This window comes from Pleurodeles waltl, chromosome 3_1, assembly GCF_031143425.1.
Source record: "Pleurodeles waltl isolate 20211129_DDA chromosome 3_1, aPleWal1.hap1.20221129, whole genome shotgun sequence".
Lineage (NCBI taxonomy): Eukaryota > Metazoa > Chordata > Amphibia > Caudata > Salamandridae > Pleurodeles > Pleurodeles waltl.
In genome coordinates, this window is record NC_090440.1 from 1,818,875,895 (window position 1) to 1,818,947,983 (window position 72,089).

Below are 72,089 nucleotides of genomic sequence, written 5' to 3' on the forward strand. Positions count from 1 at the left end.
CATGTTTTAAGTTAGTTCTCCAATATCTTTCTCTTCTATTTTATTAAAACATTCTGATATGTGGACTGACACATGCATTTTAAACATAAGCAGAAGTCTGGCAATTAACTCCCTCGTGATCAGTGGCTTACAGTGTTCTAATGAGCAGCTAGATTGCCAACATTCTGAAATGATGCTAGTGTGACTCATCTGAACACCATCTTGATGGAATTAAAGTGGAAAACCAAAAGCATTTTCTACTAAGGATACTGCAGTAAATAAGGGAATTAAGGAGCTTCTTAATATTCAAGTCTCCCAAGAAGGCCATCAGAGAAAAATAGCCCAAATGTAGCACACTTGTGACCTAAATGTAGCACAAATATAGCCCAAAGAAGTGTGCAGAACACCTACGTTTTTAGTTTTGTTTGCAGTTTTATATAGTACAGACTTGACACAAAGTTATTTGAGTGCTTTAAATGAGCATCCGTTTTATTACACAACAACACATACATTTTGGTTTTAGGCATGGGGAGATTAAGTGATTTGCCCGGAATCACAGGATGTTGAGCTGACGCTGAAACTCAAATCTGGTTCCTCCATTGCAAAGTCTGCAGCTCTGGGCATAATGCCACATCCTCTTCCCTAAGTGTAACAAATAATCAAGTGATCAACTGACTAAAAAAAACATAAAGATAGCAAATAATTTAAAAGTGCTTTGTTACTGTTTGAGAGCTCAGAAAATATCTCCTCATTGTAGATTTTTAGAGCTCTTCTGTGAGAATAAGGCCCTCTCATTTTTATATTTTCTAAAGAAAATGCTTTAGGTATTACAGTTTTGATTACATCAATATGATGTCGGGCATGCCACACGTTTGTAATAAATCAATATTGAATGTTAGCAATCTAGTTGTTCATTAGAATACTCCAGGGAGGCAGAGGTCAGGGGTACGGACTAAGATAATTGAGGGCAGGGAGGAGGGTGCGGAGGTAAGAAGTTGACTACACTGGGCAGGCGGGATGGGCAGTGGCAGTACAATGGCGGGCATGGGAGAAGGGGAAGGGGGAAAAAAACAACCATGCAAGACAGGCAAGAGAACCTATGGTAATATAACAGACCATTGAGGCAGTCGGAGTACAGCCATACATATCAACGGACCCAATGCAGGCTGGAGACTCCCAATGTTTTAGGCACAAAAGGGCTTCATCTTATCTGCCTCCTGCTTAAAATCTTTTCTTTTTCAATGTAGGTCAATGGGGAAAATATTTTCCCCAAATTTCTTTCAAACTCTCCCTGTTACCAAGTTCAAAATGTTGGCAAGTATGGTACATTGGGCCACAGAGGACAGGAGGAATGTGGTGGGCCAGGGACTCAGATAACAGAGGGCAAAAGGGAGATGGGCAGGGGCACCAAACTGACCTTACAGAGCAGACATCAGGGGTTGCAGCAGTGCAATACACCAAACAGGGCAAGTGAGTCGGCAGTGCAGCACAACAGACCATGGAAAGCAATAGGGAGGGGAAAGGGCCATGCGCATAGACAACAGAGAGAAAAGGGGAAAAGAGGCATGGGCAGCAAACTGACCATACCAGACATCCATGGAGCAGGCTGGGCATGGATATGGACAACACAGGATAAGGAGGAGATGAACGGGCAGCAAGCTAACTGTTTAGGGCAGGCAGAAACAGAAGTGGCAGGACAACGGCCACAAAGGGATGTAATGAGGGACCAGGGGCATGGACTTGGACAATGGATGGCAAGGTGGAGGGGTGGTAGGAGCAGCAAGCTTTGGTGGGAGCATTGCAATGCCAAGCCAGCCCTGCATCCAAACTCCCTTCCCCACTGTGCATTGCGTAGGGGATCTTACTTAATGTTAAAAAAGACCTAGAAAGTCACTGAAAAAACAAAAGTTACAGGGATGTTATAGTTAATGAAATAGAATTGAAAAAACCTTACAAATTCACTGAAAAACCAAAGGTTACAGTTTCTATAGTTAGAGGTTTTTTAAAGTAACTACAACTCATGCCCTAAGGTAAATTAAACTTGTACCCTTGCCATGCACTGCTAATTACCCCAGATGTTGCATCACTCATGACATCTTCGTGGACATCATTGATAATATCACTGTAACATTTTCTTTAAGATTATTGATGAGAAAACTGGACGTGGTGAGGATGCAAGTTATAGTTGCCTTAGGGCACGAGTTATAGTTACTTATAATAACTATAACAGCTGAATTTCTATGGTTTTGTGCATGTAAAATCTCAACCTAATTATAGCATACCTGCAACTTTTGGCTTTTTTGGTGAATGTCTAAGGTGTTTTAATTCTCCTTCCTAACTTCCAAATACCTGTAACCTTTGTTTTTTTCAGTAAACATGTATATATATATATATATATATATATATATATACATACACACACACATATATATACACACACACATACACGCACACACAATCAGAAGGAGGAATGTGAGTTTGAGTGTGGCGTCTTATAAAGGTCATGAGTCAGAATTTGATATATCCACTACTTCCAAACAAACTATAGACAGAAAATCTTCTTTTTTAAGAGAGCTGAAACACATTTGCATGCTATAATTGCAGTCACATAGGAGAGATCCTGAGAGGCAAAGATAAACAGGAGAAGATCTTCCCATAAAAGACAAAGAAAGAGAGAGTGTAAGAACCAGATCACAGAAAAACAGGGAGAATATCCCCAAGAAGCAGATAATGTAGTGGTAAATTAATGTATTGAATAGAGGTCTAAGTATTGACCCAAACAATAAGTGGAATGATTTAAGGGCCAAAGTAGATCCAATTAAATTTATGCAACAACTGAAACTGAAATACATTTTTATGTATCAATCAAAAACAAAAGAACCAGTACAAATATGCAAAAAATCTTGCCATATTTCTATAAAAGAGCAGTATGAAGATAGTTCTGAATGTGACATCAAGGATTTGGCAAAACAACTGAATATTGATACAGACTTATTAAGACAAATGTCCTTAAACACAAATGAAAATGTGTACCTCCAACTAAAGTGGATAACCTTATGCACATTTTTCAAAATTTGGTGATTTATTACTTTGATACTTACTTGATGTTGAATTGTCATTGAAATCTGAATAAAGATGAAATAAAAACATTATAATATGTACGTGTTGATAAAGCTATAATAATAAGAAAGGTCAATAAATATACAATGTAGTAGTCTTGAATCACAGGGATTACAACAATAAAGCTCTATGACATTTGAAAGACCATTGCAATTATCAGAATGTTGACATGTCTAAATTTGAGAAATCTAAATTGTTGATTGAAAAGACATTTAGGTACTAAGTTGACAACCAATTATTGGATGTTGAAAATGTTAATTATTAGTGGGTTGAGAATGCAGAAACCCAAATATTTTATTTTGTACCAAAAATCCACAAAGGAGTCAGAGTTCCTCCTGGATGGCAAATAATATCAGGGATAGGGGGACATACAGAGCATGTGTCTGAATATGTAGATATGTATCTAGCCCCATTTGTTAAAACCTTGCCATCCTATATCACAGAGACAAAGGCTTTTCTTAGACAAATTAATGACATTACATGCAACATGGAATACTGGATAGTTACTATGGATGTGAATAGTTTGCATACTAGTATAGAACATGCAAAAGGTTTGAAAGTTATTTGATATTTTCTATTCACCAAATCTGACAGCTTTCTTCAGCACTCCTTTGTGATCTTGGACTTAGTGGAAACAGTACTAATAAGTATTTTCTGTAGAAATTACCTATATCATCATATGGTTTGCAGGTTTGCTCCCTCTGATGCAAACCTTTTAATGGGCCTGTATGAGAGGGAGCATGGCTGGACTAGGAAGAAAAGGAAAACATAGATGATTTAGAAGTTGACAGAGGGAACTACTCTGCCAGAAACATGAAGGGTATCCTGTCCACCATGTTATGCTCCTCACAGGACGGAATGGGATTATAACATGGCCAACAAGATAGCTGACTTCTAAATCAGGCCCATGATCTACGGTGTTGGTATACAGATGAAATTTGTATTATTTGGAAAGGCAGTGAAGCCATATTAAAAAGATTTCATGAACATGTTAACAACAATTGACATAACATCATATTGTCGTTAGAATAAAGCAAAATGAAGATTTGTTTCCTGGACTTAGAACTGTAGATATAGGAAGGCAAATTGGAATCTAGATGATATAGGAAACCTATAGCAGTGAATTCTGTTTCACATGCACGATCAGATCATTTGAGGTGACAAATAGATAACATCACCTTCGGGGAGTTTCTATGAACAAAGCGTAATTGTAGCAATTAGAAGGAATTTGTAGAAGTGACTTACGATATCACTGAGAGATTTAAAAGTAAAAGTTATGAGGTACTAGTCACTCACAAAACCTAGGAAAAGAGTTGAAAAATTGCTCGGGACAAAATACTAAATGATCACGTAAAGCCTCAGACCCCTGAAAGTAGATTTGTTAAATGAATTACTACATATAGTAAAGGCAACAAAAAAGTGCATACCATTCTCAAAGGAATTGGGAAGTACTAAAAATGGCTCAGATTTAAAAGAAATTTTACTATCCAGACCCCAGATAGTATATAGAAAGGCAGCTACACTCAGAACGCTTCTGAGTTCTAGTGACACTGTATATGAGGCCAGAAAAAATACAGGTGAAACAAAACAAGATGGTTATCTTCTCTTCCGAAAGGTTCTCACGGATGTGGCAATTGCATTTGCTGTAAATACGTAACGGATTGTACGAAGATGTTAAAAGACAGTAAAAATTATGCATATTATAAGATATTATACGATTGCTTCATTAATAAACTGTAATACATCTGGTTGTATATATTTGGTGGCCTGGTTATGTGGCAAGCAATACATTGAATCTATAATGAAAAAATAAAGACCAGGTGGAAAGAACATAATAGAGCAATTAAAAACTCTGACAAAAAATATCCCATGACAGTACACATTAAGAAAAAAAACATAGCTTGTCAGAATTGAAAACATTCATTTTATAGGGATTGAGCATGTCATGTTAGATAGGAAAGGTGGGGACTTAAAGCAAAAGGTCAGAGCTAGGAAAACCTATTGGATAAATAGAATACACATAGTACAATAAGGATTGAATATAGAAAATTGCATACACCACTGTAGACATATGAATATATGTGATGTACCAGCAAAGGGATCTAATATAAAGTGATTATTTTTGGAAGTAAATAAGGGTGAACATAATACATGACTAGACATACCAGATCTACATATACTACTACATACTCACATAAGAAATGAGATATATCAATGGAGAGAATAAACAATAAAGGAACTAATTGTAATTCATAGGGGACTTGATCATAAGAGGTTACATAAGGTATTTGTTATTAGTGAATATTTAAGCAGATTTAGTTACTTCAAGGAAAACCAAAGTTTTGTTGTTTGAGGGTTTTCAGTATACAGACATTTCATAAATGCCTTTATAGTTATTTTCACTGTTGATTATTGGATTGATGTAGAATTGTGGAGTTTATAATCATCGCAGGATCACCTTTTTCTCTAATTTTAGTTTCTATGGGTTCAAATATAGAGATAATTAAGAGCAATTGTTGGTAGGATTATGGCTACAATAGTGATTCTGGGAGAACGGTAATTTGTGTTCATCTTATAAGGAGAACATTTGCAAGTACCTATGTGTCAGTGATGACTCAGTTCAGGGCAGTTATTGGGAAGATATTTTGGATAGTGAAGGGGAATAGTAGATGAGTTCCTTATTGATGAGGTTGAGGGTCTATGCCTATTGGTACTTTGGCTATAAGAAATAAGATATTGTCATTGTTTTATATTCAAATAATAAAGTTGGGTTTTAAAGAGGTGAATAAAAGTGGAGTTGGAAATCTTGAATAGCAGTAATCTGTAGTGAATATAGATTGATAGTGAATGGTAATAGTGTGGTAAAAAATTAATTATGAGTAAAGGAATATCATTCTATGTTAATGAGCAAGAGAATAATGAGATACTCAGATTTTGTAATAAAATGTTCACTATTTTCTTTTATTGTTTTTATTCCCTGGCATCAAGTAGACTTTCTGTCCCCCCGGGGTGTGGATCGGGGGTCATTGCCCAATCTGCCCACTGGTGGCCATACCCCCAACCTCTTATTTTGACAAAAAAATCTTCCCTGGTTCTGGTGGGCTTTCTGCCCCCCTTGGGTGCAGGTTGGCCTTACAAAAATAGGCCAATCTGCCCCCAAGGGAGGCAGTTATGGCCATCAGTAATGTGCCCCCATGGGGAGCGACCCTTGCCCAAGGGGCTTCCCCCAAAACAAAACACACACATACACACACACCAATCCATGGTGTCTAGAGGTTTCTGCCCCCTTTGGGGGCAGATTGGCCTAACACAAATAGGTAAATCTGCCCCTGGGGGGGGCAGAAATGGCATAAAAATCACTTGCCCCACTGGGGAGTGGCCCTTGCCCAAGTGGCAACTCCCCTTATGCGCAAATACAAAAAAAAAAAACCCTGGTGTCTAGTGGTTTCTGCCACCCCCTGGGGGCAGATCGCAAAGCAGATCGAAATGGCCTAATAATAATTAGTCCCCCTCCCCATACAAAAAAAAAAAAAAATCAATAAATAAAATGGTCCCTGGTGTCTAGTGGATTCTGGCCTAGAAATAATTTGCCCCCGAGGAGCAGCCCTTGCCCAAGGGGCCACTCCCCTTATTTAAAAGACAAACCCCCAAAAAATTCCCTGGTGTCTAGTGGCATTTCTGCTGCCCAATCGCATCGCGATCGTGCAGCAAAAATGCTCAGAGAGACGTGAAAGGAGAGGAAAAGCTTTTCCTCTCCTTTCATGCCTCTCCGCCCCCTCCATGTGATCGGAGGAGAAATGCTTTTGCATTTCTCCTGCGATCGGGCGCTGGAAGCTGAGCTTCCAGCGCCGGGGGGAAGGCCTCTGATGAGGTCAGCATGTGAAAGCGTCATCAGCCGCCACGGGGGGGTCACGAGAGGAGCGGGGGTGGAAGGGGAAGCGATTCCCCTTCCATCTCTGCCCAGGGGAGGGGGGTGCTCGGCCATCGGGGGAGCGCTAGCACTCCCCCCGGGGGCCCATAGCTGGACAAGGTGGTCTCGTCCTCGGCACCGGGCAACCGGTGCCAAGGACGAGACCACCTTGTCTGGGGCACCCAAGGGGATAACAGATTGCTGTAAATATTGTTTTCCTTTAATATATTTTTAATTTGGGTAATGTTTGACATTTTGCAGGCAAATGTTGTGTTTATGTTTAACGCAATCTCCATAAAAAAGTTTATTTTATATCAGGGTGTTGCAGCAATTATTTATAGTAATAGTGAGTTGATGCTGTCTTACAAACTTAAAAACACGTCAATACCCCAGAATATTAGATCTAAACACATTTAGAATTTGCCTGAGTATGTCTGTGCAGTGTCAATGACCTGGCCAAAGAGAGCACAAAAGAGCTGAAACTGGATCATAAATTCAAAGCTGTTCCAAACAGGGACCCCTAAAACCTTAAGATATCCCTGACTTAAGCATTCATTTCATACACTGAATCACCTTCAGTTTCACATAAACACAAGTTCTACATTTCATTCTCACAGGCATAACTGTGCTTGCAATCTCTCATACTTTTGGATTTTAATTTCCATCTCTCACGTGTTGCTTACACATACACTGCCAGACAGTGGCAGCTCTCAAAAATGTGTTAGATCCTGCACCAGAAGCAGTGCCCTGAACGGTTCAGTATTCTCCATAAACAAATACCAAAAAACGGTCATTGTTGATCTTTGTTGTGTGCTTAATGTGTGTGGACTTCCACAAAATATGTGAGCAGGGGCTGGTAGTCCTGAGTGGCTTCATTTGTTACATTTTAATTCCATCCCTGATTTTTACAATACATGCTTTAAATGCTGAGATTTTTTAAATCTCTTGCTTAGAATGAAAAAAGGAAACTACAAATCCCAGCATGCAAAGGTTTTGCCTTTAAAATTCAAAACTGTATGAAAGTGTCACATCTTCCATGGAACATCCTGTCACAATTGGTTTAGATCTGGTTTTCCATCCAAAGTAGGAGGTTGCCACTTGTAAACGCTAAACAAATCACTTATTTTGCCTCTTATGTTGTTTTTCTTTTAGGTTAATCAGGAAGATGGTGGAGAGGGCAGGGATTTTCTTTCATGTAAATGCCTTTACTTTAAAATGCGGATGGGTAAAAATTTGCAGGCATTTTAAACAACAGGCTTACTAAACAAGCTGCACTGCCCGGAACAATGCTTCCCACACCCCTGCCCATTAGGTTTGACAATCACCTTATACCCTCACTGTTTAAGCTAAAGATAACTCCCTGCAGCCACACCCCTACCCTATTAACTTTCACAGCAGCACAGGTAGATCACTGAGTACTGCAAACAAGAACCGCTGTTTTGATGCTCTTATACCAGTTCATCCCAGGATTCCACTATCTGAAAGACATGTTGAAACTGAAGCTGCTGTCGAGGCGGAATTAATGAGCAACACAACTTGCTTCAAAGCCAGGACAACTATGAGTACCGGTACTCTCCTTGTCAGAGGAAAAGTTCTGGTACTCAAGTGGAGAAAATAAAAAAGTACCGGTGCTCAGTACCAGCCCATTTAAAGCACTGGGAATAATTCATGAAAGCAGTTCAAGTTTTTTATTTGCTATGTGTAGGATGTTTTGACAAACGAGGTGCACAGAAGTACGTGATCAACAAGCTGTGCGTTGTGTGAACAAGCATGATGGAGCGTTTAACTACGATGTTTGAATCACATTGAGAGAGGCTGGTTGAGGATGATTTTTCATGAAGAGGGGACAATATATGGGAGCAGCTGAAGTATCAAGTTTAGAAGATTTGTGATCTATTGAAAACCACGGTGGTCAGATGTTCGGACGTAACAAGTTAAGTCAAGTGTGAACGGATGAGCAAAAGCATTGGATTACAATATTGAAATTGTATTGAGTGAAGCTGGGTGCTGGAGGTATTATGTGCAGTGGAGATTCAAGGAGCGCTAGAAATGAATGCAAGTTTGGATAGCTTAGAGAAAAAAGAAAAGCAATGCTTTTGGAGGGTAATGAGAGGAGACTGTAGCTTAAGGTAATAAGAGGAAAGATTATATGGAAGTGTGATTTGAGTCTTAAGGAAGAGATACAGCACTGGAGTTAGATTTTGGTGGAAGGACAAGGAAGCCAGTGAAAATAGAGAATTCAATTGTGAGCAATGGTACTTATTAAGCCTGCATTTTACATGTTACTTACAGGTTCCTGTATCCTGGGGAATGTTCTTTTGGAAGTGTATAGTTTCATATACAGACAACAACCATAGTAGATAAAAACATTCAAGTTGGTGACATTCCTTATTCATCTTTTTTAGTCAAGAAAGTTGAGAATTTTGGAGGGATAAGTGTGATTATTAAACATACTATTAAATATACAATTAGTAGGAATATCATGTAAGGTAAAAAGAGAACAAGGCCATGTGTGTATTCTCTAGGCATGAACATGAAGTGAAAAAGTATTTTCTGAAGTACAGTGGAGAAGTACGGACTGAATTGATCCATACAGAACCTTGTGATAGAAAGTGTGATACAAGTGAATAAGAATCAATAAAGCTCTAGGATATTCGAATTTCTGAAAAGTGGTATACAGCCTAAAATAAGAAACTGTAGAAACTGAAGATAGAATTTTCACTTAGTATGCGGAGATATGCAACAACTAATGTATATGACACTACATTATGGGATGATGAAAAATGATTTGTCCAAGAATTACTCTTTAGAGGTGGTACAGAATCCATAACGTATCTCTCTAACCAAGGTTTTCATGGCAGAATATTATTTTTTTATATAAGACTTTGATTATGTTGAACATTTCTTTGAAGTTGCAAAGTTGGGGAATGATGGTAATTTACGTATTTACAAGACTATGATGTTTTATAATTATGATTGTAACAGCATTTAATGAGTGCAGGATTACAGTAAAGTGTCAGAGATTCTGTTTAATAGCAGATGAATATACACTGAGAGAAGATACAAAGGTATGGATTACACTTTACAATGCTATTAGAATTGTTACTTTAGAAATTGATAGTGTAAAACGGGATTGTATTGCTAAAGCTGCCCTAAGTGTCCAGGGTGTGCCCAGACATGGGTCGCTTGCTTGCTGTGCCACTGGATTCCAGCTAGCCTGGCTGATGAGGGGTGATACCCTCAAACTGATCCTAGGATGCTTGTTTCCTGTCCAGGGGAGGACCTGGCCTGCCAGTTTGGGCTGGACTGTACCCATGGGAAACAGGGTCAAGACTGATTGGCATATGGCTGGGTCCAGACTGGAGTTAAAGTCATTTTTTGAAAGTGGAGACCTACTTTGCCTTAATGAGATGCAAGGTAGGCGTTCCCGTGCAAAAAATGACTCTATGGCCTTAACGCCATATTTAGAGGCATATTTATACTCTGCGGCATATTTATACTCTGTTTGCACCAAATTAGTGTCATTTTTTTTACTCTAATTCGGTGCAAAACTAACTCCATATTTATACTTTGGTGCTAGACCCATCTAGCACCAAGGCCCTGATTTAAACTTTTTTTGCACCGCATTAAGGTCATTTTATGACACAAAAGTGGCGCAAACTTACAAAATATTGGCCCTTATTTATACTTTTTGCTGCAAAACTGCACTAACTCAGTTTTGCACCAAAAAGTTTAGCACCGGCTTGCACCATTTCTGTGCACCAGCCGGGCACCATATTTATGGAATGGGGCAAGCCGGTGCAAAGGGTAGGCTAGAGTTTAAAAAAATGACTTTAGTCGGGTGGGGCTGGCAGTATGGAAGAAGAGGGTTTAGCACCACAAAATGGCTTTAGGCAGGTTAGAGAAAAAAAATTACTCTAACCAGATTAGCGTCATTTTATGGTGCTAAACCTACCATGCCACATGACTCCTGCCTTAGAAAAGGCAGGAGTCATGCCCACCACCCCAATGGCCAGCACAGAGGACAGGGTTCCCCTGGGCATGGCCATTGCACCCGGTGCCATGTATGGGGGCCCATTTCAGGGCCCCATATGGCACTTTCAAAAATAAAATGCACTTACCTGTACTTACCTGGGATGGGGTCCCACATCCTCGCAGTCCCTCTAGTGTGGGTGGGGGTGCCCCTAGGGCCTAGGGAGGGCACCTCTGGGCTTATTCCATGCTGTTCCACCATGGAAATAGGGCCACAGGTCCCCTAACACCTGCCCTGACCCAGGTCTTAAAAAATGGGGCAAAGCAAGCTTTGCCCCATTTTTTTACCCCTCCTCCCTCCCTTGCACCATTTTTACATGGGAGTATAAATATGGTGTTAAGGCCATAGAATCATTTTTTTGCACGGGAACGCCTACCTTGCATCTCATTAAGGCAAGGTAGGTTTCCACTTCCAAAAAATGACTTTAACTCTATAAATTTGGTGCTAGACGGGTCTAGCACCAAAGTATAAATATGGAGTTAGTTTTGCACTGAATTAGAGTTTTAAAAAAATGACACTAATTCAGTGCAAACAGAGTATAAATATGCCCCTTAGCGTAAAGAAATGATGTTAATCTGGTCAGAATCATTTATTTTGACTCAAAACTGCCTAACGTCATTTTTTTTTAAGCTAGCCTACCCTTTGCACCGGCTTGCACCATTCCATAAATATGGTGCCCAGCTGGTGCTAAAAAATGGTGCAAGCCGGTGCAAAACTTTTTGGGGCAAAACTGCCTTAGTGCAGTTTTGCACCAAAAAGTATAAATAAGGCCCTAAGGGACATATTTAATGGAAAATGGTGGTGCACGCCGCTGCTGCAAAATTGGCAGCGTAGTGCACCATCATTTAAAAAATGCGGGGATATGTTGTACTTACTAGAATATAGCTCACCCATGTGTTTCCCCCTGCGCGGATGTTAAATTTGCTGCTGTGCACCAACGCAGCAACCCTTGCACTGTAGTACAAGTATGGCTGCGTTGAGGGGGAGATTGTTTTGCACAGGAAGGAACACCTTCCTGCACAAAAACAATCTTCAATGGTGATTTGCTCGTTCTATGTGTGCTGCAGCATGCAGCACACATAAAAAGAGCAAAAACCGAGGAGAACTGAAAACATTTCTCCTCGTTGTGCCCTACTAACCACTGGGGTAGAGTTAGATTTTGGCTCTGCCTCAGGTTCACAAAAACTTGTAAATCAGGGGCAACGTCAAAATGTAATGGATGTTGCTGTAGCATGCCCACAGCAACACCCATTGCATGCCCCTTCCACTCAAAGTGTTGCATGTGAAGTGGCAGTGTTTACAAGGTGATGTTAAGTCACAAAAAGTACCTTAATGCCACCTTGTATATACGACGCAGAGCATAGCGCCAATGAAGCATCTTCCAAATACCTGTAACCTTTGTTTTTTTCAGTAAACATGTATATATATATATATATATATATATATATATATATATATATACATACACACACACATATATATACACACACACATACACGCACACACAATCAGAAGGAGGAATGTGAGTTTGAGTGTGGCGTCTTATAAAGGTCATGAGTCAGAATTTGATATATCCACTACTTACAAACAAACTATAGACAGAAAATCTTCTTTTTTAAGAGAGCTGAAACACATTTGCATGCTATAATTGCAGTCACATAGGAGAGATCCTGAGAGGCAAAGATAAACAGGAGAAGATCTTCCCATAAAAGACAAAGAAAGAGAGAGTGTAGGAACCAGATCACAGAAAAACAGGGAGAATATCCCCAAGAAGCAGATAATGTAGTGGTAAATTAATGTATTGAATAGAGGTCTAAGTATTGACCCAAACAATAAGTGGAATGATTTAAGGGCCAAAGTAGATCCAATTAAATTTATGCAACAACTGAAACTGAAATACATTTTTATGTATCAATCAAAAACAAAAGAACCAGTACAAATATGCAAAAAATCTTGCCATATTTCTATAAAAGAGCAGTATGAAGATAGTTCTGAATGTGACATCAAGGATTTGGCAAAACAACTGAATATTGATACAGACTTATTAAGACAAATGTCCTTAAACACAAATGAAAATGTGTACCTCCAACTAAAGTGGATAACCTTATGCACATTTTTCAAAATTTGGTGATTTATTACTTTGATACTTACTTGATGTTGAATTGTCATTGAAATCTGAATAAAGATGAAATAAAAACATTATAATATGTACGTGTTGATAAAGCTATAATAATAAGAAAGGTCAATAAATATACAATGTAGTAGTCTTGAATCACAGGGATTACAACAATAAAGCTCTATGACATTTGAAAGACCATTGCAATTATCAGAATGTTGACATGTCTAAATTTGAGAAATCTAAATTGTTGATTGAAAAGACATTTAGGTACTAAGTTGACAACCAATTATTGGATGTTGAAAATGTTAATTATTAGTGGGTTGAGAATGCAGAAACCCAAATATTTTATTTTGTACCAAAAATCCACAAAGGAGTCAGAGTTCCTCCTGGATGGCAAATAATATCAGGGATAGGGGGACATACAGAGCATGTGTCTGAATATGTAGATATGTATCTAGCCCCATTTGTTAAAACCTTGCCATCCTATATCACAGAGACAAAGGCTTTTCTTAGACAAATTAATGACATTACATGCAACATGGAATACTGGATAGTTACTATGGATGTGAATAGTTTGCATACTAGTATAGAACATGCAAAAGGTTTGAAAGTTATTTGATATTTTCTATTCACCAAATCTGACAGCTTTCTTCAGCACTCCTTTGTGATCTTGGACTTAGTGGAAACAGTACTAATAAGTATTTTCTGTAGAAATTACCTATATCATCATATGGTTTGCAGGTTTGCTCCCTCTGATGCAAACCTTTTAATGGGCCTGTATGAGAGGGAGCATGGCTGGACTAGGTAGAAAAGGAAAACATAGATGATTTAGAAGTTGACAGAGGGAACTACTCTGCCAGAAACATGAAGGGTATCCTGTCCACCATGTTATGCTCCTCACAGGACGGAATGGGATTATAACATGGCCAACAAGATAGCTGACTTCTAAATCAGGCCCATGATCTACGGTGTTGGTATACAGATGAAATTTGTATTATTTGGAAAGGCAGTGAAGCCATATTAAAAAGATTTCATGAACATGTTAACAACAATTGACATAACATCATATTGTCGTTAGAATAAAGCAAAATGAAGATTTGTTTCCTGGACTTAGAACTGTAGATATAGGAAGGCAAATTGGAATCTAGATGATATAGGAAACCTATAGCAGTGAATTCTGTTTCACATGCACGATCAGATCATTTGAGGTGACAAATAGATAACATCAGGAGGAGGGCTACTCAGAGTTGGACAGTGACCCAGAAATAGATGAATGGCTCCGAAGTCAAAGGCGACAGGAGCAACAATTAGAGGAGTATCTTGCAGAGGTTGAGGCAAAAAGACTTTTAGCCCTGGAAGAAGAAAAGATTGCAGCTCAAGAGCTGAGCGGTAAAGAGCTGAAACTGGAGGCCGGAAGGGCTGAGTCCAGTTCATATGGTGGCAGCAAAAATCTTGCATCTAGTACTGCTGAAGAAGGGCACAAGCCCAGAGATGTGGTACCCAACTTGAAGAAGAGAGTTGACACACCCCAGGCGGTTCAAGGGTATGAGGTAGTTCCCGTTATGCACAGGGTCCCTGAGAAGGATTGGGGAACTGGCACAGGGAGTCATATTCCTACTGGGGGGAGGGACACTTTACTGACTCTAGCAGAGAGTGACAGAGAAAAGGGTTCCCCCCTGGTGGACGTCCTGGATATAGAGTGTAGAGACATCCCAGAAGAGTTTGGGTTGAGTGTCAGGGACAGACAGAAACTGTCTCACCAGTCTCAAGAGGGTGATGTAGAGTGCTTTTCCAAGGCTGAGTTACTAGGTGGTTGGGTGAAGGGTACTGTGGTTAATACATGAGAGTATGGACAGAGGGATCCAATTGGAGTCAGGAAGGCAAAGAACTGGAGCATGCCCCTGCTGTTGTGGGCCTGGGTCCTTGTTCTGTCGCCTCAAACAGGGAAGTACATCAGGATAGTGATTGTTCTCCCCTGGCTTTAGGCTGGTGGGGGGTCATGTTGGACCTGGCTTTTTGACAGGGACATCCCCAAACTTTTTGCCTCCTTCCTCCTAATTTTTCTGACCTGCTGTTGTTGGCTTTTGACCTCTGAGCACTTTACCACTGCTAACCAGTGCTAAAGTGCATATGCTCTCTGTGTAAATTGTACTATTGATTGGTTTATCCATGATTGACTATTTAATTTACCTGTAAGTCCCTAGTAGAGTGCACTACATGTGCCTGGGGCATGTAGATTAAATGCTACTAGTGGGCCTGCAGCACTGGTTGTGCCACCCACCTCAGTAGCCCCTTAACCTTGTCTCAGGCCTGCCATTGCAAGGCCTGTGTGTGCAGTTTCACTGCCACTTCGACTTGGCATTTAAAAGTACTTGCCAAGCCTAGAACTCCCCTTTTTTCTACATATAAGTCATCCCTAATGTGTGCCCTAGGTAACCCCTGGAGCAGGGTGCTGTGTAGGTAAAAGGCAGGACATGTACCTGTGTAGTTATATGTCCTGGTAGTGTAAAACTCCTAAATTCGTTTTTACACTACTGTGAGGCCTGCTCCCTTCATAGGCTAACATTGGGGCTGCCCTCATACACTGTTGAAGTGGCAGCTGCTGATCTGAAAGGAGCAGGAAGGTCATATTTAGTATGGCCAGAATGGTAATACAAAATCCTGCTGACTGGTGAAGTCGGATTTAATATTACTATTCTAGAAATGCCACTTTTAGAAAGTGAGCATTTCTTTGCACTAAAATCTTGTTGTGCCCTTCAATCCACGTCTGGCTAGGTTTAGTTGACAGCTCCTTGTGCATTCACTCAGACACACCCCAAACACAGGGTACTCAGCCTCACTTGCATACATCTGCATTTTGAATGGGTCTTCCTGGGCTGGGAGGGTGGAGGGCCTGCCCTCACACAAAGGACTGCCACACCCCCTACTGGGACTCTGGCAGACAGGATTGAGCTAAAAGGGAACTTGGTGCATTTCTTAGAGACTCTTTGAAATCACCCCCACTTCAAAGGCACAACTTAGTATAAAACAGGGCCTCTGCCCTACCTCATCAGACACTTGCTGGAGAAGAAACCTGAACCAGAAACTACATCCTGCCAAGAAGAACTGCCTGGCTTCTCAAAGGACTCACCTGTCTGCTTTCTCCAAAGGACTGCTGTCTTGCTGTTGCCCTGCTGCCTTGCTGAACTCTTGTCTGGCTGTGAAAGTGCTCTCCAAGGGCTTGGATAGAGCTTGCCTCCTGTTCCTTGAAGTCTCAGGACCAAAAAGACTTCTTCCTTTCACGTGGACGCTCCGTGCGCCGAAAATTTCGACGCACAGCTTGTTTCGCGGCGAGAAAAACGCTGCACACCGACGCTGATCAACGCGACGCCCTCGGGACGATCGAGACTTCGACGCACAACCTCGCAAGGACAAAGCCGCCCGACTTCCAAGGAGAAATCGACGCGACGCCTACCGTGAGTGCGAAACTTTGACGCACGGCCTCGCAAGGACAACGCCGCCCGACTTCCAAGGAGAAATCGACGCGACGCCTGCCGTGAGACCAAAATTTCGACGCACGGCCTCGCAAGGTCAACGCCGCCCGACTTCCAAGGAGAAATCGACGCGACGCCTACCGTGAGATCGAAACTTCGACGCGCAGCCCCGCAGAACGACGCGCAGCCGGAAAATAAGCAGGAGAATCCACGCACAGACCCGGGACATCTGGTAATCCCCGCGATCCACAAAAAAGAGACTGTCTGCGCGCCGGAAAACGACGCCCGACTTCCCCGCGTGGAAAAGAACGACGCAAGTCTGTGTGTGCTGAGCGGAAAACGACGCACACACCCCTTTTTCCACGCATCTCTTCTCCTGTGGCCCTCTGAGGAGATTTCCCACCAGAAACCAGGTACTCTGTGCTTGAAAGACACTTTATTGCTTTTTAAAGACTTAAAGACTCTTAATATCACTTTTCAGTGATATCTTTACAAATTCGTATTGCAACTTTGATCGTTTTGACCTACAATTATCCAGATAAATATTCTATATTTTTCTAAACACTGTGTGGTGTATTTTTGTGGTGTTATACTATGGTGTTGTATGATTTATTGCACAAATGCTTTACACATTGCCTTCTAAGTTAAGCCTGACTGCTCGTGCCAAGCTACCGGAGGGTGAGCACAGGCTGATTTTGGATTGTGTGTGACTTACCCTGACTAGAGTGAGGGTTCTTGCTTGGACAGGGGGCAACCTATCTGCCAACCAAAAACCCCATTTCTAACAATCACCTTCGGGGAGTTTCTATGAACAAAGCGTAATTGTAGCAATTAGAAGGAATTTGTAGAAGTGACTTACGATATCACTGAGAGATTTAAAAGTAAAAGTTATGAGGTACTAGTCACTCACAAAACCTAGGAAAAGAGTTGAAAAATTGCTCGGGACAAAATACTAAATGATCACGTAAAGCCTCAGACCCCTGAAAGTAGATTTGTTAAATGAATTACTACATATAGTAAAGGCAACAAAAAAGTGCATACCATTCTCAAAGGAATTGGGAAGTACTAAAAATGGCTCAGATTTAAAAGAAATTTTACTATCCAGACCCCAGATAGTATATAGAAAGGCAGCTACACTCAGAACGCTTCTGAGTTCTAGTGACACTGTATATGAGGCCAGAAAAAATACAGGTGAAACAAAACAAGATGGTTATCTTCTCTTCCGAAAGGTTCTCACGGATGTGGCAATTGCATTTGCTGTAAATACGTAACGGATTGTACGAAGATGTTAAAAGACAGTAAAAATTATGCATATTATAAGATATTATACGATTGCTTCATTAATAAACTGTAATACATCTGGTTGTATATATTTGGTGGCCTGGTTATGTGGCAAGCAATACATTGGATCTATAATGAAAAAATAAAGACCAGGTGGAAAGAACATAATAGAGCAATTAAAAACTCTGACAAAAAATATCCCATGACAGTACACATTAAGAAAAAAAACATAGCTTGTCAGAATTGAAAACATTCATTTTATAGGGATTGAGCATGTCATGTTAGATAGGAAAGGTGGGGACTTAAAGCAAAAGGTCAGAGCTAGGAAAACCTATTGGATAAATAGAATACACATAGTACAATAAGGATTGAATATAGAAAATTGCATACACCACTGTAGACATATGAATATATGTGATGTACCAGCAAAGGGATCTAATATAAAGTGATTATTTTTGGAAGTAAATAAGGGTGAACATAATACATGACTAGACATACCAGATCTACATATACTACTACATACTCACATAAGAAATGAGATATATCAATGGAGAGAATAAACAATAAAGGAACTAATTGTAATTCATAGGGGACTTGATCATAAGAGGTTACATAAGGTATTTGTTATTAGTGAATATTTAAGCAGATTTAGTTACTTCAAGGAAAACCAAAGTTTTGTTGTTTGAGGGTTTTCAGTATACAGACATTTCATAAATGCCTTTATAGTTATTTTCACTGTTGATTATTGGATTGATGTAGAATTGTGGAGTTTATAATCATCGCAGGATCACCTTTTTCTCTAATTTTAGTTTCTATGGGTTCAAATATAGAGATAATTAAGAGCAATTGTTGGTAGGATTATGGCTACAATAGTGATTCTGGGAGAACGGTAATTTGTGTTCATCTTATAAGGAGAACATTTGCAAGTACCTATGTGTCAGTGATGACTCAGTTCAGGGCAGTTATTGGGAAGATATTTTGGATAGTGAAGGGGAATAGTAGATGAGTTCCTTATTGATGAGGTTGAGGGTCTATGCCTATTGGTACTTTGGCTATAAGAAATAAGATATTGTCATTGTTTTATATTCAAATAATAAAGTTGGGTTTTAAAGAGGTGAATAAAAGTGGAGTTGGAAATCTTGAATAGCAGTAATCTGTAGTGAATATAGATTGATAGTGAATGGTAATAGTGTGGTAAAAAATTAATTATGAGTAAAGGAATATCATTCTATGTTAATGAGCAAGAGAATAATGAGATACTCAGATTTTGTAATAAAATGTTCACTATTTTCTTTTATTGTTTTTATTCCCTGGCATCAAGTAGACTTTCTGTCCCCCCGGGGTGTGGATCGGGGGTCATTGCCCAATCTGCCCACTGGTGGCCATACCCCCAACCTCTTATTTTGACAAAAAAATCTTCCCTGGTTCTGGTGGGCTTTCTGCCCCCCTTGGGTGCAGGTTGGCCTTACAAAAATAGGCCAATCTGCCCCCAAGGGAGGCAGTTATGGCCATCAGTAATGTGCCCCCATGGGGAGCGACCCTTGCCCAAGGGGCTGCCCCCAAAACAAAACACACACATACACACACACCAATCCATGGTGTCTAGAGGTTTCTGCCCCCTTTGGGGGCAGATTGGCCTAACACAAATAGGTAAATCTGCCCCTGGGGGGGGCAGAAATGGCATAAAAATCACTTGCCCCACTGGGGAGTGGCCCTTGCCCAAGTGGCAACTCCCCTTATGCGCAAATACAAAAAAAAAAAACCCTGGTGTCTAGTGGTTTCTGCCACCCCCTGGGGGCAGATCGCAAAGCAGATCGAAATGGCCTAATAATAATTAGTCCCCCTCCCCATACAAAAAAAAAAAAAAATCAATAAATAAAATGGTCCCTGGTGTCTAGTGGATTCTGGCCTAGAAATAATTTGCCCCCGAGGAGCAGCCCTTGCCCAAGGGGCCACTCCCCTTATTTAAAAGACAAACCCCCAAAAAATTCCCTGGTGTCTAGTGGCATTTCTGCTGCCCAATCGCATCGCGATCGTGCAGCAAAAATGCTCAGAGAGACGTGAAAGGAGAGGAAAAGCTTTTCCTCTCCTTTCATGCCTCTCCGCCCCCTCCATGTGATCGGAGGAGAAATGCTTTTGCATTTCTCCTGCGATCGGGCGCTGGAAGCTGAGCTTCCAGCGCCGGGGGGAAGGCCTCTGATGAGGTCAGCATGTGAAAGCGTCATCAGCCGCCACGGGGGGGTCACGAGAGGAGCGGGGGTGGAAGGGGAAGCGATTCCCCTTCCATCTCTGCCCAAGGGAGGGGGGTGCTCGGCCATCGGGGGAGCGCTAGCACTCCCCCCGGGGGCCCATAGCTGGACAAGGTGGTCTCGTCCTCGGCACCGGGCAACCGGTGCCAAGGACGAGACCACCTTGTCTGGGGCACCCAAGGGGATAACAGATTGCTGTAAATATTGTTTTCCTTTAATATATTTTTAATTTGGGTAATGTTTGACATTTTGCAGGCAAATGTTGTGTTTATGTTTAACGCAATCTCCATAAAAAAGTTTATTTTATATCAGGGTGTTGCAGCAATTATTTATAGTAATAGTGAGTTGATGCTGTCTTACAAACTTAAAAACACGTCAATACCCCAGAATATTAGATCTAAACACATTTAGAATTTGCCTGAGTATGTCTGTGCTGTGTCAATGACCTGGCCAAAGAGAGCACAAAAGAGCTGAAACTGGATCATAAATTCAAAGCTGTTCCAAACAGGGACCCCTAAAACCTTAAGATATCCCTGACTTAAGCATTCATTTCATACACTGAATCACCTTCAGTTTCACATAAACACAAGTTCTACATTTCATTCTCACAGGCATAACTGTGCTTGCAATCTCTCATACTTTTGGATTTTAATTTCCATCTCTCACGTGTTGCTTACACATACACTGCCAGACAGTGGCAGCTCTAAAAAATGTGTTAGATCCTGCACCAGAAGCAGTGCCCTGAACGGTTCAGTATTCTCCATAAACAAATACCAAAAAACGGTCATTGTTGATCTTTGTTGTGTGCTTAATGTGTGTGGACTTCCACAAAATATGTGAGCAGGGGCTGGTAGTCCTGAGTGGCTTCATTTGTTACATTTTAATTCCATCCCTGATTTTTACAATACATGCTTTAAATGCTGAGATTTTTTAAATCTCTTGCTTAGAATGAAAAAAGGAAACTACAAATCCCAGCATGCAAAGGTTTTGCCTTTAAAATTCAAAACTGTATGAAAGTGTCACATCTTCCATGGAACATCCTGTCACAATTGGTTTAGATCTGGTTTTCCATCCAAAGTAGGAGGTTGCCACTTGTAAACGCTAAACAAATCACTTATTTTGCCTCTTATGTTGTTTTTCTTTTAGGTTAATCAGGAAGATGGTGGAGAGGGCAGGGATTTTCTTTCATGTAAATGCCTTTACTTTAAAATGCGGATGGGTAAAAATTTGCAGGCATTTTAAACAACAGGCTTACTAAACAAGCTGCACTGCCCGGAACAATGCTTCCCACACCCCTGCCCATTAGGTTTGACAATCACCTTATACCCTCACTGTTTAAGCTAAAGATAACTCCCTGCAGCCACACCCCTACCCTATTAACTTTCACAGCAGCACAGGTAGATCACTGAGTACTGCAAACAAGAACCGCTGTTTTGATGCTCTTATACCAGTTCATCCCACGATTCCACTATCTGAAAGACATGTTGAAACTGAAGCTGCTGTCGAGGCGGAATTAATGAGCAACACAACTTGCTTCAAAGCCAGGACAACTATGAGTACCGGTACTCTCCTTGTCAGAGGAAAAGTTCTGGTACTCAAGTGGAGAAAATAAAAAAGTACCGGTGCTCAGTACCAGCCCATTTAAAGCACTGGGAATAATTCATGAAAGCAGTTCAAGTTTTTTATTTGCTATGTGTAGGATGTTTTGACAAACGAGGTGCACAGAAGTACGTGATCAACAAGCTGTGCGTTGTGTGAACAAGCATGATGGAGCGTTTAACTACGATGTTTGAATCACATTGAGAGAGGCTGGTTGAGGATGATTTTTCATGAAGAGGGGACAATATATGGGAGCAGCTGAAGTATCAAGTTTAGAAGATTTGTGATCTATTGAAAACCACGGTGGTCAGATGTTCGGACGTAACAAGTTAAGTCAAGTGTGAACGGATGAGCAAAAGCATTGGATTACAATATTGAAATTGTATTGAGTGAAGCTGGGTGCTGGAGGTATTATGTGCAGTGGAGATTCAAGGAGCGCTAGAAATGAATGCAAGTTTGGATAGCTTAGAGAAAAAAGAAAAGCAATGCTTTTGGAGGGTAATGAGAGGAGACTGTAGCTTAAGGTAATAAGAGGAAAGATTATATGGAAGTGTGATTTGAGTCTTAAGGAAGAGATACAGCACTGGAGTTAGATTTTGGTGGAAGGACAAGGAAGCCAGTGAAAATAGAGAATTCAATTGTGAGCAATGGTACTTATTAAGCCTGCATTTTACATGTTACTTACAGGTTCCTGTATCCTGGGGAATGTTCTTTTGGAAGTGTATAGTTTCATATACAGACAACAACCATAGTAGATAAAAACATTCAAGTTGGTGACATTCCTTATTCATCTTTTTTAGTCAAGAAAGTTGAGAATTTTGGAGGGATAAGTGTGATTATTAAACATACTATTAAATATACAATTAGTAGGAATATCATGTAAGGTAAAAAGAGAACAAGGCCATGTGTGTATTCTCTAGGCATGAACATGAAGTGAAAAAGTATTTTCTGAAGTACAGTGGAGAAGTACGGACTGAATTGATCCATACAGAACCTTGTGATAGAAAGTGTGATACAAGTGAATAAGAATCAATAAAGCTCTAGGATATTCGAATTTCTGAAAAGTGGTATACAGCCTAAAATAAGAAACTGTAGAAACTGAAGATAGAATTTTCACTTAGTATGCGGAGATATGCAACAATTAATGTATATGACACTACATTATGGGATGATGAAAAATGATTTGTCCAAGAATTACTCTTTAGAGGTGGTACAGAATCCATAACGTATCTCTCTAACCAAGGTTTTCATGGCAGAATATTATTTTTTTATATAAGACTTTGATTATGTTGAACATTTCTTTGAAGTTGCAAAGTTGGGGAATGATGGTAATTTACGTATTTACAAGACTATGATGTTTTATAATTATGATTGTAACAGCATTTAATGAGTGCAGGATTACAGCAAAGTGTCAGAGATTCTGTTTAATAGCAGATGAATATACACTGAGAGAAGATACAAAGGTATGGATTACACTTTACAATGCTATTAGAATTGTTACTTTAGAAATTGATAGTGTAAAACGGGATTGTATTGCTAAAGCTGCCCTAAGTGTCCAGGGTGTGCCCAGACATGGGTCGCTTGCTTGCTGTGCCACTGGATTCCAGCTAGCCTGGCTGATGAGGGGTGATACCCTGAAACTGATCCTAGGATGCTTGTTTCCTGTCCAGGGGAGGACCTGGCCTGCCAGTTTGGGCTGGACTGTACCCATGGGAAACAGGGTCAAGACTGATTGGCATATGGCTGGGTCCAGACTGGGGTGGCATGGTGAGCAAAAGAACAATGGGTTAAACCCAGATCTGTGACTGGGGGTGAGTGCTTGAGAGGTTTCAGCACTCCGTCCATCATCCTTTACTGTTATATTCAGAAAAGCCCTGAAGAAGCACAAGGTGTGTGAAACATGCCGGCTGTTGCTGTCTGAACGATATTGTTTGAAAATAAATGACAAGCATCCACATTTGGAATGCCTGTCTGTCGGCTCCAGTAGCCCTTAATATCCACTCACACTTTCCTCCAAGTAATAAGAATTTGCTCAAACACTCCTGTTGCCTAAGTTGGCAGGTCTCAATGTGATTGTCTCTACTAGTAAATATGAGACAATCACATTAAGATCTACCAATTCAGGTCTCACCGGCTTGGGCTGGAGTGTGAGCAATTGCGTGATAGCCTGATTTGCCCATTTTACCATTGGGGTGATATGTAGAGATAGATGTAACTCGTAACAACTGTGCATTTCAATTTTGCACTGATTCTGTATGTCTATTTAGATGGTATTGTGTGATTTGTCCGTCACTGTTGATGATGTATACTATATCACTGTGGGTATATGACTTCAACCCATGAGAGAGCCACGGCTATGGCTGAAACACGTTGGGAGAATCCAAACCGGTATACATTTTTCCTTTAAGCAACAGGTGAGTCTGTGTGAGTGGAAATGTGTGTGTTTGTGTGTATATGCATATACATCTATCCCACTGGTGACAGCCAGTAAGTTCTTTTAATTAGGCCTAGTTTCCAAAGAAAATGTGTTTTTGACTTACCTCTATCTTTGGCACAGTTTGACGAATCTTCACAAAAAGTGTTCCCAAGAATTTTGTTGTACACAGAAAGTTTCGGGGTGAACAATAAAGCGGAAAGTGAAAAAAGAGGGGTCAAAAAAAGTGTTTCCCATTATAATTCCATTAGGAATTTTAAACACAACTACGCCTGAGCAGCTAGACAGAATTATACCAAATTTGGCAGAACGGTTGCTTTTGGTCTCAAAGGAAGTTTTTCTGTTGTTTGGTGTAAAGTCGTTCCGTAGTTTTTGAGATAATAAAAGAAAACTAAGGGGCATATTTATACTCTGTTTGCACCGAATTAGTGTCATTTTTTTTTACTCTAATTCGGTGCAAAACTAACTCCATATTTATACTTTGGTGCTAGACCCCTCTAGCACCAAATTTATGGAGTTAAAGTCATTTTTTGAAAGTGGAGACCTACTTTGCCTTAATGAGATGCAAGGTAGGCGTTCCCGTGCAAAAAATGACTCTATGGCCTTAACGCCATATTTAGAGGCATATTTATACTTTGCGGCATATTTATACTCTGTTTGCACCAAATTAGTGTCATTTTTTTTACTCTAATTCGGTGCAAAACTAACTCCATATTTATACTTTGGTGCTAGACCCATCTAGCACCAAGGCCCTGATTTAAACTTTTTTTGCACCGCATTAAGGTCATTTTATGACACAAAAGTGGCGCAAACTTACAAAATATTGGCCCTTATTTATACTTTTTGCTGCAAAACTGCACTAACTCAGTTTTGCACCAAAAAGTTTAGCACCGGCTTGCACCATTTCTGTGCACCAGCCGGGCACCATATTTATGGAATGGGGCAAGCCGGTGCAAAGGGTAGGCTAGAGTTTAAAAAAATGACTTTAGTCGGGTGGGGCTGGCAGTATGGAAGAAGAGGGTTTAGCACCACAAAATGGCTTTAGGCAGGTTAGAGAAAAAAAATTACTCTAACCAGATTAGCGTCATTTTATGGTGCTAAACCTACCATGCCACATGACTCCTGCCTTAGAAAAGGCAGGAGTCATGCCCACCACCCCAATGGCCAGCACAGAGGACAGGGTTCCCCTGGGCATGGCCATTGCACCCGGTGCCATGTATGGGGGCCCATTTCAGGGCCCCATATGGCACTTTCAAAAATAAAATGCACTTACCTGTACTTACCTGGGATGGGGTCCCACATCCTCGCAGTCCCTCTAGTGTGGGTGGGGGTGCCCCTAGGGCCTAGGGAGGGCACCTCTGGGCTTATTCCATGCTGTTCCACCATGGAAATAGGGCCACAGGTCCCCTAACACCTGCCCTGACCCAGGTCTTAAAAAATGGGGCAAAGCAAGCTTTGCCCCATTTTTTGACCCCTCCTCCCTCCCTTGCACCATTTTTACATGGGAGTATAAATATGGTGTTAAGGCCATAGAATCATTTTTTTGCACGGGAACGCCTACCTTGCATCTCATTAAGGCAAGGTAGGTTTCCACTTCCAAAAAATGACTTTAACTCTATAAATTTGGTGCTAGACGGGTCTAGCACCAAAGTATAAATATGGAGTTAGTTTTGCACTGAATTAGAGTTTTAAAAAAATGACGCTAATTCAGTGCAAACAGAGTATAAATATGCCCCTTAGCGTAAAGAAATGATGTTAATCTGGTCAGAATCATTTATTTTGACTCAAAACTGCCTAACGTCATTTTTTTTTAAGCTAGCCTACCCTTTGCACCGGCTTGCACCATTCCATAAATATGGTGCCCAGCTGGTGCTAAAAAATGGTGCAAGCCGGTGCAAAACTTTTTGGGGCAAAACTGCCTTAGTGCAGTTTTGCACCAAAAAGTATAAATAAGGCCCTAAGGGACATATTTAATGGAAAATGGTGGTGCACGCCGCTGCTGCAAAATTGGCAGCGTAGTGCACCATCATTTAAAAAATGCGGGGATATGTTGTACTTACTAGAATATAGCTCACCCATGTGTTTCCCCCTGCGCGGATGTTAAATTTGCTGCTGTGCACCAACGCAGCAACCCTTGCACTGTAGTACAAGTATGGCTGCGTTGAGGGGGAGATTGTTTTGCACAGGAAGGAACACCTTCCTGCACAAAAACAATCTTCAATGGTGATTTGCTCGTTCTATGTGTGCTGCAGCATGCAGCACACATAAAAAGAGCAAAAACCGAGGAGAACTGAAAACATTTCTCCTCGTTGTGCCCTACTAACCACTGGGGTAGAGTTAGATTTTGGCTCTGCCTCAGGTTCACAAAAACTTGTAAATCAGGGGCAACGTCAAAATGTAATGGATGTTGCTGTAGCATGCCCACAGCAACACCCATTGCATGCCCCTTCCACTCAAAGTGTTGCATGTGAAGTGGCAGTGTTTACAAGGTGATGTTAAGTCACAAAAAGTACCTTAATGCCACCTTGTATATACGACGCAGAGCATAGCGCCAATGAAGCATCACAAAAAGGGATTCTCAGGTGGCGCTAGGGGATCTTAAATATGCCCCCAAATGTGTATATCACTTCGCGACTACAGTTGCAGCATATTATTGGCTGGCTTCAAGCTGAGCATACAGTTACGGCCACCGATTTCTTATATAGGGACAGTTCCCAGGGCATGAAAACAAATATGTAAGAAATATATATATATGCAAAAAACAAAGGAGAACTCTGGGAAGTTCCCAATTTTAGGTGGAGAGCTGCTCTAGTAAGGAGCACCCTGCAACACCAGCGACACTCTAGATTTGCTCACCTCAAATGTCTGCTTATCTAGCAAAGTCTTTAAGCATAGGATTAGCACAGTGCTATCCTCGCCAAGCTAGATAGTGACAAAGGGGGTCATTCTGACCCCGGCGGTCATGGACCGCCGGGGCCAGGGTTGGAGGGAGCACCGCCAACAGGCTGGCGGTGCTCCACAGGGTATTCTGACCGCGGCGGTTCAGCCGCGGCCAGAAAGGGAAAACCGGCTGCCCTGGGAATCCCCCATGGCGGCTCAGCTTGCTGCGCCGCCATGGGGGATTCTGACACCCCATACCGCCATCCTGTTCCTGGCGGTTCGCCCGCCAGGAACAGGATGGCGGTATGGGGTGTCGTGGGGCCCCCGTAAGAGGGCCCCACTTTGTATTTCAGTGTCTGACTTGCAGACACTGAAATACGCGACGGGTGCCACTGCACCCGTCGCACCTTCCCACTCCGCCGGCTCAATTCTGAGCCGGCGTCCACGTGGGAAGGATGATTTGCACTGGGCTGGCGGGCGGCCTTTTGGCGGTCGCCCGCCAGCCCAGTGCAAATCCCAAAATACCCTCAGCGGTCTTTCGACCGCGGAGCGGTATTTTGGAGGGGGGAACTCTGGCGGGCGGCCTCCGCCGCCCGCCAGGGTGAGAATCACCCCCAAAGTCTTTTGCCATTTGTACAGCAAAATCTTTAAGCATAGGATTGACATAGTGTCATCCTTGCCGAGCTATAAAATGACAAAAGTCATTTACCACTCCAGGCACAGTATTACAGCTTTGGACTGGTCAAATACCGCCCAAGCCAACCTGGAATGAGTAAAGCAACCCCTGACAAGTGTTTTGCTCTCATTAGAGCTCTTCAGAGGGGTATAGCTTTGTCCAGACACAAGGGAGCACCCAGTATAAGTCAAACCAAGGCCCTTTCAGGGATAGAGTGACGCATAAATTATGCAAAAAACAAAGGAGAACTCTGGGAAGTTCCCAATTTTAGGTGGAGAGCTGCTCTAGTAAGGAGCACCCTGCAACACCAGCGACACTCTAGATTTGCTCACCTCAAATGTCTGCTTATCTAGCAAAGTCTTTAAGCATAGGATTAGCATAGTGCTATCCTCGCCGAGCTGGATAGTGACAAAGTCTTTTGCCATTTGTACAGCAAAATCTTTAAGCATAGGATTGACATAGTGTCATCCTTGCCGAGCTGTAAAATGACAAAAGTAATTTACCACTCTAGGCACAGTATTACAGCTTTGGACTGGTCAAATATAGCCCAAGCCAACCTGGAATGAGTAAAGCAACCCCTGACAAGTGTTTCGCTCTCATTAGAGCTCTTCAAAGGGGTATAGCTTGGTCCAGACACAAGGGAGCACCCAGTATAAGTCAAACCAAAGCCCTTTCAGGGATAGAGTGACGCATAAATTATGCAAAAAACAAAGGAGAAATCTGGGAAGTTCCCAATTTTAGGTGGAGAGCTGCTCTAGTAAGGAGCACCCTGCAACACCTGCAACACTCTAGATTTGCTCACCTCAAATGTCTGCATATATGTATATATATATGGTCAGGTTTAATGAAACCGGACCCCATAGTTGTGTACAGGGTTCATTGAGGAACACAGTTTGGAAACCAATATTCAAAGAAAAGGTTTTGTCACATCACGCACAGAATTCACCCCTTTGTAGTACTGCAAAGAATTTGTGAATTCTCGATTATCTGAAAAAAAATGCATTCACTCACAAACCCACTCAAAAACGTATGCACACACTCACAGATCCTTTCAGAAACTTATATCAATCAATCAATCAATCAATCATTGAATTTATAAAGCGCGCTACGTACCCATGAGGGTTTCAAGGGGCTGGGGGGGGGAGCTAGTGTTACTGGTCGAAGAGCCAGGTCTTGAGAAGTCTTCTGAAGGTGAGTAGGTCTTGAGTCTGTCGCAGGTTGGTGGGGAGGGTATTCCAGGTTTTGGCGGCGAGGTATGAGAAGGATCTGCCGCCGGAGTTCTTTCTTCGGATGCGGGGGACGATGGCGAGGGAGAGGTTAGTGGAGCGGAGCTGACGGGTGGGGGTGTAGAAGCTGAGTCTGTTGTTTAGGTAGGCTGGTCCGGTGTCGTGGAGCGCTTTGTGAGCGTGGGTAAGAAGCTTGAAAGTGATCCTTTTGTCCACGGGGAGCCAGTGAAGGTTTCTCAGGTGGTGGGAGATGTGGCTGTGGCGGGGTACGTTGAGGATCAGCCAGGCGGAGGCGTTTTGGATACGTTGGAGGCGTAGTAGGTCTTTTGCTGGGATGCCTGCGTAGAGTGCTTTGCCGTAGTCCAGCCTGCTGCTGACGAGGGCCTGTGTAACTGTTCTTCTTGTTTCTGTCGGGATCCACTTGTAGATTCTGCGGAGCACGCAGAGTGTGTTGTAGCAGGAGGAGGAAACTGCGTTGACCTGTTTAGACAAGGTGAGGGAGGAGTCGAGGATGAAGCCCAGGTTGCGAGCGTGGTCGGATGGTTATACACCCACTCACAGACCCACTCAACACCAGTTACTCACACATCCATTCAGTCCTAGTCATTCACTCACGCACCCACTCACTCTCCAATCGGACACACTCACTCACAGACCAACTCACACACCCACTCACAGACCCACTCAGAAAAATAGGCACATACTCACACACCCATTCACACTCATGCACCCATTCACAGACCCACTCTGACACGCACCAATTCGTAGACCCACACAGACACTGGTGCACCCGCTCACAGTCCCCGTCAGACACTCATGCACCCACTCACAGACACAGATGGATGCTCATGCATTCACAGAGCCACTCAAAAACTGTTGCACCCACTCACAGACCCACTGTGACACTTGTTCACACTCACAGATGTACTCAGCATCTCATGTACGCACTCACAGACCCGCTGAGACACTCGCACACCTCCTCACAGATCCACTGAGACACTCATACACCCACTAAAACACTCACGTACCCACTCAGACCCTCCCACACCCTCTGACAGACCAACTCACTCGTGCATCCACTCCTTTTGTTATTTTTCTTTACAAATGTTCAGCTGCGTCAACTGCAGGCCCTCTGTGTAGCATTGCAACAAGTTTGTGAATAGGGAAATAAAACAGAAGGGAAAAAATATTTCCACACCCATCCACCCACTTAGAATTTCACACAGCCACTCAGCACTCATGCACCCATTGAAAGACCTATACAGACACTCAAGCACCCACCCACGCTCCCACTCAGACACACTTAGACATGCATGCATCCATTGACAGGCCTACAGAGACACTGAAGCAGCTAGTCACAGACACTGACACACCTACTCACAGACCCAGTCAGACTCATGCATCCGCTCCCAGTCCCACTCAGCCACTAATGCATTCTCACACATTTGCACACCCACTTACAGACTCATTCACACACTAATGCACCCTCTCCCTCTGCATTTACGCACAGACCCACTCAGATACTTGCACACACATGTAGAGACCCACCCAGACACTCGAGCACCCACTCATGCACCCACTCACATATCCACTTGGACACTCACACGCCTACTCGCAGAGCCACAGATGCTCATGCACCCATTCACAGACCCACTCAGACATTGATACACTCACGCACAGACCCACTCAGACACTCATGAACCCATGCATAGCCATTCCAACAGTCACACACCCACTCACAGATGCAGTGAAAGAAACACCTAGACACCCACTTACATTAATACACTGATTGTGGTTTATAGAATTATTTCAGCACTTGAACACTTTAAATGTGGTGATGTGTACTTAATGTGTGCTTTTGTTTTACACAATCACTATGAATTTGTGAATTCTGAAAAAAGTCTAAAAACGTTCAAATAAAATGAACTAGTGTTTGGGAGATAGGCTGGCTCTGAGAAGAGCCTTTATGTTTATTGTAGTGGATGATAACTACACATAATATAGGATGCAGTATTTCAAGTGAACACCATCACGTCCATAAATTCCATCCATCTTAAACAGAGTTTGTTATTGTAGATAGATCTCAGGGTATGGTCTCTGAGGAATGCTAAAACAGGTTTCCTGGCTTTGTCTCTATGTGGAAAGAATTGGGTAGACAGTTTAATTTCTGCCTTCTGTATATATCAGAAAATACAAAGGGAGTGTCAGGAAAAAGTGTGATTAATTCTGCTAATGTATCCTTCATTAGGATTTTTAATCTTACCCCAGTAACTGTGCCAAGGTCAATACCACCACAATGCACAATCATGAGGTGAGGGGGTTGGCAATTTCCGATGCTTTTTACCACAGGCAGCAATTGATGCCTCTTTTAACCTCTCTGGCCCAACCATTTTATCTCTAAATTTGACAAACGTAAGGCCCTGTCAATGCCACTCTTTCTAGCAAACACACTTTCCCAAAACACAAAGCTGTGCCCTACAATTCACACTCTGGGCATTGTGAATAGAAGGATGAGTACCTCACATGGAAAGGCTGCACAAGAATGAGATTTCAATAGTGAAAGGCAGTTAAAATGGAGAGTGCACTTGTTTGAGGGAAAACTTATACATTAGATTGGACAATTTAAATTTGCAGATAATTAAAAGTTAGGTTGTGATTTGTGAAACTAAGAAAGTACATCTGTGATTGGCTATGTTTGAAAGAAAAAAGTAATGTATTCTGAAGCAGTTACATTTTGCAAAGAATCAAGGGCACCAGCTGAATTGCAGTTGCATAGTAATGTGCAGCTTGTAAAACATAAGTTGAACTTTTGACCTAGTGGTTCTACTGGGTTGCTTTGGAAACCCTGCCAAAGGACTGTTGGGATATGCTTTTAAAGGGGTAGTACTGTATTTAACTGAAATCAGAAGTCTTTTCAGTTCTTATATTACAATCATTAAGTATTTCCCTAAAGAGGAGTTGTATTTGAAGTGTAGCATAACTATAAAGTAAAAAAAAAAAAATTAAGCTAGGTATATTTTTTGATCCCCTCAATTATTCAGAAATTAATCAGACTTACACAGGGATCTTTACTCAGGGTCATAAACAATTCACAAATAATGACTGCCTAACATTTCAAATTACTCACAGCCATGAAGAAAGACACTCACAACAGCAGTAAAGAAATACATACATTTAAGGCATCTTTTGATTCGCTACCTTTTGTAGTATCAGTGTGTAAAAGTTTAAAAGGTTTCCATTAATGGTTACTTAATGTATGAGTGGTATCACATTCTTATGCTGTATTTTAGCATTTTCTGATAGATTTGAAATATCTAAGAGGAGAAAAACAAAGATTTTGACCAACAAACCCAATTTACAGGTATTTAAAATATTTTAAATTATTTGAAAAGGCAATTTAAAATGTAAATGTATATCTTGGGTTTACAAAAATGTGTGCAAAATACATGGATCTGTGAATGGTTGTGTAACTCTTGTTTTATATTTAACAGATGTGTGATGTGCATATGTACAGAACAATATCTGTATAAATGTTGGCAGTTGTAGTCTTTTGTTCCATGATAGGTCTTTATGTCAAGTCCCAGAATTCATAGTAGAAACAGTAAAGTGCAACAGTTTTTCACCCATTTGTGGCTCTACATATATATTTCACCTAGATATGTGATGTACTTATGTACAGAAAGATATTTCTTTAAATGTTGGCATTTGTTGATTCCTTAATTCAATTGTAAATGAATACTACACATCCCAGAATTCATAGTAAAAATAATACACTGCAACTCCATCACATATTTACATGTAAAGGTTCTCAGCTGTGTACTACATACTCTTTAGTCACTGAGTAGGCATATTAGAGAAGTACTGCTTTATAAATGGGTCAGGCCTAATGTTAGACCTGGCATCTTTTGGGGCGTTTCCATAATCTTTTTGCCTTCTGAACTCCCGTTTTTACGATATGCTGGACTCTGTTTTAGCTACTTTTTGTCTCTGCACACTTTACCGTTGCCGGTCAGAGCTAAAGTGCAACTGATCCCTATGTAAGTTGTACTGGTGATTGGTTTATCCATGATTTGAATATTTGGTTTACTGGTAAGTCCCTAGTAAAGTGCACTATGGCCCTCATTCTGACCTTGGCGGGCGGCGGAGGCCGCCCGCCAAAGTCCCGCCATCAGGTTACCGTTCCGCGGTCGAAAGACCGCGGCGGTAATTCTGACTTTCCCGCTGGGCTGGCGGGCGGTCGCCTTCAGGCCGCCCGCCAGCCCAGCGGGAAAGAGGCTTCCGCGATGAAGCCGGCTCGGAATCGAGCCGGCGGAGTGGAAGCTGTGCGACGGGTGCAGTTGCACCCGTCGCGTATTTCACTGTCTGCGCAGCAGACAGTGAAATACATTTAGGGGCCCTCTTACGGGGGCCCCTGCAGTGCCCATGCCAGTGGCGGGCGGACCGCCGGGAACTGGATGGCGGTAGGGGGGGTCGGAATCCCCTCGGCGGCGCAGCTAGCTGCGCCGCCTTGGAGGATTCAAAAGGGCGGCGGTACACTGGCGGGAGCCCGCCAGTGCTGCCGGTCCGACCGCGGCTTTACCGCCGCGGTCGGAATGCCCTTGGGAGCACCGCCGGCCTGTCGGCGGTGCTCCCGCGGTCCTCCAACCCGGCGGTCATGGACCGCCAGGGTTGGAATGACCACCTATGTGTGCCCAGAGCCTGTAAATCAAATGCTACCAGTGGGCCTGCAGCACTGATTGTGCCACACGCATGAGTAGCCCTATAACCATGTCTCAGGCCTGCTACTGCAGTGTCTGTGTGCAGTCTTGCACTGCCAATGCGATCTGGCAAGTGTACCCACTCGCCAGGCCCAAACCTTCCCATTTGGTACATGTAAGGCACCCTTAGGTAGGCCCTAGGTAGCTCCATGGGCAAGGTGTGGTATATTTAAAAGGTAGGACATCCACTGGAGTGTTTTACATGTCCTGATAGTGAAATACTGACAAATTTGTTTTTCACTATTGCAAGGTCTATCTCTCACATAGGTCAACATGGGGAATGCCTTTAAATATCTTTTAAGTGCAGTTTCCCATTGTGAGCAGATAGAGATCTGGAGTTTAGGGTCTCTGAACTCATAATTTAAAAATACATTTTTTGGTAGAGTAGGTTTTTAGATTGTCTGTTTGAAAATGCCACTTTTCAGAAAGTGGGCATGTAGTTGCTGAACCATTCTGTGGCTCTGCCTGTCTGTGGAATCCACGTCTTGGTCAGACTGCTGACACTTGGGCTGCTTCTGAATTCCCAGTAGACAGTGACACCAAAGGAGCTGGGCATAGGCTGCATATCCTGATGAGTCTCCTGGGCTACAGTGGGGAGGGAGGAGCTCACACCTGCACCTGAAAGGGCTGCTCCTGTCATCACACAATGCAGTCTCTGGCCCACTGGAGTATGTCTGGAGCCAGGCCTGGGCAAGGCAGGATCTGGTGGACAACAGAGACTCTCCTTTGAAGTGTGCATGTTTCAAAGGCCAGAACTGGTATAAGTGTTGTGCCCAAAACCTGAGTCTTTAAGAACACTTCTGGATCATGGTGAACCTCTGCTAAAGAGAAGAGATGAAAAACTGGAGGAGGAGTACTGCCCCTTTCCTGTATGTGATTTGCTGGGTTGGCCTGCAGGTGCTGCTTCTGCCTTACAGAGGGCAGAGACTGGACTTTGCTGTGTATCCTCCTTGTGAAGTTTCTCCAAGGGCTTGGAGTAGAGTTTGCCTCCTGTTGGAACACTCAGGGATATCAAAGACTTCAGCACCACTCTGCTCAATTTGAGAAGTTACTGCAGGCAGTGCTGGATACTAAGACCACCTTAGAGACTAAAATTGATTCGGTGTCGCAAGAAGTCAACTTACTCCATGTGGACCAATATAAACTGACTGAAAGAATGGACGATTCTGAGTCATCCTTGGCGACCATGCAACCAACAGTCATGAAGTTCGGACTAAGGTAACGCAGTTGCAGGTGGAAGTTTCTTCCCTGCAGGCCAGAGCTAAAGATGCAGAGAGGAGGTCATGAAGGAATAACGTCTGATTTCTGGGGTTCCCGTAGCACGCAGAAGAACCTAATGCTGAACTCTTTTTTGTGAGGTGGCTGATGACCACAGTACTGGGGAACAAAGTGCCGGCTCTCTTCTCCATTGAGCGAGCATACTGAATCCCGGGTAGACGGCCGCCACCTGGTGCCCCATCCCAGCCACGAATAGCACATCTCGTCAACTTCCAGGACCTCACCTTTCAGAGCTTCTGGGCAAAGGTCCTGTGGGGGTTTGAAATCACCACCATCACAGCCGACCCTGAATATACATTGAGGGGAATGAGACGGACGGGAGCAAGGACCAAGTGGGAAGCAGTCTTACCCAATCCATTGTCTCAATCCACTTGTACTGGGGCATTCCAACAAGCGAAGGGTGTGTACTGCAACCCAAAGTTTTGTTTCACTCAATTTCATTATTTACACTAAGTATACCTGTCCCCTCACTGAATCCACCACGTTTCTCCCATTTGACCCATGAATGCCATTGATGCGGAGATCACCCATGCAACCATCTTGGCACGAAATCACCACATTAATGGGAGAACGTACACACCACCCGTTTTCAATGTACAAGTGTACACAAAGAGGACACAGTAATTAGTGTTGATAACTTTTTTATAGAAGAAAGTAGGACATTTAACACAATTTCTTCAGAGAGACCAAACTATATTTGTATATGTTAATGCACTCTTTACAACGGTCAAATTCGTAATGTTGATCCATATTCAAAAACTGAAGAAGATAACGGAGATAAGTGACAAAGTTTTGCTGCTTAGCTGTCTTGTAGAGGAACGGTTTGATTTGGCCTTAAAGCAAATAATTTATAAGTACGGATATGCTAAGTTAGAGGAATATAAAATGCCAGTGTCTGCGGTCATAACAAGTTAGAAATAGTTCCAATACCACAAGTGCTTCGAGATTTTAATGTTTATGAATCAATCCTCATACAATGTGTACATCCTTTCCAAGGTACTCTTTGTATGCAACTGAATGTATGTCAAGAAAACTAGGTACACTTATTTGGTTCCTCACACTCAGTTGTTCTGAGTATGCATTGGGTGACCTCCATTAATGTTTGAGAGAGGCAAACTCTAATATTAGACATTAAATTGAAGATGGCAGGAGAACTGTTCTCTAGATCCAGCTAATGTTTGTTTAACCATCAATATTGAGTTATGTCTTTCATCTGCAGCAAGACAAACCCTCCTCTTGGAGAAACAACTGATTTCTTTTGACATAAAGAGTACCAAGCAAGAGGTGCTCCTCAAATTCACATGCTGTTGTGGATTAAAGGTACACTTACGTTTGGAACAGACAGTGAGGAATCTGTCCTATCATTAATTGCAAAGTATGTTACATGCAACATTAAAAAAGATACTGGTGAAAAAGGATTGTGGCAACACGTTCTGTGGTTCCAAATCACAGATGTGGCAAGTGCTGCCAATGAAAATCGAGAAGCAAAAATAGATTTTACACAAGATGCCATTTTGGTTCCCCCCGCCTGTGATCTCAGAAGGAAGAGTAAACCACTTTCTGTCTGCAGTGACATGCAAGTTGCCAAAAAATACCTACAACTTGAGATGAACAGAGGCCTCAAAGTACATTCATGATTATAAACAAGTGATTTTAAAGATGTGGAATGCAGGCATTGATATACAGGTTGTTGTAGATAACTCTATTGCTGCTGTTTGGTACGTGACATCATGTATCACTAAATCTGAGAAGATAGAAATGAAGGAGATGTGAGAGGAGATTTAGCAGAGAAGAGTCTTACTGAGAAATTGTACAGTGTTAGCTTGAAAATGCTTTTCCACTGGGAAATTGCATCTTATGAGTGCACAGATAGGTTAAGCTCATCTAGTTTGCTCTCAAAGTCAAGTGGAACTGTTTGGGTACGTCTAAGGCTTCCAAACACATGAAATAGAGTATTAAAGTATTTTCCAGAAATTGAGTATCTAGCAGTTTGATTCGGAAATTAAAGATTGTAAAAACAAACTTGTTGGACACATCACCCCAGAAGGAATCCACATTTAGAAAACATATGACTATATGAAGTTCTTCAGTACTTTAGGTATAGAAATAATAATAGCAAAAACATAGAAGAAGGGATATATGCAGTTGTTGGATGTGATGCTTGTTTAGGGAGACATAGACAAGGAAATCTAATTAACCAGAAAGCTTAGTTGGCAGACTACAGAAAAAAGTTTTTCTACTTGCCACTTTTGTATCTCTTCAAGCCATGGTGTGATGACTCTGAATTACTTGGATACTGACTCCTATGAAGACTCTTTCAATGCTGTGAAAGACAACATTCAGGTGGTCATTCTGAGTAAGGTGGTAACCGGATCGCCATGCCGGCGGGGCAGGCCACCATATAACGACTAAGGCGGTTAACTCAATGCAACACAGCCAGCTTACAACCAATACTGCCACCTCTGACGAGCAGCAGCCGATGGCAGTAGCCATCTTCAGGCTGGCAGGAACCAATGTCCTGCCCACCATATCACAAGTCACCAGACTGCCAGGATATCTGGGGAAAGCTGACTGCGACGAAAATCTTGGCAGAAACAGAAAGTACAAAAGAAAACACTCACCTCCAGGTATGCAGATGTGTCTGCGGCCACCATGGCAAATGATCTGCAAGTCCTCCCAGCATTGTATCTTGCCATACACCTCCAGGGACAAAGATGACAACCTTAAGTACGCCAAGCACATAGCGGAGGAAAGGGCAGTGATTCACACATAACACACATTCCCGGCACGGACAGCGAAGGCCACACACACACACGCCTACAAACGTACTGTACCAGCACACACATCTACATACAAAATGTGAAAAAGCCAAGTATCCAATGCACGCACAAAGCCAAGCAGGTATGTGCCAAACACACAGCACAATGCACACAAACACCACCAATACAGTCATATACATACATACACAACACCTCATAATCAGACAATGACAACTTGGCCACAAACACTTCAACACAGTCATAGACAGGCATGTTGTGAGACACCACACATCCACACACACACAAAGCTTTATATAGCAATGACACGGAATCAATATCAGTGAACACACATCCAAACAATGACATGGGTGACGTGTCTTGTACAACCAACATACAAAGGAATCCAGAGATGCAGCACCATACACACAGACGCACACAACACCCTATACTATCCCACAAGCAAGTGGTCAGACACATTATAACATGAACATGGCACAACCCACCTACCCAGCGCATGCAACAACACAGACACAATCCATACACAAACCTCACACACCGTTGCACACAGATGTCATACCACCATGTAGAAGGAAACCAAGACAAGCATCTCATCTTGCCAACCACAGCAATGTGGGCAGATGTAACAAAATACAAAACAATAAACATTAACTATATATAGAGCATGCCAAATGGCGTGTCCAAAGTGCAGAGCTGCAAATAACACATAAATATCATGGCCCCAACTTGACTCCTGACAGAAAGAAGGCCTCAAGGTCATGGGGGCATCAATTAGTCAGGCACCTCAGGGTTCTGGGGGGATGGTGGTGGGTGGCTTGGATTTGTAAGGGGGGTGTCTCTGGACTTGGGAGGGGGACTTTGGCTCTGGGAGGGGTGGACATTTTGCTGGTTGGAGGAGCCGGGAAAACACCAGTGGGGGCACTAGAGGAATGGGAGGTGGAAGGGCCTGGTAAGGGCAGGGGGACATGACATTTAGGGGCAACACAGGGTGGGACAGGAGTAGGGAAGAGATCAAGGGTGGCAAGGAAGATTCTTTTGGTACACTGGGTGGTCACATGAATGAGGGCTGGGAGTGGAGGTAGAGGGAGTGCTTGTGTGACGTGTTGGTGTGCTGTACATGGATGCTAGTGTGTGCAATGTGTGCATGTGTTTGGTGGGTGTATGTTGGGTGGGTCAGTGGGTGTGTGTGTCTATCTTGGGAGGAGGGGGTAGAGATGCAGGGAGAGCAAATGGAAGACGTTGAAGTGAATGTTGGGCTGGTGTGTGCAAGTGAGGTGGATGTGCCGCATGTGGTAGAGAAGGTGGTCGTGGTCAGTGTGGATGTAGTTCATGGGTGGGTATCTGTGAGTCTGCTGTTGTGGTGATTGAGGGTATGACAGGAATGCTGTCAGGATCAATGTACTGGCAGGTGTGAGTGGTGATGTGACTGTAAGGGAGGCAGTGTGGGAAGTGTATGTTGTGTATGCACATGTGTGTGCATGCCTGTGGGTTTGTTTATGGTGCTTGGGTTTGCCTTTGTACATCTTATCTGTTGTAGTGGGTATATGCTGGTCTGTAGGTGTGCCCTGGATGGGTGACAGGAGATGGGTTGTGGATTGGGAACAGTAGCTGGAAGGGGAAATGAAGATGAAGGGACACTGTCTGCCATCAACGAGGAGGCCAGAGCATGAAACTATCTCTGTAGGCCAGACAAGGCGCCGTGAATGCCTTCCAGGTAGGCATTTGCTGCTGCATCTGGGATGCCAGTCGCTGGATGACACTCACAATGGTTGTCTGCTCCACAGAGATGGACCTAAGGAGGTCAATAGCCTCCTCAGTGAGGGCAGCAGGGCTGACTGGGACAGGGGGGGAGGTGCCTGTGGGAAGGAGATGCCCACTCTCCTGGGTGAGCGGGTATGGAGACTGGGGGGGAGCTATAGGGAGGGCAGTGCTGGTAAGTTGCGTGGTGGACAATGGTGTTGCTGGGAGGGGTCCCAGATGGGTCCACCACCGCCAGGGAGCCACTATCGGAGTAAGAATCTGAATCAGATGTTGTGGTAACTCCAGTCTCCCCGTGGTGCTCCCCTCACCCTCTGTCCCACTTGTCCCCTTGGCTTTACTGGTGCCACCCTCCTGGGTCCCGTGAACTGCAGCATCTCCACTCACCGGTGCCCTTCCTCCTTCACCAGATGATGCTAATGCACACATAGATAGAGGTGGACAGAGAAGGAGGGTAGGAGCAAAAGAAAGGGACGAAATTGTAATACATACACATCCACTTCACATACAAACAATACACACACTTGCCCATGTCGGGAAAACAAGAGCCCATATTGTATCATGAACAATAGAGTCCTGCAAGCCATATCCGGACTTATCACCTATTACCTCATCTATGCAGCCTAGAAACCAGATTGAAAACTCCTAAATACCTGTCAACTGACTAACTGACGTATCTAACAATTTAATCCATGAACATACCCAACCTCATGTGAGTCATGACAGGATGAAACAAATCTGACGTCGGAGGTACTGTGCACACAAACTAAATGACAGGTATGTGTGGATTACAATCTGTACAGATGTCCATTGACATTGCAATGATATCAATTGCAATGTAAACTACACATACTTGTCATTACTCAAATACTGTGCTAACAAGATCACTTTGGACTACTACAGTACACACAGAGATGGAGTATGAAGCCAGTAAAATGCCTGAACATTTGAGTAACTCATATGTATACTACCACCACTTCAGTTCCTGCATGGCTTTACATAGCTAACATATCACACTGCAACATGATTGGTGTGACAACCAGGACTATACACACCCCAAATTCCATCTGACCCCATAAATCCCAAATCCAGTAAGGACACAGTAGACAACCATGCAGAAGTCACCTAACAGTCTACACGTAACCCCTTGTGGCTGCTGTAATGCCCGCAAGCCCCCATCCAACTCTGGGTAGGTCGCTGCCAGTATGCAGGCCATTAGAGGGGGTCAGGGCCTGACAGGCACCCCTTCCACGTGGAGAGGCTGTCCCAACTGTGCCACTGTGGTCTTCCGGGCCCAGCGTCTCGGGTCCTCCTACCGTTTCCTGCAGTGGGTGCTCCGCTGGATATGTAACCCCAGGGTCCGCACTTCCTTGGCGATGGCTGTCCACAACCCTTTTTTCTGGTGGGCGATGACCTGCATGGAAAACATTGAACAAATGGAGGACATGATGTAAATGATACCTATACAGCTGCAACCTTTGGCGATACACAACATAGACGGACCCTGCACATTGTCAATACACCTAACAGCACACACATCATGTGCATGCAATACCCCAAATCAGACATTACATGTCAATGTGCACACACTTTCGCCGTCAAACACTACCCGAAATGGGAGTAAAAGGGCGTTGTACTAACCTGTTGCTTTGAAGCCCCATACAATCAGCCATCCAGGGGTAGGACCCCTTCTAACACTTCTTCAAGCTCCTCATCCGTGAAGGCTGGGGCCCTATCCCCTGCAGTGCGTGCCATTGTGGCTCCAAGATTCAGGACACAGCGGCACACAAAGTGGAGGTCTTCCTGGCCTGAATGCCAGGAGTCAAGTGAGCTTGGCCATACAAAGTGGTGGTCACGACTGCAGTGGTTATGACCGTCAGCATCGGCAGTGATCGTCATTGGTACCAGTGTCCCATAGCCATCAATGTTAACCAATGAGGAGTTGCACAGTGTTTCTGCCCGCCTTCCGCCATGACGACTGTCGCTGGTGGAATGAGGTCACTTCCATCTGTCCTCTGCATGCAGGACAGCTGGATGCCAATTTACATCATTACATGACTGTCCAAGGTTCACACAGTGTCATTACCTGCATATCGTCACAAAATGCTTAATGTAGGTTACATTTTGCCAACAATCACATATGTAGTGAGTGTCAGGTAACATCACCACAATTGCCACTACATATGTTTATATTGACAACCAGTATAGTGGAACAAATGGAAAGTCTTTGTTTGTACATCTTTAAGGCAGTCATTTTGAACATTGCGGGATACACCGCTGACAACCATGCTGAAGGTCGATGGAAGACCGCCAGTGGCGGCGGTATGCACCCTGCCATATCATAACACCTGGAGCCTCCCAGCCATTGATGGCGGTGAGGGCTGCAGGTGCCATGCTGGCGGTTGGTGGCGGGGTGGATGCCTCTCCACCCTCACCGCCACGTCAGCCAGACACCGCCACGCCTATAATGATGCACTCATAGGCGTGGTGGTATACGGAGATGCGGTGATGCTGGTGGAGCAGCATCCAAGGAGTCTGTTCCCTTCTGGAGCAGCACCACGGAATAGTTAAGTGCTGCCCGAGAGGGAAGGGGGGGAAGGGGTATGTGTTGAGTGAGTGAGTGCGTGCATGGGGTTTGCGTGTGTGCTTGTGAAGGGGAATGTGTGTCTGCATGTATGAATGCATGTGTGTATGTTTATATATGCGTGCATGTGTATTTGGGGGGTGCTAAATGGAGTTTGGTGATGATGAGGGGGAGTTGGGGAGGGCCTACAGGGAGATCATGGGAGGAGGGGTAGGGTTTAGGATTTCAGGGTTTGGGGTGGGGGAGGGTGGGGGAGGGTGGTGTCCAGGCGGTTGATTCAGGCCTGGCTGTGGGTAGTACTGATCTGGCTGCTTTGCAGCCAGTTCACTACTGTCATCTTTATATGGCGGTCATGCACCGCCAAGTCGTCAGCGGTAATTATCGCTACCGCCGGCAGAGCGGGCTTTCCCCTCATGTTCAAAATGACCACCTAAGTGCCCTGTACAAGTCCCTTGTCAGAGGTATGGCATTATGAGGCATTGTCTGGGTAGGAATGGAGTGTGGAGTAATGTGTCTTTACACAACATGCCAGCCAACTTACATGACCAAATCTTCCTGATTGTCTTATGTCATACATGGGTCATAACATTGTGAGATGCACCCAGATTTTACAATATTTCATATGTCCCACATTTAAAAGGGGCCATTGATGGGACTCACCTCTCTTTGGTACCTCCGAAGGCCAATGAACAGGTCTACAGAAACCAGAAGAGTACATATTTGCTCAATGTACAAGTGGTGTGTCTTTCAGACGAGTACATAACACATGTAAGAGTGAAATCCCCTGGTTCAGTACATGATTCCTACGCCCTGAGGAACAGGAGTGTCCCTGCATTGATGTTCCAGCTACAGGGAGAAAGGGCCTGGCAAATAGGTATGTGTACTGCTGTCCATGTCAGACAATTGATATCCCTCCCTACACAGTCTGCACTATGCCTAGCAATGTTACCTATCGTCATATCTCCTTTTCCACACAGGTGACTCCTGATACCCCAACCTGCCCTGGCTCCTGACATCGGTTAGACAACCAACATCCGGAGGGGAAAACAGGTAAAAGGAGGCACATGGCCAGACGAGGTGGGTGATTGAGAAGACTTTTGGCCTCTTGAAAGATAGATTTTGTTGCCTCCATGTGTCCGGTGGTGCCCTACAATACCGATGAGGGAAAGTCTGCAAGATCTTTGTGGCATACTGCATGCTCCATAATCTGGCCCTCAGAAGGCACATTCTACTCTTGGAGGAGGGAGACATTGATGCTGGAGCAGTGATTGAGGCTGGTGACTCTGATGCTGAGGAGGAGGCAGATGAGGATGAGGCACATGACAAGAGGACTGACCTGATTCATCACTACTTTAGATGATTAATAGGTATGTGTGATTTGGATGTTATGTGCACTTTGACTATGTATTGGAAAACCTAGTCTGTACTCAGATTTTGCATGCATCAATGTGTGTGTGGAGACTACTGCTTTCCATCTTGGTTTAGATAGCTGACTTACCATGAAGGGTAGTGAAAATGCATTTCTGCCAGTGACATGTGTGAAATGTTGGTGCCATGGCGAAACATCCTTATGGTTGTACCCAAGTTTTTTAATCCTCAGTCTGACTGCTTGGGTAATTGTAAGGGACAATTATCAGTCTTGTCCTGTTGTGTAGGCCTATCAAGCTGCATTGTCAGCTGCTGTGTGGCAGCTACCTGTTCCTGACTACTCAAAGGAGGTGATCGGTAGAGGATGTCACCTATGAGAAATCTTTACATTACTTCACATTTGTGTGAGTGACACTGCAGGCCCTTACATATGTGGTATCACAGCTGCTAGGGCAATCATCCTGTGTTTGTGTTCTACTGCTGTTGATTTATGGATATAAACTACTTGCCTTACACCATTGAGCCTTATTCCAAGTTACTTTCCCTGTTCAGGTCACATGTCTGTTTGCAAGCTGATTACTGATATGCCTGTTGGCACCCTTGGATGTTACTACAATATGAATGTACTTACACACCTGCTAGAGATTCCTACTACCATGTCACTTTGACATTTTTGTTGTATTTCAGATATGTGAATTTGACTGTTGCTTGTAAACAGAAATGTCACTTTAAACAATGATGACACATGCACTATAACTTGTGCTAATTGGTGTTTATTGAGTGTTTCACATCACAGTCCAGAGGAGTGGGTACATGGTTAGAGTGGGTGGTCCAGCTGCATGTTTCACAGGTCCTGTATATATAAGCCTTGGGATGGTGGGAACTTGGCATTGGACAGCCACCAGTGGCACACAATGGTGATAGTTAAGGAGAGGGATCACTTCCTGGTGGGGGGGATTTGGTCTAAACCTCGGGTCCTGCAGGATGTCTGGATGGTCGACCTCTTTTACGGGGAAGTCCCTTAACTGCAGGGACAGGGGTGCTGGTGGCCTGTGGGTCATCCTGCTAGGCCTGATGAAGAGGGCAGAGGTGTTGTGTTACTACTGGATGAGGCCTGCTGTTGGCTGGAGGACGTACGCAGGATGGTATTGAGTTCTTTGAACTCTCCTAACATGGAGACTATGGTGGCATTGAGTACTTGCCACTGCTGCATGGCCTCCTGGTGGTATTTCCCCTACAGCCTTTGGGTCTCCTGCAAGGTGGTGAATATCTGGCCCATCTTGTCCTGGGATTGCTGGTAGGCTCCAAGGACTCTGGAGACAGCCTCCTGGCCAGTCATGTCCTGTTGCTGCCTCGTCCTTAAGCCCACGATTGCCCTCCCATTGGCCCTTACCCCCTGTGCCTGTGCCCCTGGTGCAGTATGTCACCTCCCATTGACACCAGGACCAACATTGTCTTGGGATTGCAATGTTCACTCATGCCCCTGTACTGTGGGGCACACTGATGCTTGATGTGACCTTGGAACACAGGTTTGGGAAGGTGGGCTACGCTGTGCAATGTACGCCACAGGGGAGGGTGATTCAGTTGTGGGAAGGGTGAGGCTGCTGGTGGTGGATGGACCACCCATGCCTGACGGGCCAGATACGTTAACCCTTTCAGGACATCCAGTGGGTTCTGCCTCTCTTGGACCTGCTTCCAGGGCTGGGCTTTCTGTCACTGGCATCCTCTGCTGTGTGGCAGTACTTGGGAGACCTATGGAATGAGAGGTATTTTGTTAATGACAGTATTGTACAAGTTGTACACACCATTGTATGCCATCATAGTCTGGATTTGCAGAGCAGTAATGGCATTGACAGTTACTAGACTACTGCTTGTGTTTGCATCAGTTGAATGTTGCAATGTTCTTATTTTGATCAATAGTTGGTATTGGTCTTGCTACTGTCATTGCCATGTACTGATATGCATTCCAATGTCTTGTTGGTGAAAGGGTGTGAAATGGTTTTAGGTGAAGGTGCAGAGATGTGAAGTGGATTTAGCAGTCATGCAAGGGTAGAGAGTGTTGCATTGTGGTAGCTGTAGTACTATCTGCAGTGTGGGGAATCCATGTAGTAGACGGGCCTGTGAGGGAATGATGTTAGTAGGGAGCTGTGGCATGCAAGGGTGGGTATTGGGTCCATGATGGCTTTGTGCACATTAGGGTGGTGTGAGGGGGTGACATGGTGGTGGTGGTAGATGCTGTGCAGGGGTACATATTGGCCGTGGACTGTAGTTGACTTACCAGTGTCCAGTCCACTTGGTACTCCCGTCAGCCCCTCTGGGTGTAGGATGGCCAAGACCTGTTCCTCCCATGATCATAATTCTGAGAGAGGTGGGGGGGCCCACCTTCAGTCTTCATGATGGCAATTTGGTGTAGTGATGCCATGGTCCTACCTTCCCTCGTAGGTCGTTCCACCTCTTCCTAATGTCATCCCTTGTGCATGGATGGTTTCCCACTGTGTTCACCCTAACAACGATCCTCTGCTATAAGTCAGTTTTCCTGGCTATGGATGTCTGCTGGACCTGTGCTCCAAATAGCTGTGGCTCCACTCTGAAACTTTCATCGACCATGACCCTCAACTCCTCGTCTGTGAAATGTGTTTTTTTTGTGGTGTCATGGTAGTTGTGTTGTGGGTAGTGGGATATGTGATGTGCAGGGATGCTGGGTGTGCTGTTTATTGGTGTGAGTTTGAGTAATTGGATGTGTGTGTGGTTTGTGGTGTATGTGTGCAGTGGTGATGTGCGTGTCGTGTTGCTCTTGTTGTATGTGGTGTGATGCGTGTTCAGTGTGATGGGGCCTGTGATTTCTAGGTGCAGTGCATTCTGTAACTATGCTCTTGCCTCACTATGTCATACTTTCTGGGAGCAAAGCAGTCTGGGTATGTGTGTGGGGGGGTGTTTTGTAGTGCTCTGGTCAGCTGTGTGTGGTGTGTGCATGTGTATCTGGTGTGGGGTATTGGTATTGTTAAATGTGGCGCAGTGTTTTGGTGGAGGTGCTTCTTTTCCATGATGGTTTGGACCACCAATGGATTGCCACCGTGCTAAGACCACGGTGCTGATCTGTGATTTGTGATTCATGATTTGGAGGGCGGGATGTTTTCGGCGTGGCGGTGCTGGTGGTGGAGATACCTCTTTCACACCATCAATCAGGCCAACAGTGTTGGATTTTTGGTATTTTTTGGAGTTGTTGTGTTGGTCAGACCACCATCCTTGAGAGTCTTTCGGCGCCCGCTTACATGGCGGTCTTCGGTAAAGACCGTCAAAGTTAGAATGACCACCTCAGTGTTATGCCTTTCCTAACTATTTAAAAATGTTGAGAGATGAAATACAACGGAAGAGACAATTGCTGCTGAGATGGTAAAGAAGAGTTCACAAAGCAGCCAAAGTTCTGGACCAGTGAGTCAAGATCCTCTTGAAGAAATGAAGCAGCTGTAGCAATGAATGATGTGGTAACTGCAATGCAGCAAGCAAGAAGGGAACTTGTTAATTTGGAAGTTAATACAAAAACTAAACAACAAACAGAAAGAAATCTATGGTAAAGTGAAAGGTAAACTTGAACACAGATTTTTGCATGAAAAGCATGTTCATGCTCCTCATTTAAACCACTACTACTATATATCAGTGGTTAGGCTGGGACTGGAAAAAGCTTTTTATAGTATTCACTACATGTCTACAGAAGACTACATAATCAGATTTATCATGTATACCAACAGCAGCAACAGGATTAGCTGCCCACAACATTAAACTTATTTATTTGTATCTTCTTCGTATGCTTCCTGTTGAACATGAAAATAAACTAGAGTACCAGATATTATCTGGTGAAGCTTGTCATGAAGTGTCGAGGTAACCATGTTGTAAAAAATAATGCTTGCCTTCATACAATTAAAAATGCAGAAAATGTTAAGAACAGACTATGACTCCCTCATTTGAGGGAAGCATATCATTCGGTGACCTACTGCAACTAGCTCCTGAAGAAGGACCACCTGTTTTAAAAACACTTCACAATGAAACAAGAAATTCTATGGGAAGTATTAGCAATGTAAATAGTTGGATAAACTTTCAATACAAGGAACTAGTGAAGAATATGTGCTAAACATCTGATACAGACTGTGGAAACATTCAGAAGGACAAAAGAGTTGATGTTGTGACAAAGGATGGTATACGTGCTTTAAAAAGTCACCATATGAGCAAATTAATTTCTTCAAACACTACACCAGCAGAGGTAATTTACAAATTAGTTCAAGTAGGAAGATCTGTACTGTGTTTAATGCCTACACTGCAAGTGTTCAAGCTTCAATGACCCATTATTAAAACTGGAAAAAGAATATATTTTGGAAATCACAGCTATTGATAAAATGGAACACCAAGGAGTTACTATGCTACTAACAGAAAAACTGCAAGCAAAATTAGATTCTTTGGAGAAGTCTGTATCAAAGACTGCATGATTAGACAAGTATTCATGTGTCTGGAAAAACTGTAGAGTAATTGAGGCTGAGTAATAGAGTTGGGGAAGGGTTAGTGAATGGTGCAACGGGGTTTAGTTGTTGATTTCATTCATTTTAGAAATGGGGATGAGGTGGAATATTTGGCTGTAATTGATCAAATTGAGGTGAAGCAGATTGGCTGATGTATTGTAATGTTTTTTTTCTTGTAAAAGATTTATATGTGTGGTGACAACATTTTCCATTTTCTCTAGCATATGCGGTCAACATCCATAAGTCACAAGATTTAAGTATATGTGCAGCTTTTATTACTATTAGAAGTTCAGTATTTGAAGAAGGTATATCTTATAATGCATTATCTCATGTTCGAACATTGTCCAGTTTGTACTTGATCATCTTTGATGGAAACATCATTAGTGGTGATAAACACTGTGACAGTAGAATCGTTTTAGAAGTTTATATGCACCTCAGTTAGGTGAATATCTGATTTATGAGAAATGCGTGATATGTCCAAAGCAGAAACTTCCAAAAAGAGTCAACAGATGTTGAGGACAAGAAAAAAAAGATGATCTAGAAAGTGTTAGACAGGAAATTTGAAAATAAGTGTGATATTGTAGGTTACCCGTTGGATAACAATTCAGGTGTCTACTGCTATGCAAATGCACTTTCATTTACCATATGTTGTAAATGGAATTCAACAGAGGTTGTGTTCTGCACTGTACAATTTGTTAAGTTTATTAAGTAAAAAGACAGTAATACATTCTGTTTCATCCATTCACACCCTCATAGCTGCATACACTGATAAATACTGAGACACCCAAACAGACTCTGATGCATACACACACACCCAGACAAAAACTGATGCATACTCTAACACGCCATGGCAGACACTCATTCCTAGACTAATATACTCAGACATATGCTAATCCATACTCTATGAGATCCAGGTATAAACTCATGTATACACTGCTATACCTAATTATACACTGATGCACACTCTAACACAGTTATGCATAGAGTGACACACCCAGGTACACGCACATAGTGATGCATTTATTAACATCAACTGACACACACTGAAACACTCAGACACTGATGCATGTACTAACACACACAGAGGCCATTCTGGCTTTCCCGCTGGGCTGGCAGGCGACCGCCAGAAGGCCGCCCGCCAGCCCAGCGGGAAACCCCTCCCCACGAGGAAGCCGGCTCCGAATGGAGCCGGCGGAGTGGGTATGTGCGACGGGTGCAGTGGCACCCGTCGCGTATTTCAGTGTCTGTAAAGCAGACACTGAAATACAAAGTGGGGCCCTCTTACGGGGGCCCCTGCAGTGCCCATGCCATTGGCATGGGCACTGCAGGGGCCCCAGGGGCCCCACGACACCCCTCACCGCCATCCTGTTCCTGGCGGTCGGAGCCGCCAGGAACAGGATGGCGGTGAGGGGGTCGGAATCCCCCATGGCGGCGCAGCAAGCTGCGCCGCCATGGGGGATTCCCAGGGCAGCGGAAAACCGGCGGGAGACCGCCGGTTTTCTTGGTCTGACCGTGGCCAAACCGCCGCGGTCAGAATGCCCTGCGGGGCACCGCCAGCCTGTTGGCGGTGCTCCCGCATCCACGGCCCCGGCGGTCCTTGACCGTCGGGGTCGGAATGACCCCCAGAAACTCTAATCTATATACTGACTCACCCTGAGAGACAATAATGCATACACTGACATACCTTGGCAAGTACTGACACACAAATCACACATACAGTAAAACACCCAAGCACACACTGATGCATACACTGACCCAGATACAAACAGGCACACGCAGACAGACACTGATGCATACATTAACATACCCAGGCAAAGACTCATGCATACATTAACACACCCAGACACACACTAATACATACATGAACACATGCAGGGACAGACTGATATATACACTGACACATCCAGGTACACACCAAAATATGCACTATCATACCCAGGCACACACTGATGCATATCCTGACACACCCAAACTGTAGAATAGACTGAGACACCAAGCAACACACTAATATGTATGTTGAAACACCTAGACATATACTCATGTATACACTGACACACCCAGGCACACACACTGATGCATACACTGACATACCTAGGCACACACTGATGAATACATTGACATACCTAGGCACATACTGAGGCATACACTGACATATCTAGCCACTCACTGATGCATACACTGATACACCCAAACACGCACTGATGCTGACACACCTAGGCGCATTTATGCATACAGTGACACACCCTAGTACACACTGATGTATATACTCATACCCCCAGATACACTGAGATGTATACGCTGACACACCCAGACACACACTGATGCATACCCTGAACAAAAAAAATAGATAATGTGGTTGACTTTATCCATTTGTAAATAGACTGCTTGATCATCATTACTTGTTCTGTCACGCGAAGAGCTTCTAGACATCTAGGAATGGATGACTCAAAGGTGTGCTGAAGGGAACCTCCTCAACCCATCAGAGTGAAGCCTTAGTATTCTGGCATCTCAAAACCCCCAATGTTTAAAGAAGAGTGGACAGGGTCAGGTGGTACAAGTCCCAAAACTGCTTTTTGGTCAGTATTTTGTATGTTACATCATTGTCCTTGTTCACTCAGTATATTTTCCCACCAGTGTTCCACCACAAAAAATTTCAAAATTATTTTGATACACAAATACTATATCATAATTATTATGATGTCAAAGATAAATTGATGGGCATAAGATACGAGGTAAGATTAAAAGTTTGAAATTAGTGGATTAGTAATAAAATTACTTTATGTTACAAAACCATAGAAATTCACTGAAAAAACAAAGGTTGCAGGTGCTTTCTAGTTAAGTACTGAATTTACTCGCACAAAACCATACAAATTCAGCAGTTAGTTACCAGCCCTAACAATAACTTACACCTCCCCGCAATGCACTGCTGATGTCCTCACTGATGTCCCCACTCATGACCTCACTGATGACTCCACTCATGAGCCCACTCTTGACCCCATTCACCTAAGTACTCTCACACCCCACTGACATGCCCATGAAAACCTCAAACATCCACTCACACCCTCACAGATGTACTCACCTACCCATTCACAGGCAGACAACTACACACAAAAACAATCACTCATTGTAAAAAACACTGACACACCCAATTGCTAACTTATGCAGCCAGTCAAACAACCACTTACTTTGCCATGCAATTACTCACATAACGTCTCATACAACCATAAAGTCAGTCAAACAGCTACAGAGGCACCTACATAGCTAATACGATCTTAACGTAATCTTGTACTGACTGAGTCAGTCTTACACCCATACACCCACTTACTCAGAAATAAATCCACACAGACACCCACTTATACGGACATACAGCCACCCAGACAATGGGTCATTCAACCATACAAGTACTTGTACACCCATACAACACATCACTCAGCCACAGAGTTATTCACACATTCACTCACTTGCTCATATAGATACTAACACATATACTCACTTTCCTTTGTAGTCAATGAAGCCAAAACAAACAATGCAGTGGAATGCTGGCAAAACACCTTCCAATTCACACTAGGCAAAACCAAAAACACCCAATAAATGTATAGAAGCCTTACAAAAAGAACAAAGCTAACACCAACTATGAATGGAGATGTCAGTACCTCAATTTGCACCTAAACATAGCAAACAAACAAAATGAATGTTGTTAGACTTTTCATCCTTGGCGTGGTCTCCCTTAACTTTTTGCCTCTGTTCCCCAGGTTATTGGTGTGTGCTGGACTCTGATTTTGCTGTTTTTATTACCCTGGGCACTTTACCACTGCTAACCAGTGCTAAAGTGCAAGTGCTCTTGTTTAAAACGTGTATGTAACTGGTTCTCCATGATTGGCATATTTGATTTACTAGTAAGTCCCTAGTAAAGTTCACTAGAGGTGCCAGGGCCTGAAAATCAAATGCTACTAGTGGGCCTGCAGCACTGGTTGTGCCACCCACACAAGTAACCCTGTAATCATGTCTCAGACCTGTCACTGCAGTGTCTGTATGTGTATTTTTACACTGCAAATTCGACTTGGCAAGTGTACCCACTTGCCAGGCCTAAACCTTCCGTTTTCTTACATGTGAGACACCCCTAAGGTAGCCCCTAGGTAGCCCCAAGGGCAGGGTGCAGTGTATGGATAAGGTAGGACATATGGGTGGTCATTACAACTCTGGCGGACGGTGTAAAAGGTGGGGTAATACCGCAAACAGGCCGACGAAAAAAAAAAGGGAATTACGACCCTGGCAGTAACCGCCAACAAAGACAGCCACTTTAACACTTCGCCCGCCACGGCGGTACAGACAAACAGTGTGGCGGTCACCGCCAACAGACAGGCGGGAGACAAAGTACCACCCACACTATTACAACACACCAATCCACCACCTTTTCCGGGGCGGATTCACCGTGGATAAAAACACGGCGGAAACAGCCTTTGCTATGGGAAAACGCTCACCTCAACACACTCCACGAGGTACGACGACTCCATGGAGCCAGAACTCCAAATACTACCTGCCCTTGTCTTTCTGCTCCTGTACGAACAACAGCGACGTAGGCGCAGAACATACCGGTGAGTACTGCATCTATGACACGGGGAGGGGGAGGCAAAAGTTAGGGGGACACCCACCAAACACCCCCACCCTCGCATATTACAACATACACACCAATGCAGTCAAAAATATCACATTAACTACCCACAATCCCCCCGGAAGAATGCAAAGACAAAGCGAGATCCGTTCAAATATTGTAATGTGCCAATATACATGTCATATAAAAATATACTGAATCATATCTCGAAATCTGTCATATGTATATATCCAATACAAGAAGTAGTGCAGATATGTACACAACAATGTCCGTGGACCAACAGTCCAAAAATGCATGGGCGAGGCCCACAATAGATACCTGACCAAAATCCGAGAGAACACTGCCGGGGCATCAGATTGAAACACTACAGGCACCTCAGGGGGAAGGGAAGGGGAGGCACCTCAGCCACATGACTGCAAAGCCAGATCCACGACGGGGCACCATGCCCATTGATGTATCCTGGGGAGTGCAAAGCCACAGTCTCTCAAGGCTTTACAGTGGGTGGTTTGCCCACTGTGCCATCCTGGGGAGTGCAAAGCCACAGTCTCTCAAGTCTTTACAGTGGGTGGGTTGCCCACTGGACCATCCTGGGGAGTGCAAAGCCACAGTCTCTCAAGTCTCTACAGTGGGTGGCTTGCCCACTGTGCCATCCTGGGGAGTGCAAAGCCACAGTCTCTCAAGTCTTTACAGTGGGTGGGTTGCCCACTGGACCATCCTGGGAGTGCAAAGCCACATTGACGCAAGTAGATGCAGTTCTCAACTGGTACTGGGTGGGACTGGTGGCCAGACTGGATGAGTCTCCCCGTGAAAGTTCCTGTCCTGTCACTGTCCCAGCTGCACATGGGAGAAGGATGCCTGATGTGGCGGCCTAGTCATACCCACATGGTGTTTGCCCTGATCAGCGGTCTTCACCATGGCGGTCTTGGCCTTGTTCAGCGGTGCTTTGCCATGGCTGGCTATGGACTGTTCAGCGGTCTTCACCATGGCGGTCTTGGCCTTGTTCAGCGGTGCTTTGCCATGGCTGGCTATGGACTGTTCAGAGGTCTTCACCATGGCGGTTTTGGCCTTGTCAGCGGTGCTTTGCCATGGCTGGCTATGGACTGTTCAGCGGTCTTCACCATGGCGGTCTTGGCCTTGTTCAGCGGTGCTTTGCCATGGCTGGCTATGGACTGTTCAGCGGTCTTCACCATGGCGGTCTTGCCCTTGTTCAGCGGTGCTTTGCCATGGCTGGCTATGGACTGTTCAGCGGTAGCCTGAGATGGCGGTTCAGATACTGACATTGGTGTGTGGCATGACGAACTCCACACTGGACATTGGTGTGTGGCATGACGAACTCCACAATGGACATTGGTGTGTGGTATGACGAACTCCACACTGGACATTGGGGTGTGGCATGACGTTCCATCATCGCCCAGCGGGGCTGTGGGATCCTGGTCCCTCCTGGGCACTGACTCCGGTGGTGGTCTCCTGACCAGTAACGATACTTGGGGCCTCCTGGGCACTGACTCTGGCGGTGGTCTCCTGACCAGTAACGATACTTGGGCCCTCCTGGGCACTGACTTTGGCGGTGGTCTCCTGACCAGTAACGATACTTGGGCCCTCCTGGGCACTGACTCTGGCGGTGGTCTCCTGACCAGTAACAATACTTGGGCCCTCCTGGGCAATGACTCTGGCGGTGGTCTCCTGACCAGTAACGATACTTGGGCCCTCCTGGGCACTGACTTTGGTGGTGGTCTCCTGACAAGTAACGATACTTGGGCCCTCCTGGGCACTGACTCTGGCGGTGGTCTCTGGACCAGTAACGATACTTGGGCCCTCCTGGGCAATGACTCTGGCGGTGGGCTCCTGACCAGTAACGATACTTGGGCCCTCCTGGGCACTGACTCTGGCGGTGGTCTCCTGACCAGTAACGATACTTGGGCCCTCCTGGGCAATGACTCTGGCGGTGGTCTCCTGACCAGTAACGATACTTGGGCCCTCCTGGGCAATGACTCTGGCGGTGGTCTCCGGACCAGTAACAATACTTGGGCCCTCATGGGCAATGACTCTGGCGGTGGTCTCCTGACCAGTAACGATACTTGGGCCCTCCAGGGCAATGACTCTGGCGGTGGTCTCTGGACCAGTAACGACAGTGCTGGCGGTTGTTTCTGGACCGCCGGAAATGATGGTGCACTTCTCCGCCGTGACACTCACAACAGGCTGGGCAGACTTCCTCGGAACCTTCCCCACCTTCTTTGGAGTTACAGCTGACTCACCAATCGCCTTCGATCCCATTTCACTTGTTGTCCCAACGGGAGTCTTGACACGGTCCCGTCGTCCACTCTCCAATTTCGGTGCCTTTACAGGGGGTGGGCTGCCAGTGCCTTGGCTCCGGGTCCTACTGCCTGCCCTGGTGGACGGTGCACTCCAAAAACCTGGAACACGCACCACTGGTACTGGAGGCTTTTTGGCTGAGGCGCTACAACGGGACTGATGAACTGGAGGGGGGGTGGGGGCAAACAGGTCAATTTGACAGAGGGACAGTTTCTGACGGACATTGGGATGGGTAGTTGGAGGGGGTCTGGGAGTGGAGGAAGAGGAGGTGGTTGTAGGAGGTGTCACTTTAGGTGTTTTGGGTGCAGGTGCAGGTACTGGAGGCTGTCGTGAGGTGGATGGATGTTGGGTGAGTGATTGCCGGCGTTTGTGTACTTTGGGAGGGGGCATCACAGACACACTGGGAGAGGACACAGGGGACGTGTAAATGGCAGTGGAGTTGGTGAGTGCAGGTGAGCGGCTTGTGGTGCTGGGTGTTCTGGTGCGAGTCCTAGTGCCTGTAGATGTGGTGCATGCAGGTGTGTGTGTAGACAAGACTGGGAGGGAGGAGGGAGAAGAGGAGGAGGGGGACACAGTGGAGACAGTGGATGTTGCTGTGTCTGTATGGGTGTGATGCTTGTGTGAGTGCCTGTGGTGTGTGTGGTACCTATGTTTGCTTGAGCTACTTTTGGGTGTTGACTTGTGTGCCTGCTGGTCTGCAGGTGTGCTTGGGATGGGCTGGGGTACAGGGGATTGGGTCTGGGTGGAGGAGGTTGGAGGGGGGAGGCTGGACACAGGGACAATGGCTGCCATCAGTGCTGAAGCCAGAGATTGCAGGGTTCGCTGAAGGACAGCCTGACCAGAATGAATGCCTTCCAGGAATGCATTACCGTGTTTCAACTCTCGTTCTACACCCTGGATGGCATTCACAATGGTAGACTGCCCAACAGTGAGTGACCTGAGGAGGTCAATGGCCTCCTCACTGAGGGCAGCAGGGGTGACTGGGGCAGGGCCTGAGGTGCCTGGGGCGAAGGTGATGCCCACCCTCCTGGGTGAGCGGGCACGGGACACCGCTGAGGGGCTGCTGGGAGGGCGGTGCTGGTAGGGGAGGTGGCGGCTGTACCTGTAGAAGTGGGGCGCACAGATGGTGCCGCCACCACAGGGAAGCTCCAATCGGCGGACGAGTCCGTGTCGCTGGTTGGTGATCTGGTGGCCGACGTGAAGCTCCCCTCGCCCTCCGTCCCACTGGTGAATTCAGAGTCTGTGGTGTGGCCCTCCATGGCCATGTGGGATGCAGCTCCCTCGTGCTCCGGTGCCACTGTACCTCCGCCTGTTGATGCTGATGTACAAAAGGACAGGGAGAGCAGGAAAAGGGGGGAGACCGAAGAAAGAGAGTTTTAGTGCATGGCATACCACTACCGTTGGAGGACAAGACTGACGCAGCAGCCCCATGCATTACGCCATGCTCCTGACCTCTGCACATGCTATTTCTGGGATATGGCCTACATGGCAATGGTAGTAATCTGCCCACATGGATGGCAAAGGGGCAACTATACATCAACTTCCCTCTGTTTTGAGCTGGGGTAGAGTGCCACATGGCCTACATAACGGAGGGGCGTTGCCTACCTAACTCGCCCTGGCCTAGGGACACCCACAACCCACCACCCCCACCCAGACACCTCCACTGCACGCAAAGTCCATATGATGAGGTAGTACTCACCCCCTTGTGTCTGCTGTGATGTCCTTAAGCGCCCATCCAACTCCGGGTAGGCCACCGCTAGGATCCGGAACATCAGGGGGGTCATGGTGCGACGGGCACCCCTCCCACGTTGGGAGGCCATCCCCAGCTGAGCCTCCGCCGTCTTCATGCTGCAGCGGCGAATGTCCTCCCATCTCTTACGGCAGTGGGTGCCCCGTCTCTGGTGGGCCCCCAGTGTCCGGACTTCCTTGGCGATGGCACGCCAAATGTCCCTCTTCTGGTGGGCGCTGACCTACATGACATGCACAAGGAAAGAGGACAGTCATTACCTACTGCACCATGGTTGTGATTGGCCCCCTCCCAACTCTATCCCTGTGGCCCATTCATCCCCATGCATAACTGTTCTATGTACTCTTCCCCCTTCTCTCATCCACCCAGCCCTCTCCACCGAAGCCTAGCCCATACAACGTGCTCCCTGTGTACTAACCTGTTGGTCTGGAGGACCGTAGAGTAGCGTGTACTGGGGAGGACCCCATCCACAAGTTTCTCCAACTCCTGTGCAGTGAAGGCAGGGGCCCTTTCCCCAGACACAGCAGCCATCGTCGCTTCCAGACCGTGGTCACAGCAGCACTAGCAGTGTAGGTCCTCTCCTGTCGAAGATCAGGTATCTAGTGACTGAAGAGATAGAAAATGGTGGTGACGTCCGCGGCGGTGACGTCCGCGGCGGTGCGCATCATCACCGGCGGCCCACCTGTTCATTGGCTCCTGGGACCCATAGGTTCCAATGTTAACCAATGCAGCATTGCGCCGCGCTCTACGACCGCCTACCGCGACGGTGTCCAACGCCAGCACAGTTACCCCACAATCCCATTGTCCCAGTTTAGAGGTCAGGCAGCCGCCATTTCAGGGGCCCACATGGCTTCAATTACTACTCCGTCACACATACCGAGGCCTACACTCAAAACCTTTCTCGGATGGGTTAATTGTCTGTTGTAGTCTTGTGTGTGACTGTGGGTACATACCTGGAGGAATGCTGACAGTTTCTTCGCTGTTGTCCTTCTTACGCACCGTCAGTTGGGACATATTGGAAGATGGCGGAATCCGCTGGTGTACCAACCGCTGGTGGACCTGTTGACAATGGAAGAGAGACATGTCATCGTGACCTACCGGTTTGACCGTGCCACAATCCAGGAACTATGTACCCAGTTGGAGCCAGACCTGATGTCACCAATCCGCCATCCGACTGGAGTCCCCCCTGACGTGCAGGTGCTGTCAGTGCTGCATTTCCTTGCAAGTGGGTCTTTTCAGACAACAGTGGCCATGGCATCAGGGATGTCCCAGCCTATGTTTTCCAACGTCTTTTCCAGAGTGTTGTCTGCACTGCTGAAACACGTAAGGAGATACATCATTTTCCCTGAGGTGGAGGATTTGCCTACAGTGAAAGGTGACTTCTATGCCCTTGGACATATCCCCAACGTCATAGGTGCCATTGATGGGACCCATGTAGCTCTGGTCCCCCCCGCAGGAATGAAGAGGTGTACAGGAACCGGAAGAGTTATCATTCCATGAATGCACAGATGGTATGTTTGGCAGGCCAGTACATCTCGCAGGTAAATGCTATGTTCCCTGGCTCTGTGCATGACGCCTACATCCTGCGGAATAGCAGCATCCCTGATATGATGGGTCAACTCCAGAGGCACCGTGTATGGCTATTGGGGGACTCTGGTTACCCCAACCTGTCATGGCTATTGACTCCAGTGAGGAATCCCAGGACCAGGGCAGAGGAACGGTACAATGAGGCCCATGGGCGGACTAAGAGGGTGATCGAGCGGACCTTCGGCCTCCTGAAGGCCAGGTTCAGGTGCCTCCATATGACTGGTGGATCCCTATTCTACTCACCGAAGAAGGTGTGCGACATCATCATCGCCTGCTCCATGCTCCATAACTTGGCATTGTGACGCCAGGTGCCTTTTCTGCAGGAGGATGATCCAGATGACGGTGCTGTCGCAGCGGGGGAGCCTGTGGAGCCTGTGGACAGTGATGAGGAGGAAGCTGATGAAGATGAAAACGACAACAGGGAGTCAGTCATACAGCAATATTTTCAGTGAGACACAGGTGAGTACATTTTCATGTTTCACATATTATTAACTTTCACACGTCTACCTCTATCCTGTACCTACATTTTACTCCCTATTTGTTAACTGAGTTGTCCCCTTCCATTTCAGTTTCACTATTGTGGTAACCTACGTGTCAACAGCTTGCACCCTTGAAAGGCTTGTGATGTGTGACATTGGTATGTTGGCCTTACAATGGGTAACCTTTTTTAACACTGTAACTGACAATACAAAGCTCACAATCATTGATTGACTCCAGTTTTATTAGTGTTTCAGGGGTGTTTATTTAAGTGCATAACAATGAAGGGGGGTTGTGAAATGGGGATGGGTGATGGTGGAGGAATGTCCATGGCATTTTTCACTGTTGCAAGGCCTGTCTCTCTCATAGGATAATATGGGGGCTACCTTTAAATATGATTAAAGCGTAGATTCCCCTAGAGAGTAGATGGACATGTGGAGTTTGGGGTCCCTGAACTCACAATTTAAAAATACATCTTTTAGTAAAGTTGATTTTAAGATTGTGCGTTTGAAAATGCCACTTTTAGAAAGTGAGCATTTTCTTGCTTAAACCATTCTGTGACTCTGCCTTGTTTGTGGATTCCCTGTCTGGGTCAGTTTGACAGTTGGGTTGTTTTTCACCTCACACCAGACAGTGACACAAAGGGAGCTGGGGTGTAACCTGCATTTCCTGATTAGCCATCTCTGCTAGGAGGGAGGGGTGGAGTGGTCACTCTCATCTGAAAGAACTGTGCCTGCCTCTGACAATGCAGACTCCAACCCCCTGGTGTGTGTCTGAGGCCTTGCCTGGGCAAGGCAGGATTTCACAAGTAGGTGTGAGTCCCCTTTGAAGAAAGGTGACTTCAAAGACTCAAATGGGTATAAGAAGGGCACCCAAATCTACAGACTTTAAGAAACACTTCTGGAACCAAGAGGAACCTCTGCCTGGAGAAGAGCTGATAGCTGAGGAAGAAGTGCTGCCCTGCCTGTGACTGTGCTTTGTGGAGCTTTCCTGCAGTGCTGCTTCTGCCAGAGTAAGAGGGCAAAGACTGGACTTTGTGTGCCTTCCCTCTTGTGAAGAAATTTCCAAGGGCCTGATTTAGAACTTGCCTCCTGTTGTTTGAAGTCTCAGGGACAGCAAAGACTTCTCTCTGCCAGCACCTGGAATCTCTGGAGAGACTCCTGCTCTGACAAGTGGTGCCCGATCCAGTCCCTAGGCCCTTGAAAGAAAAGCTGGTGGAAATCCAAGGAAATCGACTTCGGACGACTCCGGACCGACGCCGCTGCTGAATCCGGTAACGCCGCCTGTACCCGACGCCGTGACCTTCGCTGGAACGCGACGCTCTTCGCAGGCCCGACGCCGCTGCAGCCGCGCTGAAGTCCACGGCTCTGTGGAAGTCGCCGCACCCCGTCGCGACCGACACCGCTCGAAGCGCGTGGATTCAACGTTTCGCACAGACGCCACGATCCCCGCCTTCGCGCATCGGCTTGTTTTCACTCTTCACTAAACGTGCTGTACTTCTGGGTCTACGCGACTCCGTGTCCGGCACCGCTGGTGTCGGCTTGTTGGGAACGACTCCGTCACGACACTGTGTTAACATCTCATCGAACTATTTTTGTTTCTAAACGCTATTTTTGAGTCTAATCTTTAAAAATTCATAACTTGACTTGTGTATGTCGGATGTTTGTCATTTTGGTCTTGTTTTGTTTAGATAAATATTTCATATTTTTCTAAACTGGTGTTGTGTAATTTTGTAGTGTTTTCATTAAGTTACTGTGTGTGTTGGTACAAATACTTTACACCTAGCACTCTGAAGTTAAGCCTACTGCTCTGCCAAGCTACCAAGGGGGTAAGCAGGGGTTAGCTGAGGGTGATTCTCCTTTGCCTTGACTAGAGTGAGGGTCCTTGCTTGAACAGTGGGTAAACTGACTGTCAACCAAAGACCCCATTTCTAACAAATGTGTAACGTGGTGCAATATAAATTTGAACTCTCCATAAACAACAAAGGAGTAGATCATTTAGCAATAATAGCTAAAGCATATTCTAAAATAAATACTGACCTACAAAACTCTCAAACTATAATCAACCAACATGACAATTCTTTCTACTATAAATAATGAAAATAATATTTTATTACATCGTTCAAAACATTAAATAAAACTCTAATATAAAATGCTGATATAATAAAATAATATAGGAATTATTTAGAATAATATTCTAACTCTCACTGACCAAAAAAGCTCAAAGAACAAACTCAATCTTCACATAAAATAATTAGGTCACGTAAAATACATATTTCCTAATAACAATCACATTTAATTACATAAATAATAAATATAACATTTTCCACCCAAAACAAATAAAATAAATATGATTTAATCTTATGTAGCTGCAGATCAACTTCTGTATCAATCAATCAATCACAATATTTAGAAAGCGCGCTATGTACCCGTCAGGGTTTCGAGGCGCTGGGGGGAAAGGGGGGGGTGGAGGTGTGCTGCAGTTAGCGGTCGAAGAGCCAGATTTTGAGGAGTCTCCTGAAGGCGAGGAGGTCCTGGGTCTGGCGTAGAGATGTGGGGAGAGAGTTCCAGGACTTGGCGGCGAGGAAGGAGAAGGATCTGCCGCCGCAGGTCTTGCGCTGGATTCGGGGGATGACGGCGAGGGCGAGGTTGGCGGATCGAAGTTGACGTGTGGGAGCGTAGAAATTGAGTCTGGAGTTGAGGTAGGAGGGTCCGGCGTTGTGAAGTGCCTTGTGAGCGTGGGTGAGGAGTTTAAAGGTGATCCTCTTCTCCACCGGGAGCCAGTGGAGTTCCCTCAGGTGAGGGGAGATGTGACATCGGCGGGGTATGTCGAGGATCAGTCGGGCGGAGGCATTTTGGATACGCTGGAGTCGTTTGATGTCTTTGGTTGGGATGCCTGTGTAGAGTGCGTTGCCGTAGTCCAGTCTGCTGCTGTCGAGGGCTTGGGTCACCATCTTTCTGGTCTCTGTTGGAATCCACTTGAAGATTCTGCGGAGCATGCGGAGGGTGTTGAAACAGGAGGAGAAGACGGTGCTGACCTGTTTGGACATGGTGAGTGCAGAGTCCAGGATGAAGCCAAGGTTTCTTGCGTGGCTGGCAGGGGTGGGTGGGGGTCCGAGGTCGGCGGGCCACCATGAGTCGTTCCAGGCCGAAGGAGAGCGCCCGAGGATGAGGATTTCCGTCTTGTCGGAGTTGAGTTTCAGGCGACTGTTGTTCATCCATTCGGCGATGGATTTTAGTCCTTCGTGGAGGTTTGTTTTGGCGGTGAGTGGGTCTTTGGTCAGGGAGAGGACGAGCTGGGTGTCGTCGGCGTAGGAGATGATGCTGAGGTGATGCTGGCGGGCCAGTTTTGCGAGGGGGGCCATGTAGAAGTTGAACAAAGTAGGGCTGAGGGAGGATCCTTGGGGGACGCCGCAGATGAGGTTGGTGGCTTTGGAGCGAAAGGGGGAGAGTCGGACTCTCTGAGTTCTGTCGGAGAGAAAGGATGAGATCCAGTGGAGGGCTTTGTCTTGGATGCCGGCTTCCTGGAGGCGGGTCAGTAGGGTGCGGTGGCAGACTGTGTCAAAAGCGGCTGATAGGTCGAGGAGGATGAGGGCCGAGGTTTCGCCGTTGTCCATTTGATGTCTGATGTCATCTGTGGCGGCGAGGAGAGCAGTCTCCGTGCTGTGGTTTCGTCTGAATCCGGATTGTGAGGGGTCCAGGATGGAGTTGTCTTCGAGGAAGTGGGTGAGTTGTGTGTTGACGATCTTCTCGATGACTTTTGCTGGAAAAGGGAGGAGAGAGATCGGACGGAAGTTTTTGAGATCGTTGGGGTCGGCCTTGGGTTTCTTGAGGAGGAGTTGGATTTCAGCGTGTTTCCAGCTGTCCGGGAAGGTGGCGGAAGTGAAGGAGAGGTTGATGATCTTGCGGAGTTTGGGGGCGATGGTGGCGTTGGCTGTGTTGAAAACATGATGAGGGCATGGGTCCGTGGGGAGTCTGAGTGGATGGTGTTCATGGTTGCCATGGTTTCTGCGTCGTCCACGTGGGTCCAGGCGGTGAGGCGGCAGTCGCGGTTGGAGACGTCGGGGGGGGGATCTGTCGGTGGGTCGGTGTTGAAGCTGTTGTGGATGGTAGCGATTTTCTGGTGGAAGAAGGTGGAGAGGTCGTCGCAGAGTTTCTGGGAGGGCGGGATGTCGTTGGCGTTGGCTTTTGGATTTGAGAGTTCTTTCACAATGCCGAAGAGTTCTTTGCAGTCGTGGGCGTTGTTGTTGATGCGTTCGGTGAAGTGGGCGCGCTTGGCGACGCGGATCCGTTGGTGGTGTTCACGGTTTGCGTCTTTGAGGGAGGCGAGGTTGTCGGGCGTGCGTTCTAGGATCCATTTCTTTTTGAGCTTCTGACAACGGTTTTTGGAGGTGGTCAGTTCGTCTGTGAACCAGGCTGGTTTTTTCTTTCCTTGGTTGGCGGTGGGCTTCTTGAGTGGGGCTAAGGTGTTGGCGCAGTCGAGGATCCATTGATGGAGGTTGATGGCGGCTGTGCTCGGGTCGGTCGCGTCGGGTGGAGGGTTTTTAACGAGGGTGCTGGTCAGTTGGTCTTGGGTGACTTTGCCCCAGCGGCGGTAGGGGGGTAGATGGATGCTGTGCTGCTCGGTAATTTTCTTATAGGAGAAATGGACGCAGTGATGGTCGGTCCAGTGGAGTTCGGAGGTGTGGCTGAAAGAGATGTGGTTGCTTGAGGTGAAGAGGGGGTCGAGGGTGTGTCCAGCGATGTGGGTGGGAGTGTTGACCAGCTGGCGGAGTCCGAGGTTGAGGAGGTTGGAGGTCAGTGCTGCGGTGTTGACGTCGTTGTTATTTTCCATGTGGTAGTTTAGGTCTCCCAGGAGGATGTAATCCGGGGAAGCGAGGGCGTGGGTGCTTGCGAGGTCGGCGATGGTGTCGCTGAAGGGGGCTCTTGGTCCTGGAGGGCGGTATATGAGGGTTCCTCTGAGGGTCGTGTTGGGGTCTGTGTGGATCTGGAAGTGGAGGTGTTCAGCTGTCTTGAGGGTGTCGTCAGTGTGGGTGTGGATTTTGAGGGTAGCTTTGTGAGCGATGGCTATTCCGCCGCCGATTCCATTGGTTCGGTCTCTTCTGGTGATTTTGTAACCGTCCGGTATGGCGATGGCGACGTCCGGAGCCGAGGAGTCGTTCCACCAGGTTTCGGTCAGGAAGGCCACGTCGGGTGCAGTGGAGTCGAGCAAATCACAGAGCTCGATAGCGTGTTTTCGTGCGGAGCGGGTGTTGATGAGGATGCAGTTCAGGTGGTTGGGGTTGAGTGATTCTATTGTTGGTTTTGTCGTTCTGATGCAGGAGAAGTTGCAGGAGCGGCAGGAAAAAGGTCCTTTAGTGTGCTTCGGGGACGCCAGGAAGCACTCCATGGAGGAGCCGGTGTTGAAAGCGCGGAGTTCGTTGGCTGAGTAGCGGATGCGGGGGGCGCGAGGACCAGGGGGGGTGGCGCTGGGCGCGGTCCAGGCACGGACGGGCGCAGACGGGCTTGCCTCTGGCGCGCCCGCTGCACCGACGCGCAGCGCCAGCCATTAAGAAGGGAGGGGGGAGGGGGAGGGAGGAGTAGCTGGGAGGCGGGAGGCGGGAGGGAGCGGCAAATGGGGGCGCGAGGGGGGCGGGGCCGCAGGGAGGCAGCGGCAGGGATCAGGGAGCGCACAAGGGGCAAAAACACAGAAAACGAGCAAAAATAAAGGCAGTCACAATAAGAAAACCACACAATCAGAAATACAATAATGGCACAATACACGATCGGGGAGACAGCAATCAGGGGGGCACAATGGGGGCAGAAGCGCCGGTGGCGAGGCGCAGAAAAAGCGAAAAAACAACTTACAGGACGGCGGAAGCGGCACACGGGTCAAGTGAGCCCACTAGCCACCAGGGATGAGGCGCAGGAGGATGCCTGCGGGTGGAGGAGGGCCTCGAACACGCAAACGGCAGCGTGGACGGGGGACACAGGCAGGAGGCAGCAGGTTGGTGCTGCGGTCGTGGGGGGCGAGCTCAGGACCTGAAACAGGTCAGAGTTCGCTCACTCGCGACGCGCAGCGCCAGCCATTAAGAAGGGAGGGGGGAGGGAGGAGCAGCTGGGAGGCGGGAGGCGGGAGGGAGTGGCAAATGGGGGCGCGAGGGGGGCGGGCCGCAGGGAGGCAGCGGCAGGGATCGGGGAGCGCACAAGGGGCAAAAACACAGAAAACAAGCAAAATTAAAGGCAGTCACAATAAGAAAACCACACAATCAGAAATACAATAATGGCACAATACACGATAGGGGAGACAGCAATCAGGGGGGCACAATGGGGGAAGAAGCACCGGCGGCGAGGCGCAGAAAAAGCGAAAAAACAACTTACAGGACGGCGGAAGCGGCACACGGGTCAAGTGAGCCCACTAGCCACCAGGGATGAGGCGCAGGAGGATGCCTGCGGGTGGAGGAGGGCCTCGAACACGCAAACGGCAGCGTGGACGGGGGACACAGGCAGGAGGCAGCAGGTTGGTGCTGCGGTCGTGGTGGGCGAGCTCAGGACCTGAAACAGGTCAGAGTTCGCTCACTCGCGACGCGCAGCGCCAGCCATTAAGAAGGGAGGGGGGAGGGAGGAGCAGCTTGGAGGCGGGAGGCGGGAGGGAGCGGCAAATGGGGGCGCGAGGGGGGCGGGGCCACAGGGAGGCAGCGGCAGGGATCGGGGAGCGCACAAGGGGCAAAAACACAGAAAACGAGCAAAATTAAAGGCAGTCACAATAAGAAAACCACACAATCAGAAATACTATAATGGCACAATACACGATCGGGGAGACAGCAATCAGGGGGGCACAATGGGGGCAGAAGCGCCGGCGGCGAGGCGCAGAAAAAGCGAAAAAACAACTTACAGGACGGCGGAAGCGGCACACGGGTCAAGTGAGCCCACTAGCCACCAGGGATGAGGCGCAGGAGGATGCCTGCGAGTGGAGGAGGGCCTCAAACACGCAAACGGCAGCGTGGACGGGGGACACAGGCAGGAGGCAGCAGGTTGGTGCTGCGGTCGTGGGGGGCGAGCTCAGGACCTGTAACAGGTCAGAGTTCGCTCACTCGCGACACGCAGCGCCAGCCATTAGGAAGGGAGGGGGGAGGGAGGAGCAGCTGGGAGGCGTGAGGCGGGAGGGAGCGGCAAATGGGGGCGCGAGGGGGCGGGGCCGCAGGGAGGCAGCGGCAGGGATCGGGGAGCGCACAAGGGGCAAAAACACAGAAAACGAGCAAAATTAAAGGCAGTCACAATAAGAAAACCACACAATCAGAAATACAATAATGGCACAATACACGATCGGGGAGACAGCAATCAGGGGGGCACAATGGGGGCAGGAGCGCCGGCGGCGAGGCGCAGAAAAAGCGAAAAAACAACTTACAGGACAGCGGAAGCGGCACACGGGTCAAGTGAGCCCACTAGCCACCAGGGATGAGGCGCAGGAGGATGCCTGCGGGTGGAGGAGGGCCTCGAACACGCAAACGGCAGCGTGGACGGGGGACACAGGCAGGAGGCAGCAGGTTGGTGCTGCGGTCGTGGGGGGCGAGCTCAGGACCTGAAACATGTATCCACATAGTCAAAAAGTATAATCCACCAAAAGCGGGGAAATTATCTAAAAAGCCAAAAGAAAACATGCAAAAATAAAAGCAATCAAATACAGTTCCCTCAAAGCAATCCAGAGTATCTAGGAACCATAGAAAATCCAAAAAAGTGCCTTAAAAAAACACTCTTGGAAACTAAAAAAAGGGAGTCAAAGTTTTAAAAATAAGGTTTCATTATGAATCAAAAGAGATTTCCTTTAAAACAAAGGGTAAATCCTCATGGCCAAAGCAAAGGCCAGATTTGTAGAAAAAAGTCTGCAAAGTAAAACGGAAAACCCACCTGCAAAAAAATTACGGGACATATTTATACTCTGTTTGCGCCGGATTTGCGTCGGTTTTTTTTACGCAAATTCGACGCAAAACGAACTCCATATTTATACTCTGGCGTTAGACGCGTCTAGCGCCAAAGTTCATGGAGTTTGCGTCATTTTTTTGCGTGGACACCTACTTTACGTTAATGATATGCAAGGTAGGCGTTCCCGTCTAAAAAATGACTCCGAGGCATGTGCGCCGTATTTACACTCCCGGGCAAAAATGACGGCCAGGAGTGGGCGGGTCAAAAAAAATGACATCCAGCCGCTTTTGCGTCGTTTTTTAACGCCTGGTCAGGGCAGGCGTTAAGGGACCTGTGGGCTCGGAAGGAGCCCAGAGGTGCCCTCCCATGCCCCCAGGGACACCCCCTGCCACCCTTGCCCACCCCAGGAGGACGCCCAAGGATGGAGGGACCCATCCCAGGGAACTTAAGGTAAGTTCAGGTAAGTATTTTTTTTATTTTATTTTTGTGGCATAGGGGGGCCTGATTTGTGCCCCCCTACATGCCACTATGCTCAATGACCATGCCCAGGGGACATAAGTCCCCTGGGCATGGCCATTGGGCAAGGGGGCATGACTCCTGTCTTTGCTAAGACAGGAGTCATTTAAATGGGGGTTGGGAGTCCAAAAAAATGACGCAAATCGGGTTGAGGCGAAAATTTTGCCTCAGCCTGACTTGCCCCATTTTTTCACGCCCAAGCTCCATATTCCCCTACGCCGGCGCTGCCTGGTGTAAGTAATTTTTTTTGACGCACACCAGGCAGCTCCGCCGGCTAACGCCGGCTAACGTCATTGGATAAACACGGCGCCCGCATGGCGCTTCAGAATGGCGTTAGCCGGCGTCAGATTTTTTGACGCACAACTGCGTTCGCGCAGTTGTGTGTTGAAAAGTATAAATATCGCCCTACATTCCCAAAAGTACAAATATATTACACTTATTCATCATAAATCAAGCAACATAACCGAATAAAACTGAATATAACATAACATTTTAATACATTATTAAAACCGTTTATGAAAACCCAAAATTACACACTGGTCTAAAATAAAACAATTATTACAAGGAAATATACAAAAAAAACACAAACAAAACTAGCCATAGGCATTCCCACTACTCTCCAAATACAAAAAAGAAACCTTCAAAAGAGACTTGCCTGTGACCTGGATCCAGGGGCATAGACTACAAATACCAAAATCAAAGGTAGCAGTAAAATAAATGGTTGCTAAATAAAACAAAAAAAAAATACTGATCTCCCTATAGAGATGAGTGGGAAAAAAATGAATAATTGTATAAAACATGTAAAACATGTCCAGTAAACAAATTGCAAAGTATAAAGTAAATAATAGTTTAAAAATATACAATTATTTAATATACATATATGTACTATAAACAGTTAGGGTAAAATTATGTTAAATATATATATGACCAATTTAGGAAATGGTAAAAGTTAAACAAAAGAAACCTGGTAACTGTACAACATGCAGTAGTATTGAAATATGATTTATTTATTTTGTATTAATAAAAATGTATTAAAATAGTTTTATATATCTTTATATAAATGTTTATTGTAATTAAAAACATATGTTAAAAATGTAAAAAAATACATTAAATAAACTTTGAAAAATGTGTTTATTCCACGAAAATATGTAATTAATGTTATTTACCTATATAGAAAATAATTTCTAAATATTATTCTAAACACCAATATTAAAAAAATAACATAAAAGAATCCTACTGAATAGTACTACAATTAAAAAAGTATTTTACACAAAAAAAAAAAATTGCACTCCAAAGTAAACATTTAAAAAACTGTTGGACACTAAAGGGGTGACACCTTCTCTTTCCTCTCCAATCTAAACCAATTTGGAGAAGGTGTTGGGCATTAGAGGGATGACATTTTCCTTTCTCACTCCAATCTAAACCAATTTGAAAAAGGCGTTGGACATTATAGACATGACATTTGCTATTCCCACTCCAATCTAAACCAATTTGTGGAAGTGTTAGACATTGAAGGGGTGTCATTTACTATTCCCAGATCAATTTTAACTACTCTGGGGAAGGTTTTGGACACTAAATGGGGTGAAATTGACTATTCCCTCACAAATCTATACCAATTCCAGATTTATCTTGGACACTAATGGTGTGAGTTACTATTCCCAGGCCAATCCATACCAATTAGAGGAAGGTATTGGACACTAAAAGGGCAACAATTTCTATACCTACTCCAATGTAAACCATTTTGAAGAAAGCGTTGTCTCCTAAGGGAGTAACATTTACTATTCCTACTCCAATCTAAACCAAACTGGGGAAGGTGTTGAGCACTAAAGTGGGTGTCACTTACTAATCTCACTTCAAATTATACCAATTTGGGGAAGTTGTTGGCCACTAAAGTGATGACATTTACTATTTCCACTCCAAGCTAAACTAATTTAGTGAAGGTTCTGGACACTATAGGGTTGAAATGTACTATTCCCTCTACACTCCATACCAGTTTGGGGAAGGTGTTGGACACTAAAGGGGTGACATTCACTTTTTCCACTACAATCAAAAACTGTTTATACAAGGTGCTCTACACTAATAAATGTATGTACACAATCAATAGTCCATACAGACACATTTATGATCCATAACATGAACTAAAAAATTACTTTAAAAATATAAAAACCCATAATAAAAACCTATATATGTATAACTAAACATTAACTTACAAATATATCACCATTAATAATCAATGTATTATTAACATTTACTGGTATTCGTAAACTATGAAACATAACATTATATAGTCATACGCCAAAATTATAAATCATAAAAAAATACAAAATTCATTTTCTGATTATGTACTAAAAATTGTTTAAAAATTAAATGCAATACAATATAGAAAATATATTCCTGACAATAGAACTATGTCCAGTATAATTTCAATATTTAAAATGTGTTCATATTTTTTCATAAACACAAGTTTAACATATAAATATATAAGTTAATACATGACAACATACATTTATTCTAGTTTCATAATTTTAAAAAACATTTACAATTATTGTAAACTTAAACTTAAAAAATCAAACAAATTATTTTTAATGACATTATAATCAACATTAAAAAATATCCTTAAGATTTAAAAAAAATGACTTACAGAAGATATTGGATATATTAGTATACAAAAATGACAAGTATTCTATAACAAACACTTTTTTATATATTTTACATTTTACAATTTTTTCAAATATTTCAAATAATTATCAAAAGGGAAGAGGGGACAGCCGGGGTTTGGGAATTCTGAAACAGCACATTCAAAAGAACAATTAGGTGCTACATGGAGACAAGGTGCCTGTTAAAGAGTAGGGAATGGGCAGAAGCTATCCCAGATAGTAGAGTAGAAATAACAATAGCCCATCTGAAACCTCAAGTCACCCTTGATCGTGGAGAGGACTAATTATTTTGTACAGGCAGAAACACTGGATGGGCATTTGCATGAGTCTGATTTGGGTTACATTTTCAGATTCAAATCAAATGGGGCATTGAGCAGACAATCCTAATGACTTTCCGGAACTCAATTGACTGATTCTTATGCTATAATACTTGCAGAAGAATGGCACTCACAGATTATAATCAATGTTGTGTTAGTGGAGGAACTATAATGGGAGCTCTATAACCCACTCACATAAGGGCCATTAAGCAGCAAATGTGGTGTTACAAATTATACAAAATGTGATTTCAAATCCACCTAATCATATACCAGGACAAACTTCAAGTTCAAAAGCAGTAGAAGCTATACAGTATATTAAGGGGAAGAAAAGTAGCCCAAGTTTTTTTTGTCTGAATTACTATCTGATTTTATTGTGGGCTCTTATGATGATAACATGTAAATAGAGTTAAAGAATAATATGACCATAATATGCATATAACAGGTGAGGAATTAAATGATCATTTTTAACATGTAGACAGAATTGTCACAATGCTTGATGGGATAGGATACAAACTAAATTTCAGAAAATCCATAATATGCTTCATGAATGTAATGTTCCTGATGTATGAGCTAACCAGAGAAGGAACACCAGTAGCCCCCATGTTCCTAGAGAAATGTGGGATTCCACAGCACCCTTATACTGCTAGCAAATTCCAAGTTTTATTGGGATTTCGGAAACTGGGGCATACGTATCTCCCATATTATATGAAGTAAGAAAAACCATTGTATCAATTAATTACCACTATTTCTACAGGGAAAGACTGGAAAGAAGAAAAATACATGATTCCTAAAATACTTACAAATTACATTACTTCAACTACACTTTTGCAAGCACAGCACAGCCAGCATGATCTAGTGACACACATAATTGCACACCTGTCACAGCAAATCTATATCATATACACTGAAGATCAGTCTACACCAGTAGCATACAAATCACGTTTACATTCTGCAGAATGAGGGCCGCATCATGAGTTTGGCTGTCTTTTAGCAAGATTGCTGCAGCCGCCAAAAGACCTCCATGTTGGCAGTAATCTTACCACCGAATTAAGAGTCCCGCTGTGAACTCCGCCAAAAAACTGCCAAAATTCAGAAAACACCAGGATACTGGAGGACGGGAAAGAGGCGGTCCCAGCACTGCCAGCCCAACCAAAATCCCGACAGTGGTTCTTCCATGGAGTAAAACCATTGGCGGTACGAACTGCGGCCGCCTCACATCACACTGAACACAACACCACTTTGGAAAGTTTGAATACCCCACACCTGACACACATCTACACGCCCACACACTTCACTACAAAAAAACCTACACAACCCACAATCCTTTGCAAACAGAAAGCCACACAGAGCCACAGACAAGCAAAATCTACAGATATAGAAAAACCAACAATGAGCATCTATATACTTTTCACCAAGCATGCATCTCACACCTGCACAACATACACAACTCACATTTTCCTACCACACACAATAACAACTGTCCCCCACTCATATCACAGCACCTACACTAACAATTTACGTTTTTCTGCAGCCGTTTTCTTTGAACACTAACACACCATCTTCACCACCACAACCATGTCCCCACAAAAAACCCACATTTCAAAGAAGAGTTGAGGGTCATGGGGATGAAATTGTCAGGGTATAACCACACCTGTTGTGAGCACAGGTCCAGTAAACATCAATTGTGAGGAAAATGGAGTTGTGGCAAAGAATAGTCAACAGGGTAAATTCTGCAGGTAGCTATCCACGCACAAGGGAGGACATCAGGAAAAGGTGGAACAACCTCAGGGGGAAGGTACGTTCCATGGCATCCAGGCATCAGCTGGCGGTAATGAAGACTGACGGTGTGCCCCCACCTCCTCCTCTTACTTTTACGTCTTGAGGGCGAGAAGTTCTTGGACATACTGCAGCCTGAGGGCATGACAGGAATGCCTGGGTGGAATGGAGTTG